General features: G+C 40.5%; 1 long non-coding RNA gene and 1 pseudogene across 2 annotated transcripts; one reads left to right on the forward strand and one right to left on the reverse strand.

The window, feature by feature from the left end:
- Positions 1-19,467: 19,467 nt before the first annotated feature.
- On the reverse strand, positions 19,468-29,970 carry LOC118565182. Of its 2 annotated transcripts, XR_004932240.1 has the most exons (4): positions 29,918-29,970; positions 29,009-29,100; positions 19,892-20,127; positions 19,468-19,803 (listed from the first exon to the last, which is right to left on the reverse strand). It is a non-coding gene; the product is annotated as an uncharacterized LOC118565182 (long non-coding RNA). The 2 variants fall into 2 exon arrangements; XR_004932239.1 differs by lacking the exon at positions 29,918-29,970 and having other exon boundaries at positions 29,009-29,300.
- Positions 29,971-40,101: 10,131 nt separating this feature from the next.
- On the forward strand, positions 40,102-43,438 carry LOC118565424 (annotated as a pseudogene).
- Positions 43,439-72,089: the final 28,651 nt, after the last annotated feature.

Consider the following 72,089-nt stretch of genomic DNA (forward strand, 5'->3'; position numbering starts at 1 on the left):
GATACATCCCAAAGGACCTTGTAGCAAAGGTGATTCTACAAAGTATTTTTTTTTGTTTGTTTTTGGGGGTTTTTGGAAGGGGGTGAATATGCAAGCCACTTGTTCAGATCTTTATTTGCATCATTTCTGCTTTGTTTTTGTTTATCCAATAAAAATACACTGAGGTTAATCCTTTTAATATGATGGGTAAAGTTTTAAGGGGTAGAAATACTTTTGCAAAGCACTGTGCATCATTGATATATCACCCTTCTTAAAACTGTCTAACTGCTTATTTCACACTATTTTCACACTGGCCTCAGTGTACCACATAATTGAAAACAAGTATAATATTTTAGAATGCAAAAAATGTATGCTTGTTTTATGGTTTAGTAATAAAACTGTCCATGAAGTGCCAGCTTGTCCCCTCCTTCCTTATGAATTGTGGATGTGGGGAAGGGATAGAATACTGCTGCAGCCATTGCTTGCACAAGAAAGACTCCCCTCTGGACACATGCCACAAAAACAGCAAGGCTTGAAATTGAAAATTGGGATCCATCATCTAACAGCGTCCACATAGTAGCTCCAAAGTGATGATTGAGAGCTCTGTGCAATACCCAATGGAGTTCTTACATGAAGCATCTGAGCGCTTTGAGGTCTGAAGAATCGAACACTTAGCCTGAGGAAGAACTATTTGCACAGCTATAAAGCTTTTCTTGTTGCTGCTGTTATCTGTTCCTGTGGTACGTGATTGTAACCGGTGGGGTAGCGAACGAGCAAATTGAAAACCGTTGTATTTTGCTTTTTTTTTCACATCACAGAATCTGTGTTGTTTTGTTTACCCAATCTTCAAGTCTTGTTCATAGATTTTTGCTTCGATACAAGCACAGTTTTGACTTTTCTTTTAAAGGGTACATCAAAACTCAATTCTCCGGTGCTCTCCACAGGTTGGAACATTCAAAAAGCAAAACTCTTAGTAATCCGGAAGGAGGAATTTTAAAATAATATTCTTTTTTGTCACTGCCAGCTAATAAAAAAAGGGGGAAAGGCTATTGTGTACACACTGCTTGAGTAAGACTGCAATCGTATGTGATAATTTATGCCAAAGAAAGTGATTAACCACTAGTGCTTCACAGCATCCCTAAGAGAAACCCCCCCCCCCCCCCCCAAAAGGCTTTGTCTCATTAAAAATGCAGGTAAAACAGACAAACCAATTTAATAGTTTGTTTATATGGCCAAAAATTATTTCCATGTAAGAAGTCCTTGTATTTCATATTGGTCATGTAGGGCCATCAAATGCATAAGGGGATCAGGTATTGTGCCTTTGCTGGTCATTTTTGTTAATGATTTGGGGATTGAATGGCAATGGAGCACTGTTTGTTCTCGTCTTAGTCACATGCCAAAAACCTGCCCCAATCATCTGAATTTAAAGCTGAAATCAACACTAAGAAGCTCAGATAAGTCAACTGATATTCTTTAATTTAGGTAAGTCTGTGCAAAATTGTAGAGCTGGTTTCCTTATCTAAGAACTTCATCCAGTGTAATATTTTGCTTCAATAGGCTCTCTCCTTCAAACTTCAAGTGATTTATTTTTAACTTGCATGTAAGGAGTAGGTATTTGAATTACAGTTGCCTATGTATCATGTATCAACCCCCATGCCTCATTTCTTCTGATCTGAGATAAACAAGATATTTGTATCCACGCAACTGCTGCTATTTGCTATTTTGACTTTTTTCTGAACATTCTCTATGAACTCAAGAGATGTATGTGTGTGAATCCCAGTAGGCCAGCCCATCTGGCACCAAAAACAATGTAAATGGCAAAATAACTTAGATCAAATTTCTTGCCCTTTATTTTGCTTGATTTGACCTTCAGTTGCTTGTCTTTACCACACTTACAGGCATCAATGGATCTAATTGAAAGGAAAACAAGTTGCCAACATCTGATTGACTGATTTGCTGTTTGTGTGTACATCCCACCATATGTACAACTGAACTGTGAGCTATGTGTTTTATTTAAACAAAAAAGATTAAAATATACTAGATAGCAAACCAAGGTTTCTGCACTGCAACATAAATGGAACTCATGGAAGCAAATGGTATTATACCCTTCACATTTGAGGAATTTTGCATTATTGTGGAAAAAAAAAATCTGCCAGGTATGCAGTTCTGTACACAGACCGGAGGTTGTGGGGTGTATTCTTACTTCTCTGCAGTAGAGTGCAACAGGTGGACACCAGCCACAGGTGTTTTACATCCACCCTAATGAAGAAGCGCATTTAAGGTGGCATTGCGTCTCTCTGAGGGGTAGCTGGCCCAACCTTTGCTCCTTGTTCCCAGGCCCGTGAGTAATGTCCATGTTCTCTTCCCCAAGGTGTATCCATCTGGAACCTGACCTGGATAGTTCTATCCATGCTTCCCCTAGATGATCCTTTATGTCAGTTCCAAGTCCCTTCCTGGCACTTCTTGCCTCCACCGCTAATCCTGTTCCGCTGGCATCCTCGGGTAACCACCAGACCATCTACTACCTGTCCACCCTCCAACGTTATCCACCTAACGAGCAGTTGCCACACACCAACAGTCTGTCAACAGCAGTATCTGTGTGCTGCCGCACTTCTCCCTGGACTCCACTATTCACTCAAACCTGTAAGTCAGCCCCTGTTTACACTATCGCCCTCCTGCCTGTTGGTGCTCATCTCTGTCACCGTCTACTTCGCCTCTGCTCTCTGCCTACATGAATGTATTTTTTTTTTCCTGCTCCTCTTCTACTTGCTTGCTTGGAATTTTATGCCTTTAACTTTTATCTCCTAGCCAAAACTAGAGAAAGATGGACAAAGCTATTTTAGATCAGTATTATTATTTTTTTCCAATTTGGACTCTGAGAAAAGATCAACCAGTGTCAGCTAATCAGCACGAGATGCCTCCCTTCAGTGGTAGTCCGATCAGCCATTTTATGGCGCAACACATTGCATTGGAACAGTGGCAGCAGTTCTGATACAGTATAAGACAAATTGGACTACAAACTTCCACATTAACATTTAAAGGCAACTCTAAACAAACAAAAGGAACTCAGGATTTCAGCACCTTTATAGTCCTCTGGGAGTTTGTTCCAGATAAGTGGGGCATAAAAACTAAATACTACTTCTGTGTTTTAGTTCTGGTTGTGGGTATGCAGAGTAGGCTGGAGCCAGAAGACCTTAGTGGTCTGGAGGGTTGATACAAGTCTGTGATGTATTTAGGTGCTAAGCCATTCAGTGATTTATAGACCAACAGAAGTATTTTAAAGTAGATTCTCTGAGATACAGAGAGCCAGTGTAGGTGCAGTTGTCTGAGGCCCAAAGGCCTCAGACAACAAGGCTTCTTTTTGGGAGACCTGTTGCAGTAATCAATTTGACTAAAGATAAACGCATGGATTTGTTTTTCCAGATCCTGCTGAGACATTAGTCTCTCCTGGAAATGTTCTTCAGGGAATAGAAGGCTGGCTTTGTAATTGTGTTTAGATGTTTTTGAAGGTTTAGTTCTGAGTACATCACTACACCCAGATTTCAAGCCTGATCAATGGTTACTAGTTAAAGCAACTTAAGCTTTTTGCTGACTTTTGATCGTCCCTCTACTGGTGCAAAAGTACATACTTCAGTTTTGTTTTAATTCAATTGAAGAACGTTTTGGCACATCCATGCATTGATTTCTTCTAAGCATTTACTCAGTGCCTGAACTGGTTCATAGTCACCTGGTGACATGGTGATGTAAAGCTGTGTGTCATCTGCATAGTTATGGTACCTACTGTTGTTGTTTTTTATGAGTGAAAGGGAGCATGAAGATATTGAATAGGACGGGACGAAGGATGGACCCTTGGGGAACCGCACATGTGATTTTTGTCATCGCTGATGTAAAGTTAGGAAAAAATAGGAAGTAAACCAGTCCAGTGGTGTGCCAGAAAGGCTGACTCAGTTTTCCAGGCACTCTAACAGAATGGAGTGTTCAACAGTATTAAATGGTGTACTAAGGTCCAATGATACCAGCCCTGTGGTTCTTTCACAGTCTGCACTTATATGGATGTACTTAAACACCTTTACATGGGTGTCTCTGTACTGTGGTGAGCATGGAAACCTGACTCGAAAACAATAAAGCAGCTGGTTATTGTTAAGAAGGTATTTAATTGTTGAAACATAGCTTTTTCAATCTTCTTACTGATGAAGGGGAGGTTTGAGATGGGCCTGTAGTTCTGGAGTAGTAGTTTGTCCAAATTGTTCTTTTTCAGCAGTGCTTTGATAATTGCTGTTTTTAGAGACTGGCGGAATACACCTAACAGGAGGGACGTGTTTATTATCTGAGTCAAATTAGTTGCATTGAAGAGACCATGTCTCAGCTGAAGATTCCTCACATTGGAACGCGCGTTGGAAATGGTGGTTTCTGCCTTGCTGGACAAAGTTGAACACCACCTTTACCCCTTTCCTTATCGGATTGACAAGGGAGATCCTAGGATTTTAATCAGGTTGAAAGCGCACAACCAAGCGGAAAATTAAGCTGTTTCCCCCCTCTCTGTCAACAGCTTTTTCCTGTTTTGGGCCAAGCAGTTAAAAGGCTGGTGAGAGCCACCCCCGCACCAATCAGAGCGATGTATCTCTCCCTTCATGGGACCAGGAAAGAACATTGTTATTTCTTATATAGAAATTGATCTGTGCCTGGGTGGAATTTATTTAGAAAAAGGTTTAATGCCAGTGTTTTTTTTTTTCTTTTACCCCCAAAGGAGTTGTTGAACTAAATGTTTACATGATGTGACTTTGATTCAGGTCATAAGCTGTTTACTGTGTCTTTCCTTCATTTGGTTACTGTGAAACCACGACACCGATGGTTGACTCTTATTGTCGATTTTTATCATTGTTATCCTGGGCGGAACGCGTCATTGCCACCAGGTTTGTTCTGAACCTTAATGTCAGAATCCCAATAGCCCCTTTCCTTTCTTCCCATCTTTCTCTCTCTCTCTTCTGCTGCTTTGGATTTTCACACGGATTTAGTTTGAAGCATTCATTGGGTCAGCTAGTGGTCTTTGTGTAGAGATAAACTGTGGCTTGTGCTTAGCTCAGGCATGAGGCGTAGCCATTTGGGGCTAATAGCTTAGCAGCTAAAGCTAGCATTGGAGCCACTTGGGTAGTAGCAGGCCTTATTTTGAGGCATCATCACTCCAGATCCATTTCACATCCTTTGTGTAGGGTGACCAGACGTCCCCGATTTCCGGGGACTGTCCCCATTTTGGACCACCTGTCCCCGGATAAAGCTGTCTCTGGAAATGTCCCCGATTTTACCGAGGGGGAAAAAGTTGCGTGTAGACTGTTATTACGGTAGAGCTGTTGCGCGCAGAAACGGGTGTTACGGTAGCTGGTTGCACTGCTGATAATATAAAGATGAGGAACAGAACGCACCACTAGATGGTGGTAATGATCCTTTTGGATATGGTCAGCACCCATCGAAACACGAAGAAGAAGAAGAGCGCACCACTTTTAAAACAGAAGAAAAAGAAGTGGAAGTTTGTTGTCATAAACGGTGGAAACTGATGGGGAGCTGCTGTGTGTCATGGTAAATGTGTTAAACGATTAGTTTAAATGTGTTAAACGATTTATCACAGGATCAGCCCGATTAGATCGGGCTGATCCTGTGATAAATGTTTGGTTTGTGTCCAGGTTAAAAAATAATCAATAAAAAGTTGTGATTTATGAGCATAGACTTCCAGTTTTAGGTGTGCTTTTCTGCTGCATCATGTCTGATGGCTGTTCAGACACAGAAGGCCTTGAAGAAACCAGATATTATCACGTGTTAGCTGACTTACTGACCGGAGTTAACTCACCTTATAGGAGCAAACAATATACTTGCACATCAACTACTACCATACACATACACGTAATGTAGTTATACACACTTTATGTAAGTTTATTCATGCTCATGCTGCACTACACATGCAATCACTTGCATTCTTGTCAAGGGGTCTCTAAGGCTGTGCCTATTTTTCACCTCACATCACCACAACCCATTTTCTTGTCCCAAACAGGCTCTATGCACAGCTCCACTTCTTCCTGAACCTCAGCAGCTCCTTTGTCTCCTGCCTTTCATTACTGGTCAGACTGATTAATCCAGGTGCATGTCTGACCTAAGTAACCAGCCAGGCACACCTGGATTAATCAGTTTGTCCAGTAATGAAAGACAGAAAACAAAGGAGCTGTGCTTATAGCCCATAAGTGGGAGAAATTAATCTGCTTTTTAGAGATGCACAGGCCCCTGCTGCGGCCAGGTGACAGTGAGAAACATATATCATCCTTTACCTGCAGGCTTGACCGCTACTTCTATTTGATGTTAACGCAGAAAAAAAAAACTATTTCTCATAGGTATGTAAACATGAACAGAATAAGTATTTGTTGCATTTTTAAAAGGTGGGGCAACTCTGTCTCCACAGACAGCCACAGGCTAACTGTTCATATTTTTTCTTTTTTTTTCTTTTCCTCATGTCACTCTCCCCTTAGGTGGTGGCAGAGCTCTTTGGGCCCCACAAAATTGGAAAGCCCTGCTAACTACCCCTGACCTATCCACTGCTACCCTCACCACCATTACTGTCCCCGTTTCCTAATTTCATCTTGATGAGATGTATTGATTTTTATCCAAGAGCAAGAAATGTCCCCAGATTTGATTTCAGAAATCTGGTCACCTCACCTTTGTGACTGTTTTAATGGTAATTATTCAATGCATATGTGACTGAAAATTAATTTAAGTTAGAAAATTACTTAAAGGTTTCTGCATACCAATTTCATATTTTTCTGTTTTACTTTGTTGTTGTTTTTCTTTTGTTGTTGCTTTTATTTTCATTCTTATGTTAGGTGTGTGAATTCAGTAATATTAGTGTGTTCAAGTAGTGTTAGTTTTAAACAGAATAATTGCTGTAACAGGGAATTATTGGTTGAATAAATGTTTATTTCAGTGTTCAAATTGTCTCTTAGGAGTATGAATCATCACATTTTTTGGGTTAATAATATGAATACATATTTTTCTTTGCTTGTGGTTAATGATTCCAACTTAAAGATTATTAACATTTACCAGTGGCAATTCTACTTAAGTCTTACAACTAACTAGACATCCTTCTTTCGTGGTAACTAAGTTTAATAATTAAGTAATAAACTCAATTGTTAGTTGTAATCATTAAAGGGTGGTAGCGCTTAATCACAACTATTTGTTTTCATTGTTGCTTTCCTTTAATTAAAATTACATATTACCAGTTAGAATATCCAATTATAATTATTCATAATGTTCATAATCAATAAGGTTAAATTTGTATTTGTTTTTTATGCCCCACTTATCTGGGACAAACTCCCAGAGGAGTACAAAACTCAAAACAATTCTGTAAGGCTGAGCAAGCCTCTTCAGTCCTGCTCAGATCTTTCCACAACAAGGGTGATTAAATAATCTATTCTTTAAATGTTCATATCTACGTTATTTGACTTTTTTTATGTCAGTAGCTCACTCTGGTTGCATACAAAGTTTTTCTGAAAGATTATCACCTGCTGGCATATTAGTACTTGTTTTGGTGTTTTATGTTTTGTTTTACTAATTTTACTAATAACATTATACTTTATTTACTAAAAATGTTTTAGTAATTAAAGCTTTTTGTGTTTTATTCCTGATTTTAACGGGAGTACGTACTACACATGCGCATCAAGGGTTAATGCAAGGAAGTGGCTACTGGCATCTCCAAGTGAAACAATGAAGAATGTTCCAAGATCTAGTGAAAAAAAAAATATGATTGCAAGAAGGAAAAGACTGGAATGTCGCTGGGAATACAGTATGAGCGTTGGTGTTCACTGAAGCGGACACAAAATCTGCCGATTGCTCAGATGTGACTGCTGAGTTGACTGACGTGAGTAAATGTTCTGATATGAGGCTCTTAAAGTTGCTGTAGATCGGTGTATTTAATTAGTAACTGTTGGTCTTTGATCATACCAAACTGCCACTTTACTGTGAGGCATTTCAGAGGGTCACGCTCAGTCTGGCATTATCTAATTTTTATTTATTAATTAAGCAAACCGGCATTATGACATTTTTTTAAAGGTACAGTCCGGAACTACTTTGGTTCAGAGTGTAGCCTGTGTTTACTTCCTGGTTCCTGAGCCAATCATACAAGAGTTCCCAGGGTTCCCAAAACAGAGCACAGCATTTATTTAATCTTGGCAAAATAGCAGCACCCTACAAACATGGAAGCCAGTAAGAGAAGCAGATCAGAAATGGAACAGAATACAACACCTATCCTGTGGAAGTAAAGATTTGGGGGGGGAGGTTCAAACAACTGTGAAATGGCTGTTCTAAAGGGGTTGTGTATTTAAGTAATTTCCCTCTGGGATTATTAAAGTATGTCTTATTATGTGTTTTGATTTGTTACACCAGGTGTCAGTATTACTTATTGATCATTTAAATTAAAGATAGTTCTGGTTTACACTCATCTTACAACTGATTCTTTCAGGGATGATAATGTTCTCATCCTGGATAAGGAGAAACGTTGATTTGAGAGAGGCGTAAAGGAAGCTCTTTTTGTGAAGAGAAACTGTCGTTAAACAGGGGTAGAGGCCTCTTGGTTCAGTTGTCCTCCTCTTACAATGATGTTATTGCAAGCATGACTCAGCCCTCGGGGGAACTATAAATGGCCATCAGATTACTAACAATCACCTATTAGGTGGATGGTCCTCTTAGGCATGTGAGGAACCAGTTTTGACCATCACCGTTAGCCTTATGAGCAGTAGCTTTGCATAGTTGATCAATACATTTGAGTTTACCTGAACAAAACACTGGCAATAAACAACCCATGATGGTTGCTCAGACAGATGCTAAAGCAAAATGGAGGACCGTGGACATTTTTAGAATTTAAACTGGTTCAGATTTATTACTTACAGTATTTGTTTCCTTAAGTGATTTCTGTGCCTATGGTAAATGCTATGAGTTTATATAGTACTTTTCTAGTCATACTGATCACTCATAGTGCTTTTCCTTTGAACCACATTAATGTAATCGCACTCACAATCATGCGCACATTCATACAGCAATATGCAGATTGATAGGCAAATTGGGGTTATGTGCCTTAGCCAGGGGTACACCACCAAGCGACAGGAGGAAGATGGGATCAAACCCACATTCTTCCTATTGCAAGACGACTACTCACTGAGGTACATGTAACTCATGAATGACATAATTTTTTATGGTGTCGTCAGGAACCTCAGTGAGGTGATATGTCAGTAGAGTGATCATGCAAAGGACATACAAATCCAATGTGATATACATTAAACACTACAAATGCAAAAACAAAGCAGAGGACTTCATTTTGTCAATTGTGCTTAACCAAATAGGTTGTGGCTTTTCAAATGCTCACTCGTTTAATGCACCAGGCTGTCTGTGAAGTAAATTACTTTTAGATGCTTGTAGATGGTTCAAAACACAGCTGCTTGGATTTTAACCAAAATTGTGAAATGTGAGAATATTACTCCAGTACAGACATCCCTTCACTGGTTGCCTTGTCAGGTTCGAGCCAATTTTAAGTTCTTGCTCTCAGTTATAATGTTGTAAATGGTCTATCGCCTTCCTATATCTCTGACTTTCTGTACATGTATGTTCCGTCCCATGTTCTCCGATCTCAGGGTACTGATCTTCTAAAATTTCCAAAAGCTAAACAAAAAACTGTAGGGGAGCATGCTTTTTTTTCTTTTGTGCCCCATCTTTGTACAACAATCTCCTTCAAGACAGTCTGCAGGCATATTCTGTGGAAGTTTTTAAAGCTAAACTACAGACCCACTCTATCCTATGTGGCTTAATTGTATGCCTGTCACACTCTCAGGTCTATGTGCAGGTAGGTTTGGGTTTCTCTCTCTCCTTCTCTGCAGGGCGTGACGGGCAGCTGCTCCACATCACCACTAATTGGAGCCCTTCATAAGGAGCTGAATCCAGCAGGATGTCAGTTCTTTCTCTCTTCCAGCGTGGTACTTAACCAACCTAGATATCTTGACCTGGTTTAAATCCTAGCCTAAACTTAATGCCGTGTACCTGCTCCACCCCCCATCCTAGAAACCTGGACTCCAGCCAAAGAAACTCCAAGCCGGACCTCCAAGAATCAGAAAAAGCCTTCGGATCACTTTTCTGGTTAAGTCCTCCTGCCTGTGCTCACCTGCCTGTCCGCCCTCCAACAACACCATACTGCAGAGAACTCACCAGACCTGCACCTACAGCCCGGACCCTGGACATCGCCCTCCCCAGACAAAACCCAGCCTCGATCTCTGTGAGTCATACGTCCTCCCATTATTCTCATCGGCACCTTCCTTGCTCACCAGTCTCCCCATCTTTCCCCAGCGGAACCCGGACAGTCCGATCAGCCCTAACCACCTCAGAACAAACCACACCTGTTTTCAATAAACTCTCTTACCATACTATTTGTCTCTGTGGTTGCCCTCATTCTGAGTCACACTTTGTAAAACTTGACAATGCCTTAAGTCATATTGTTTTTTTATATTTCTGTTATCTGTTTTTTAAATAGAATTGTATTACTTGTCCATTTCATCTTCTACTATTCAGCATTTTGAAAGTGTAGTAATAATAACAATAATAATCTTCAATCATGATTCACATGCAGGCATGATGGGGCTTATTGGATTCAACTGAAACCGTTGTCAATCTGTCTGCTCAGTGATCAATACTGGCAGTCAGCTAATGCTGACTGAAGTGTTAGATCTATCTATGGTCATTACAGTAGGTCCTGTCCTCATTTGTATTTTTGTTAAATTACCTGGAAACCTATATCAAATTATTGCATATAACTGAGGAGTTTTGCTGCAGCCATAAAAACTACATGTACTACTTTACGTTACAATCCCCAGGTGTTTAGCTTATTGTTAGTTTAGGTTCCTGGGGATCGTACAGCTTTTTTTTATTTTATTTTGTTTCACCATTTTATCATTGTTTTAGTCTTTGGAATTAATAATTCTTATTTATTATTCTGACTATGAATTTAGTTTCATTCTTGTTTTTGTTAGATCTTTGTTTTCCTGTCTTCAGTTCAGTTAGTATTTTGTTTTTTAGTCTCTTCATTCATCGTGGTTTTTGTATTCTTTTTAGGTTCTGTTTTCCACCTTGTCTCTTGCTTTTTTATTGCATTCCGTCTCCTTTTACTGATTACCCTCATTTCAATTCCCTGTTGCTTGTCATCTTATTTCCACCTGCTCTCCTGCTTTCTTTTCTGTTCCTTCCCTCCCCATTTATGCTGCTAGTTTACTCTCACCCTTTGTCAGATCCTCCGTTATGATACCACTATTCTGGTCAACTCCTTGTTTGATTCCTGATCCTTGTCTTCCCTTGCCCTGTCTGTATGTTTTGCTGTTTTATTTATGATAAATCCCTTTTCATTTCATCTTGCTACTCCCAAGCTCTTGTATGCAATGTGGTCTATCAACAGCCACACAATACATGATATTTCAAGAAAATTTAAACTTTAAAAAAAGTCCATTCTGTATACTCAGTTGTTTGCATGATCTATCCAGGCTTGTCTTCCTTACCCCTTTTTGTTTTCTGTTTAAGGTCAGGTTCATATGCACAGATGTATTTTTGACCATAAAGGTATGGAGCGATGCTCAACTCTAATAACTCTGATAAACTGTTTTCAACCCACTATTCTCGCGCTCGGTTCCGTTTCTGCTCGACCCGATCCTTCCAAGATCAACTCCAGCTGTGAGCTCGCTCGGCTGTTTCTCCACTTGCTGGACTCTGTCTGTGCGATCGTGACTTCAGAAACTGTCCACTCCTCCAGCCAATCACAGATGGGTTTCTTTTCATCCAGAGTATGGCTTGCAAACATTGCATTCAGATGGCTTAGTTTAGTCTAAAATATTTATTTGAGTTACTAAGTGAGGTGTGAAAAATGTTTTTGTCTCTTTCCAGCTTTTAGGAGGTGATGCAAAAGTTTCTCGTGATCACAATCATCATCATTATCATCATTATTTAAAGAGCACTTTAACACAAGGTAAAAAAAAAACATCTAATAAAATGTCTTGGCTAAAGCCTCAACAATTTAAAACAACAGTAATAATAAAAAAACTTTATATAAAACACAAGAGTACCAAGAAAAGTTGAGAAAGAAACTCTCCGGTTGAAGGCCAATGAGTAAAAATATGTTTTAAGACTGGAGAGCGGAGGGGCCTGTCAAATGTACAAAGGTAAGTCATTCTATAACTTAGGGGGCCCCTACATAGAAGACCTTGTTCCATCTAAGCTTCTGCTCAGAACTTTAAATGACCATGAGCAGTTGGTCAGCAGACGTGAATGAGCAAGCAGGGGTGGTAAAGGTGAAGGACAAGCTCATTTAAATATGGTGGGCAAAGCCGTTTAAAACCTTAAAAAAAAATCTTTAAAAAAGAGACAACTGTATTTTCACACTTAGTAGCTCAAGGAAATATTTTAATCTAAATATTTTAGGCTAAAATATTAAACTGTTTATTTGGTTTTGTTTGTTTTTTCAATGCCATCGTTATGTTTGGTAATTTCTGCCAAAAGCTGCATCAGTTTGATTTAATCCATCTGAATGCAGTGTTTGCAAGCCATACTCTGATTCGATGAAAAGAAACCTGTCCGTGATTGGCTGGTGGAGTGGACAGTTTTTGAAGTCGCAAGCGCACAGAGTCCAGCGAGCGGAGAAACAGCCGTGCAAGTTCACAATTGGTGTTGAGCGTGGAGGGATCAGGTCGAGCGCAGCTGTGTGAAGCTGACACCCCACCCACGTCAAAAAATTCAGCAAATAGTCTGAATGGTTAGTGCTCCGTTTGTGCCGTTGAAATTTTCGTTTGTGCAACTTTCGTTTTTGAGAAATTAAAAGTTATAATTTTGGCCGATGACGTCACCATCCCCCCATATCGCTCCAAAACAAACCAAAGTGGGCTAGTTCGTTAGTGCTCCGTTTGTGCAGGTTAGTGCCGTTGAAATTTTCGTTTGTGCAGTTTTGGTTTCGGAGATATTAAAAATTATTTTTTAGGTCATCTAGAGTTCACCATCCCCCCATATCGCTCCAAAACAAACCAAAGTGGGCTAGTTCGTTAGTGCTCCGTTTGTGCAGGTTTGTACGGTGGCCCTGAGGTGCAAAGCGCTACAACTTTAAGGAAAGCACTCCAACATTAATGAAAGCGCTACAACAATAAGGAAAGCACTCCAACTTTAAGGAAAGCACTCCAACATTAACAAAAATATTACAACATTAACAAAATCACTTCAACATTAACGAAAGCACTCCAACAATAACGAAAGCGCTACAACATTTAGGAAAGCGCTACAACATTAACAAACCGGAAGAGGTACGTCCCAGTGGGAGACCTAAGAAATCGCTGATTGGACTACAGCTCGTTTTTACTTTTGAACCGAAAGTTATTCTGACTTTACTGTGTTTTTTAAAACCCTGAATGTTCTCGGTGATCCAAACCGTAAGATGCAGTCTAAAACGCCACTTAGTCTGTTTATAAGTTTCGCTTTTATTAATTATGCTTTTTTTTAACTACGTGCGCTGTGTTTCTGTACCTCAACGCTCTGGTCCGCTCCTCTCCCCTCCCTCCCCTCGGACCCAGGGGCTTTTATCAGCGGCAGCATTATCACTACGTTTAATGTCTCTCCACTCCTACCAAAATGTCCTAATTAAAATCAATAGGAGAGTCCGTAGCTGTGTTTCATGCTATTTTCTTTTTAACGACACAGAACCAGTGGCGCTTCGGTGGGCGTGCTGCCTTGGCTTGAATTCAGGTGCGCAAAATTACGTTACATATAATTTAGATGTGCACTTTTAAGGGTCATTTCAACAAGCTTGTAACATCGGAGCTTCAGTTCAGACCGAATATTCATTCTCTTCCCTCTAAATGAGCCCTATACAGTCTTTATTTATGCTTTTCCCCCACTGTTACCCCTCGCGCGCAGCGCAGCAGGGTAAAATAGAGCAGCTGCGGATCATGCGTAAAGACGCCCCCCCCCCCCCCCCACACACACACACACACACAGAAGCAGATTGTATGTTATCGTAGTTGATAATGAAACTACAGCTTATCATTAATCTATCCATGTTGGTCTCATTTGTGAATGAGGCGGAGTTTGATCAAGCCTAAAAGGTCCAACATTTTCCCCTCAGCTCTAACCCTTAAAGCATACAGGGCTGCGTCGTTCACGCTGCGTCTTTACGCATGATCCGCAGCTGCTCTATTTTACCCTGGTGCGCTGCGTGCGAGGGATAACAGTGGGGGAAAAGCATAAATAAAGACTGTATAGGGCTCCTTTAGAGGGAAGAGAATGAATATTGGGTCTGAACTGAAGCTCCTGATGTTACAAGCTTGTTGAAATGACCCTTAAAAGTGCACACCTAAATTATATGTAACGTAATTTTGCGCACCTGAATTCAAGCCAAGGCAGCACACCCACCGAAGCGCCACTGGTTCTGTGTCGTTAAAAAGAAAATACCATGAAACACAGCTACGGACTCTCCTATTGATTTTAATTAGGACATTTTGGTAGGAGTGGAGAGACATTAAACGTAGTGATAAGGCTGCCGCTGATAAAAGCCCCTGGGTCCGAGGGGAGGGAGGGGAGAGGAGCGGACCAGAGCGTTGAGGTACAGAAACACAGCGCACGTAGTAAAAAAAAAAGCATAATTAATAAAAGCGAAACTTATAAACAGACTAAGTGGCGTTTTAGACTGCATCTTACGGTTTGGATCACCGAGAACATTCAGGGTTTTAAAAAACACAGTAAAGTCAGAATAACTTTCGGTTCAAAAGTAAAAACGAGCTGTAGTCCAATCAGCGATTTCTTAGGTCTCCCACTGGGACGTACCTCTTCCGGTTTGTTAATGTTGCAGCGCTTTCCTAAATGTTGCAGCGCTTTCGTTATTGTTGGAGTGCTTTCGTTAATGTTGAAGTGCTTTTGTTAATGTTGTAATATTTTTGTTAATGTTGGAGTGCTTTCCTTATTGTTGTAGCGCTTTCATTAATGTTGGGGTGCTTTCCTTAAAGTTGTAGCGCTTTGCACCTCAGGGCCACCGTAGGTTTGTGCCGTTTAAATTTTCGTTTGTGCTACTTTGGTTTCGGAGATATTATGAAATTTACTTTCAGCCGATGACGTCATCCCAGCCCGCCACTTCAAAACAAAGCACTAAGTTTTTCTTTCTTTGCTGGTGCTGAGCTGGATCCAAAACCAAAGTAGGTTACTTTTTTAGTGCTTCGTTTGTGCAGGTTTGTGCCGATAAAATGAGCCTTTGTGCTGCTTTGGTTTCCGATTCAAACTGTATGCTTTATACTTTCAGGTGATCACCTGACCAACTGAATTGATTACACGTGCATAAATTTCACCGGCTGCTGCTGTTTCACGCTGTTTTTGAGCCTGTAAATTCTTAGCAATTTAGTCTGGGACAAAGGTAAATCATATGTTATTGCCAACATTGGAAAAAACGTATGTCTTTTTGATATATTTCTACTGATAAACTAGTAACATTACTATGAAGTTGTGTCATTTACCGAGCCTGTTTTCCCCCCTACAGCGTTCTTATTAAATTATTTATATATTCCTGCTTATTGACAAAGATCTCTTGGGAAACGTGTTTATATTGTTTTGTTTTTTTTAGTTTCCGCTGTTAGAAGTATGCTTATTTTATATAGTGGCTTGGTTGGCACACGGAAAGAAAAGTGATTATTCAACAACAGTGTTGTGCCAGTTCAGACGTGACAGAAAGCGGGCATCGATTCGGGACGTAACGGACTGCGTTACCCATGATGCAATGTGGTCAAAATGGCCACCAACTCCCATCACGCAACACGGCAAAATGGCCGCCGATCAAGATAAGGTTGCTATGGTGATGGCTATAAAAGCCGATCACCCACGAAAATCTTCCTTCTTCCCTGGCTTTTAGCCAACCCGAGAAGACACGCACAGCTGATTCCGTTGGGGTGATTCCCCGCCACGTGTTCGATTGCTCGCTGGACCGAGATTTTTCGATGCAACGGTTATTCCCTGCTTTATAACAGGAGGTCGACTTAAATAAGTACTTTTAAATTCCCTCTGATCAAAAGACTGAGAGACGCCGGATCTCCCAGTGATCGAAGAGGACCCCGCTTTGTCTGGCCAACAAAGCGACTGTTGAACCCGGAGGAAGAAACGAAGCAGCTTCTCCCCCGTTCCGCTGCAGCCTGCGGACAACTGCGCTCGTCAAGGCGCGTCCAGAAAGCCACTACTCGGAGCACTCCGGACCAGCCTCGAGGCACCTAAAAGTAACGGGGTCTCCCCTTTTATTTCTGTCTCACCAACAGGGTGTTTAGAAGTGCCTGGGCAGGCGTTAGAACTTTGTAGGTGTTGGTTAATGCTTTTATTCCACGACGAAGTTGGAATTATTTTGCTGAACATTTTCTTTGTATGTGCATGCATTTTACAATTGATTTTGCTGTTTGATTTGTGATTCATCAATAACCCCGCCGTGGGTTATTGCTTCATTCCTTTCCATCTTCTTCCCTGCTTCCCCCCCCCTCTCTCTCTTTTCGCTTCTTCTTATTAGTTTAATTTCTTTGTCCGAGCTCAAGTCGCGGGCTTTGCTTTAAACTCCCAGTTAGCTGCCCCCCTCTCGAAGCGAGGCATTACCCCATCAGCGTAAGCGTGGTTACGTCATTAGGACCTCCCCTCATACGTCATCGTAGCAGCCATCTTGGGAGGGTCACGTATATCTGAACTGTAGGTAGCTTAGCTGAACTAGCTTTGTGTAAGACATCAAAGCGTCCAGTGAGATTCCCGAAGCTGTTCTGTTTATCAATGCTGATACGTGAAATGCCGGTGTTTCGAGGGCGGTGTTAAACAACTTTGAGTTAAGTTAAGATCTGCTAACCGCTCATTTTAATCCATTGTTTATTTTTGTTTTGTTCTTTATTTCCACATATATATTTTGCATGTTAGTTTAGTAATGAGTAAGAATTCCAAAGTTGTTTGAATCAGAGAATTACTGTAACAGGGAATTGCTTTTGGTTCAATAAAACCAACCACTGCGGAATAGACATTGTTTTGTGTTCAGTCCAATTCACAGTTACATGGTTATTCAGAAATCAGAGCTAACCTCCTTTGGAGTTAACATCTGATATTAATACAGAGACAATATCATTGGATGGTGATAAGGAATAAGGATTTAAACTCTAATTGCAGTTACATTGGGGCTCTCACAGCCTGCTGGATAAACCTGGTCGGTTAACAGTCCGACCTAATCATTTATTCCAGCATAAATGAGTTCATAACAGCAAGTTAACTAATGCATTAGTGGTATAAATACTTATAAGCTTATAGCTAACATCACCACCATTTGAACTATATTTGTTATAGCGGAAATTTGAGTTGAATGATTTATTATTTAAATTATAATACCAAATTATAATTAATAATAATAATAAGCATATTCAACCAGCTTATGGCATAACAACAGCAAGCCATGAAGTCGACACATGAAGGCAGTTTCACCACGAGTCCCATCTCATGGATCTCAGCCTCCTGACTGAGGGGAGAGGCTGGAACAGTCCATGTGCAGGATGGCTGGCGTCCTTAATGATGTTCTTCATTGGTGTAAAAAGATGTGGTCAGATCTACCGTTTGGTCTCACTTTTCTCAAGAAAAGCAGTTATTAATTTTGTATTTTTCTTTTGTCATGCATGTTATTTAAGCTGCTATTGTAAAATGTCTTATTGTTTTGTACTTTATTCCTTTAATAAATATTACGATTTATTCTGTCTCATTTAAAGAACCTTACTTTAGGCAGCAATGTCAAGTAACCCACCAATACATTTACCTTTGTCCAAAGTAATTTAATATTATCCTCTCAGAAATGAAGGGGGGAAGCACCTGCCTATACACACGCCTTGCTCAAAACCTCACGATCTGCAACCGTTATGATATGCTTATAACTTCTGAAACTATTTTACCTGTTACTTATATTGTATTTTAAAATAACTGGGCTTTTTTTAAGGTGGTTTTGATAATCCTATTCACATCGTGGACAGTTATTTTCCGCATATTCGGCAGCAAACGGGTAAAAAAAAGCCAATGAAAAAAACGGAAGTGCACAGCACGTAGGCAATTGAACTAAGTAATTTGGTTCAATTGAACCAAGTAATTTACTTTTGTTTAACATTTGAAATGCTTCAAATCTTAATTTGCAATTTCTCACCTTAAATGTAAGAATTTTTAGAACGGCATTAAGCGTTTGGCAAATTTGATATATAAAGTCGTGAAGATTCTTTTTTTTTTTTTTTTTTTTTTTTAAGATTCTGCAAGTTTATATATGAAGTCCTCACGCAATGCCATAGGGAGTGACGCCACCCAGTGAGCCAGTGATCTTGTCTAGGCGGCAAGAGCATTAGCCTTTAAAACTTTGAATAGTCTTATTTATTTATTTTTTGGCTTAAAATTAACATTCTTGGAATTTTTTGGACATCTGTCAAATGAGATTTTTGGAACAAGGTAAGAGAATAAATAGTGGGATATTCTTGGTTAAATGCCATACATACAGGGCTAGCTGCCACATGGGAGTAAATCCTAGCACCAAATAAGTTATTTTTAGTCACACTTGCACATGACAACTATGTCATATTTAGCTAACTTGGCCAGGGGATCAGGAAGTTAATTTCATACACTGCAATGCATATTTCTGGAAATCCACAATTCAATTACATTTTAAGTCCAGACTTGAATTTCTTGAAACATTCTGCAAGGCTTCACAATGATTAGGTGATTAGGCACATCTGTAGACTCCAGAGCTAAGACACATTTTTAAAGTTGAACTGATACTTTAATTGAACATTAACAAGTAGTAAAAATGCATAAATGCCATCTAGAATTACGTAAGACGACTAAGGTTTCGAGTTGTAACAATTCTATAATATAAATTTTTCATGGCATGACAGATATTATAGGCCAGCATGTTTGATTTAATGCTAATCAGTCTTTTTATTCTTTAACTAGATGCCTCGACAGCCATCCGTAGACAGGGATTCCCTTTTTGCAGTTCTCTGCACTTCAAAAGAGGCCATCTTTCTAAATGGCAAAATAGCCACTCCAGCTGCCACTATTTGGAGAGAACTAAGTCAGCAGCTGGAAAATAAGATGTCTCCAAAAGCCCTGTACACTTTTGTAAAGTTAAACAGACACAACATCTGGTCATGTTTGGAGATCAATGAGCAGGAAACTGATCCTGAGAGCAGTGTGGACACAGAGTTTGATTCTGGCTCCATTTCTCCTGGACTGGACAGCTGCTCAGTTTTTCAGCTTGAAGTCCCTTTTGAGGAATGGATGAAATTTGTACCTGAAAAAGTACAATACAATGACAAGTTTTCATCATCCGGCAAAAGGGAATATCTGATTTTGAAGCCAGGCACTTGGAGTCATGTACTCAACCACCTGATCTGGAAAAAAGTTAAAAGTACATGCACATTTGTGTTCCAGAGAGCAAAAGTTTATTCATCTAGAACCAGCAACTACATAGACATTAAGGGCTTCTGTAAAGAGTGTCAAGGCCATGTTAAAATGACATGTGCCAGAGAACCAACAGTCAACAGCCCAATGGTTCTCGAGTGTTCCATCAAAGACACTGATATCTCCCTGCACACTGGCCGTTCCAAGAGGTTCATGTCTGGAGACCTTCGTGCACAGATTTCAAAAGAGCTGTGTGAGGGCAGGATGGAGCCGGCTGTATGGAGGTCAGCGAAGGCATCAGATTTGATGGATATTGGAGATCCTGAGCCAAGTCACCTACCAAATTTGGCGACCCTATGAAAAGCAAAGCAAGAGAGAAGAGATTTGGAATTAGGTGACAAAGATCCAATTTTGTCTTTGCAATTGCTAAAATATAGCACACCTCACAGTGGTTGTATAAGAGACATTGGTCTAGACAAGTTCTTCTGCCACTATTGAAGTCCAACTCAGCTCCATGTGTATAGAGCATTGTCCAAAAAATGCCCCTCTGTAGTTTGCTTTGATGCAACAGGCTCGGTTGTGAAAAGACTTGTGAGACCAAATGGTACATCTGGCCACATCTTCCTTTATCAGGGCGTTCTGACAGGGGACAATTCCTCAGTCCCAGTTGTGCAAATGCTGTCAGAGAGACACGACATTAATGCTATTGCAACATGGCTGACAGAATGGCTTCGTACGGGTGCTGCTGTACCAAAGGAAGCCGTGAGTGACTTTTCTCTGGCTATTCAATTCAATTCAATTCAATTCAATTCAATTTTATTTATATAGCGCCAAATCATGAAACATGTCATCTCAAGGCACTTTACAAAGTCAAGTTCAATCATATTATACAGATTGGGTCAGATTATACAGATTGGTCAAAAATGTCCTATATAAGGAAACCAGTTGATTGCATCAAAGTCCCGACAAGCAGCATTCACTCCTGGGGAACCGTAGAGCCACAGGAAGAGTCATCTGCATTGTACATGGCTTTGCTGCAATCCCTCATACTGAGCAAGCATGAAGCGACAGTGGGAAGAAAAACCACCCATTAACGGGAAGGAAAAACCTCCGGCAGAACCGGGCTCAGTATGAACGGTCATCTGCCTCGACCGACTGGGGTTACAGAAGACAGAACAGAGACACAACAAGAGAAACAAAAAAGCACAGAAGCACACATTGATCTAGTAATCTGTTCTACATTAGATGGTAGTAGCGGGTGAGCCGTCTTCTCTGGATGATGTCACAGTTAACAGAACGCCAGACCAGGTGTACCTACTATGAAGAGAAAAGAGAGAGAACAGAAAGTTAAAGCAGAAATGACAACACATAATGCATAATTGAAGAACAGTAGAACTCAATATAGTGAGAAAATTAGATCCTGATATACTCCAGTAACCTAAGCCTATAGCAGTAAAACTATAAAGGTAGCTGAGAGTAACATGAGTCACTAGTTATAATTTTTGTCAAAAAGAAAAGTTTTAAGCCTAGTCTTAAAAGTAGACAGGGTGTCTGCCTCACGGACCAAAACTGGGAGTTGGTTCCACAGAAGAGGAGCCTGATAGCTAAAGGATCTGCCTCCCATTCTACTTTTAGAGACTCTAGGAACCACCAGCAGACCTGCGGTCTGAGAGCGAAGTGCTCTGTTAGGAACATACGGGGTAATCAGAGCTCTGATATATGATGGGGCTTGATTATTAAGGGCTTTATACGTTAGAAGAAGAATTTTAAATTCTATTCTTGATTTAACAGGAAGCCAATGAAGGGAAGCTAAAATTGGAGAAATATGATCCCTCTTGTTGATTTTCATCAGAACTCTTGCTGCAGCATTTTGGATCAGCTGAAGGCTTTGAACTGCATTTTGTGGACTTCCTGATAGTAAAGAATTACAATAGTCCAGCCTTGAAGTAACAAATGCATGGACCAGTTTTTCAGCATCACTCCTGGACAGAATGTTTCTAATTTTGGCGATATTCCGGAGGTGAAAAAAGGAAACTCTGGAAACCTGTTTAATATGGGATTTAAATGACATGTCTTGGTCAAAAATAACACCAAGATTTTTTACTTTATTACCAGAGGCCAGATTAATGCCACCCAGATTAAGTGATTGGTTAAGAAGTTTATTTTTTGAGGACTCTGGCCCAAAGATTAAAACTTCGGTCTTGTCAGAATTTAGATGCAGGAAATTTAAAGTCATCCAGCTTTTGATGTCATCAAGACATGACTGCAGTCGAAGTAATTGATTGGATTCATCAGGATTTATGGATAAATATAGCTGAGTATCATCAGCATAACAGTGGAAATTAATCCCATGCTGTCTGATAATTTTGCCTATCGGAAGCATATATATAGTAAAGAGAATTGGTCCAAGGACTGAACCCTGTGGTACTCCACAGGTGACCCTAGAGTTTGAGGAAGATTTATTATTAACATGAACAAATTGGAATCTGTCTGACAGATAAGATTTAAACCAGCCTAATGCTTTCCCCTTAATCCCTACAGTATGTTCAAGTCTTTGTAGGAGAATATTGTGATCAACTGTATCAAACGCAGCACTGAGATCTAACAGGACAAGTATAGACACAAGTCCATTATCTGAGGCCATGAGAATATCATTAGTGACCTTCACCAGAGCTGTTTCAGTGCTATGATGAGCTCTGAAGCCTGACTGAAACTCCTCAAGTAGGTCATTACTTTGTAAATGTTCACAAAGTTGATTAGCAACTACTTTCTCAAGAATTTTAGATAAGAAAAGAAGATTAGATATAGGTCTGTAATTTACTAACTCATCTTGATCAAGAGAAGGTTTCTTAAGTAAAGGTTTAATAACAGCTACTTTCAAAACCTGTGGTACATATCCATTTACTAAGGATAGATTAATCATGTCTAAAATAGTGCCACTGATCAAAGGGAATATGTCCTTAAACAACTTGGTTGGGATTGGATCTAACATACAGGTAGAAGGTTTAGATGAAGCTAAAATTTTAGATAGCTCAGAAAGCTCTACTGCTTCTAAACAGTTCAAACACTGCACAGATTCTAAAGATTCCTCCAATGCTGCCTCACTTACTGAGGACGAGGTAATCATGTTTGGGAGGATGCCAATTATTTTATTTTTAATGGCATCAATTTTATTTATGAAGAATCCCATAAAATCATTACTACTAAGAGCTAAGGGAATGGATGGATCAACAGAGCTGTGGCTCTGGGTAAGTTTGGCAACTGTACTAAAGAGAAATCTAGGATTATTTTTATTCTCTTCAATTAATGATGAAAAATATGCTGCTCTAACTCTGCGGAGGGTCTTGTTATACAACAATAGTCTGTCCCTCCAGATTAAGTAGAATTCCTCTTGGTGTGTAGAGCGCCATTTTCTCTCCAATTTCCTAACATTGTGCTTCAAGGAACGCAGCTCTGAATTAAACCAAGGAGCCAGCTTCCTGTGAATAATCACCTTCTTTTTCAAGGGAGCTACATTGTCTAATGCAGAACGTAATGAGGAAGTCACATTGTTAGCAAAGGTATCGATTTGTGAATGGGAAGAAACAGCAATGCTGCCATCTACAGGGCATTTCTGCAATACTGAGGATATTAAAAAGGGGACAGACTCTTTAAGTTTTGATACAGCATTATCCGATAAAAATCTACTATAATGGAACCCTCTTTTGGGGGTGGAGAATTCAGTTAGATTAAACTCAAATGTTATTAAAAAATGATCAGACAGGACAGGGTTGTGAGAGAATACTGTTAATTCTTCACAATCAATGCCATATGTCAGAACAAGGTCTAAAGTATGGAGCCGAGAGTGCGTCGGTTCATGCACATTTTGAGCAAAACCAATTGAATCTAGGATAGTTTTAAAGGCTACACTAAGGTTATCACATTCAGTGTCAACATGGATGTTAAAATCACCCACTATAATAACCTTATCAGTATTTAACACCAAATCAGATAAGAAATCTGACAACTCATCCAAAAACTGAGTGTAAGGGCCTGGTGGACGATACAAAACAACAAACAGAAGAGGTTTTATTGCTTTGCAGTTTGGATGAGGGAAACTGAGGGTTAAATGTTCAAAAGAACTGTAATTATTAGTTGGCCTGGGACTAATTAATAAATCAGACTGAAAGATAGTTGCCACTCCTCCTCCTCTTCCCACAGATCTGGGAATGTGGAAATTTGAATAACTGGAGGGGGTTGACTCATTTATACTAACATAGTCCTCTTGTAGCCAGGTTTCTGTGAGACAAAACAAATCAATCTGATTATCAGAAATCAATTCATTAACTAACAAAGTCTTTGGAGGGAGAGACCTTATATTTAATAGACCACATTTTATTATTTTATTTTTAGGTTCAAGGTGAACCATATTGATTTTTATTAGGTGTTATAAGAATTATTATTCTGAAGTCACTATGGACTCACACCACTCGGACAGAGGAGGCCTGGAGACCTGATGTCTGTGTATAAGATCCACTGTTTTCTGATTGCAAGGCCAAATGCTGCAGCTGCTGAGGGATACTGATTGTTTACGATAGACTGTCTTTGTTTTGTCTCATGGGAAGGCCACGGTGCAGTATTAGGGGAAGCCCGAAAAGCGAGGCAGGCAGAGACAGGGCAGACAGAGACTGCAGCGGAACCGTGGGGTGCGATTACTTTCCATCTATGTGAATCTCTGCTCTGTTTCTCAATAAAATTGCTGGAACGTTATACCACCGTCTCGTCATTTAGTAAAGATGGGAACTCAGTTACTATTGTTTAATATTCCACCCAAAACTCCCATAACAATTTGGCGTAAACGAACAAGATCTCCGACCGACGAGCGGGGGAGTCCGAGGACAGGAGCTGCTTTGGCCGGCCCGGAGAGGTTATCTGGCCTCTGGTACACCGAATGGAATTTCAAGGGATGTGGAGGAGCTCCTGGTCTCGGAGCGTCTCTGGGCGTCGGCGCGAAGATCCGAACCTTTTCTTTCATGAGACGGTAAGGGGATTATTTTCCAGCTCTTTTAAAAACAAATGCAATTGGTCAAAAAATGCTTGCAAGCTTTTAAATTTTAAACCCCATTTTAAAGTATACCTCAAGAAATTTTAAAATTAAAAACTGTAAACCTAAAAGGTAGTAAGTAAAAGCCGGTAGAAATAATGAATTATATTTAATCCTTAAGGCAAATAAAACAGGGTTCGCAATACCGAACGGTGACTAAGGTTTAAACATTAAACTAAAATTCAAAATTTAATTAGAATACGTTTTCAGCTGAAATACGGACTTTCCCACAAGGGGGAAGGAGGGGCAGAGTGATTTTCACCTGGAGAACAGGTGACCGGCTGAGCAGTTTGCAGCTGGTCCATTAAAGTCCTCTTGTCTTGGGTTTGTGCAAGAGGCTGTCCACTTCTGTTGTGGATGAAAGCGGCAGGGATGCTTAAGTCCTTGACTGTTGCGAAGACGTTTGCAGCTTTGATAAGTGGGGACCCCGACCATTATACCAAAAAGGCGACCATCGGATGTGAGGCCTTTCATTTAGTTGGTCGATCGTGCTAAGGACGAGTAAAAAATAATAAAAAACACAAAAAAAGGATAAAATAAATAAAAACAAACAAAAAAAAAGTCTGGAAGCGGAAGAGTCAGTGTAATGGGTCAAAGGCAGAGTTCTCGGGGTCCACCCTTGCCCCAGGGTGAGACGTTCGATTTCATGCTGAAAAACGTAGGGGCCCAGACGCATGACATGCATAAATGATTTGAAATGATTTGATTAAACATGCAGATTTCTCACATAGGGATTATTATTATTACTATTATTTTTATTTTATTGCAGTACTGCTACTAAATAATAAAAATAAAATTAAGAGAAAAAAAGAAAAGCGATAAAAACAAGGAAACGGAAACGAAACTAAAAAGGCGTTGCACCGGGGAAGCGTTTACGTGGGGACCGATTAGGCACTTCCGTTGTGGATAAAATTGGTCTAAACTGCTAATAGCGACGTATAACTTTCAAAAATGGATAAGCGTCCGGGTGTCTGCGAGACACAGAGTTGTATCCTTGCGGGACTGAAGCGTAAAACCGCGTGTGGACGAGGCATCGGGGGGTCGTAACCAGCGCACGCTCTCCACCTTTTAAACTAAGCGGGAACTTAACGCGTTGAAAACATCTTTCGGCGTTGACGTTTAAAAATTATGAAAAACATAGAACTATTTAAGATGGTGAAAAAGCAGGCCTGCACGTGTTTGTCTGTCTGAATGTCATCGTTTGTATGTAACCGTACGTGTGTATGTATCTATGTAACTAAACGTTCGTCTGTGTGAATTAATTCGGGGTAAAAGTAATGTTCATGGTTTCAGAATGTTCATTTGTTTTGGGAGAACTGCAGCTCTGTAATTCAAATGACATTTTAAGCATGGACTATGTTAACAATAGAGGTACAGTAAAAGAGAGATTTAAATAACAAAGGTTGTTTTTTAACATTAAATATCAGGACCAAATTAAATTGATACACGGAGAGATTAACATGGCTTGAACGGAAATATTTCAGCTTTGTTAGAAATTGGAAATAAGCGTTACATAAGCTTGTTAAGTTTACTGTTTTACAAATTTAGGCTGAGATCCTATCACTTGATTTTTAGCCCTAAAGTAATTTAAAATTACTGAGATCTCATTGCTTATAATAATAATGATTCATCACAAACCAGTCCAGTTGAAAGAAGTTTAGATATACAAGATTTTTGATTTAAATAGATGAGAAAAACTGTGCTTTGAACAAACTGTATGGAACTAAATATGGTTGTTTTTCTAAGGGTTCTCTATTCATTTATTTTATTTATTTTTTTACTTGGGATTTGAATGCAACTAATGAGAAATTTTGAGAAGCGTCAAAATATCAGAAGGCCACGTTACACGCGTCATCAGTTACAAAATCATCTGATGTTATTAGTTATGCTGAGCTGAGGCGATCCTCAGAGGGACAGTATAACCTGAGAAGGACAATAGATATGATAAACAAATCTGACCATGATTTAAACATCTGAATGTTTATGGCGAGGCTGGGTCTGTGTGTTCTGGCCTGGGGCACGAAAACTATGTCAGAGGGAAAAAATAAAATAAAGCCAGCTTCTTAAGGGTTAAATTCTAATTCTAATCTTGGTTTGTTTTGGGTAGCCTTCTCAATGTGCTGAATTATGGGGAAAACTCTTATCATTTATAGAGAAACACTAAAAGCTCAAAAACTAAAAGGGAACAATCATTGCTTTAAAGTTTCACCCTTGACCAATTAGGTTCGATAAGGTATATATGAATAAACGTATTACTAACAGCAATTACACATGGTCAAAGGACCAGAAGGATATCAAAAAGGTTTGTAATAAGTCAAAAACCTATGTCATATTGGAAAAGACATAATTGTGCTCCTTGGAAAACAATTTTGTTTTAAGTTTTTTTGGTTCATTTCTTTCGTTTTTTTGTTTTCTTTCTTTTGGAGGTGTTTTGAACAAAGTTTCAAAGGAAAGGTGAAGAATAGAAACCTTCCCAGGATCAGAGAAAAAAAGGGAAAAACATCACGTTAAAGGGACACTAAGGGAACCACGGTTTTAACTGCATGCTATTAACACTCTTGTTTTTCTCTGAGTTATTGCTTTCAGATTAAAGGAGTTATAATCAGATTTGGACACTAAATTATACTTAGTTTTAACCAAGTTATGCCAGATCTTCCAGCAGGAAAGGTGGTGTCTTAAAGATGTTTGTTGCTTTCTGCTATTAACAGCTCTATCTTTCTGCTTCTTTTTCTTTGCAAAGAAACCTGGTCAATATGATAGGATTGTGCTAACATAGAGATTTAGTCTCATTTTAGACATTCTCAGATGCGAGAGAATGCAGAAACAGTGCCGCAGTGCCATGGGGGCTGATCCTTGGGACAAGGACTAAAGGTGATGTCATTGACTTCAGCTTGATCCAGTTTTGAGTTTTATTTTGTCAGAGACAAAGTTTGATTTATTTTTTTTTTCTATCCTTTTGTTTCTTTTATGTTTGTCATGTTAGAGAGAAAACAGTGGATCTTATACACAGACATCAGGTCTCCAGGCCTCCTCTGTCCGAGTGGTGTGAGGCCATAGTGACTTCAGAATAATAATTCTTATAACATTCCTCTTTTTTTTTTTTTTTTTTTTTTTTTTTTTTTTATGATTTGTTCCTTTTAGATCAGTTTTTGATCTGTTAAGTTTTGGCCGTGGGAAAGACACCGTCTCAATAGGATAATGGATGGGTAACAGTACAGAAGCTGCAGAGAGGTGTGTTAAACTACGGCTCTGCTTCCTGGTCTGGACCCTGGGTTGTCAGCATTTAGGAGAACTAATAAATCCGGCCAGATTCCTAGAAAGAAGAGCTGCACCATCCAAAGTAGGATGGATGCCGTCTCTCCGGATCAGACCAGGTTTTCCCCAGAAAGTTCTCCAGTTATCAATGTAGCCCACGTCGTTTTCTGGACACCACCTAGACAACCAGCGGTTTGAATGATGACATGCGGCTAAACATGTCATCACTGGTCAGATCAGGCAGGGGACCAGAGAAAATTACAGAGTCCGACATTGTTTTAGCAAACTCACAAACCGAAGCAACACCAACTTTGGTGACCTCTGATCGGCGTGACCGGGTGTCATTGCCGCCAGCGTGAATAACAATTTTGCGGTATTTACGCTTATCCTTAGCCAGTAGTTTTAGGTAGGATTCTATGTCGCCTGTTCTGGCCCCTGGTAGGCATTTAACTATGGTCCCTGGTTTCTTTAGTGCCACATTTCTCATTATGGAGCTGCCAATAATTAAGGTCGGGTCCTCGGCGAGATTGTCGCTCAGAGGGGAAAATTTATTAGAAACGCAGATGGGTTGGTGGTGATCTGGGGTCTGTAATCTAGAGCTATGCTTCCTACGAACTGTCACCCAGCCAGCCTGGTTACCAGGCTGCTCGGGTGCTACTGCTTTAGGTTCGCTACGTGAAGTTACTCTATGCGGCTCCGCGCTAGCAAAAGAGCGGCTATCAGCTGGTTTTTCAACAGCACGGAGCCGGGTCTCCAATTCTGACACCCTCGCCTCCAAAGCTACAAAAACACTACATTTATTACATGTACCATCATCACTAAAGGAGGCAGAGGAATAACTGAACATCTGACACAGAGAGCAGCAGATAGGAGACTTAGTCAGAGCCGGAGAAGCCATTATGAGGCTAAGGCTTGGCTAGCGCTAGGCTAACGATAGGCTAAAGCTAGGCTAGCGCCCTATTATCACGCCAAAGAACAAACCATGTGAAACACGAGGAGTTCCCAAACGTGATGAGCAGCCACAGACAATGTTTTAAAAGTGCTTATGTTTGGAAACAGATGTTACAGCAAAGAGGTTTAAAGATAAAAAGCGAGAGAGCCTGGAGCAAAGCTCCGTCGTTCACACAGCAACAACAGGAAGTGACGCAATACGCCTTACCGCAAACAGGAAGTCCGCCTTCTCCTATTCTTGGTGCATTGGTGAAGGCCTTCACTCCTTACCCTGATCTGAAGACGTACATCAACGAATGCTTCCGTGTGCTACTTGGGAACCAGTCTGGGAAACTTCCGCCTTGTTTTATCAGGGTGGATGTCTGCACCAAACAATAAGGCAATTAAAGTATACAGGCTTATATAACGCAGAAAACATACCCAAACTAAAAACAATAGCAAAAAACCTGCCAAAAACAAATAATCACACGGTTAGCCTCTAAAATCGAACAACACTGTAAGGAACAATCTCCTAAAACGTTCCTTTGTCCACCTAAACTAAACCTTTAATTAGGCTGAAGGACCACTCCAATTTTTACTAGCTTTATGCATGAAGTGGGAAATATTGTTCAACTATGAACATATTGACTGTGTTATCAGCTGAAAGTATAAAGCATATAGATTGAATTAGAAAAGCCTAAAAAAATAGACCAATTTGGTTTGTTTTGTATTAAGCTCAGCACAAAATCGTAGCGCTCCGCAAAAACTATTGGGCTGCAAATCTTAATTAAACATTTGAGTTTACTCCAAGGTTGTCGTTGATAATTGAAAAAAAAATATGGTTGCTATTGCCCTGGTTATATAAGACTTGTGAATTATGAATCAAGCTTTAAAAAAAACGAAGAGCTCCAGTTCATTTTGCAGTGTCGGGCTCTGATGACTTCCACTGTCGAAATAAAATTCATAATATCTCCGAAACCAAAGCAGCACAAACGCAAATTTTAACGGCACAAACCTGCACAAACAAAGCACAAAAAAAGTAGACCAGTTTGGTCGGATTCGAAGCAAAATGGGGGGGGGGGTGGTGAACTCTGGATGATCTTAACAAATATTGTTTAATATCTTCAAAACCAAAGCAGCACAAACGCTAATTTCAACGGCACAAACCAGCACAAACGAGGCACTGAAAAAGTAGCCTACCGTGGTTTGTTTTGGATCCAGCTCAGCACCAGCAAAGAAAGAAAAACTTAGCGCTTTGTTTTGAAGTGGCGGGCTGGGATGACGTCATCGGCTGAAAGTAAATTTCATAATATCTCCGAAACCAAAGTAGCACAAACGAAAATTTCAACGGCACAAACCTGCACAAACGGAGCACTAACGAACTAGCCCACTTTGGTTTGTTTTGGAGCGATATGGGGGGATAGTGAACTCTAGATGACCTAAAAAATAATTTTTAATATCTCAGAAACCAAAACTGCACAAACGAAAATTTCAACGGCACAAACCTGCACAAACGGAGCACTAACGAACTAGCCCACTTTGGTTTGTTTTGGAGCGATATGGGGGGATAGTGAACTCTAGATGACCTAAAAAATAATTTTTAATATCTCAGAAACCAAAACTGCACAAACGAAAATTTCAACGGCACAAACCTGCACAAACGGAGCACTAACCATTCAGACTATTTGCTGAATTTTTTGACGTGGGTGGGGTGTCAGCTTCACACAGCTGTCGAGCGCGCGCAAGCAGACACGGAACCGAGCACGAGGATCATGGGTTGAGAAGAGTTTATCAGATTTGAGAGTGCGCCAACCAGGTTTTGAGCGCATGCGTGTGATGTTTAAACGCTGAATACCTGTCTCACTGCGTGATCGGATTGGTTCAAAGAAAGGCACAAATATCGCTCCATATAAAGGCTTATACATTACTTTGACAGTGTGCAGAATTGCTGCAAGTATAAAACAACAGAGCACAACTTCATTCTCTTGAAGTGCAATGCTACGCAAGCCTGGAAGATGGGTGGAGGGTGACCTAAAAGGAACTGAAGCTTTTAGTCACAAGCACACAAGGACAAACCTTTACACCCACGCATGGACACAAATGGATTTAAAAAAAAAACAAAAAAAATTCAATCCAGAGATGTCTGTTATTTCTTCATTTGATTAAGTGTTCTGTTAGAATCAAGTGCTAATTGATTTAAAAGAAACATTTATTTCAGACAGCCTTCCATAACTCTAATCTACAAAGGTCTGTCATTACATGGAACACATAAGTATTTGTGTGTGTGTGTGTGTGTATATATATATATGTGTGTGTGTGTATTTATATATATATATATATATATGTATATGTATATGTGTATATAACCTGAACCTAATTGGGTTAATAAATATTTATAAGGTGCCATTATTTATTTATTTATCCCCCCCCCCCAGTGTCCTGTCTAGCAATGTGGCAATAAAAATTGACATCTTAATGCCAAATAGAGCTCGACAGATTTTACTTTCACAAGTGGAGCAAACAGCTTTCGCCATAATGCTCCGCTTGATTTGTGCATGTAAATAGCTTTATTGTGATTCCTGCAGGGAGAATTTCAAATTATATGGACACTACAATGGGAAAGTAGGAGAGTAAAAGAAAAAGAAGAGAAAAAAAGAGAAAGAAGAGGTGAAAGAAGAGATAAAAGGAAGAGAATGATAAAACGTCCTCTGTCTGCTCCATCACCTGGAAAGAGACACAAAAACAACAGCACAACCAACAGACATAAAGCAACAGATACAATTGTGTAACACCTTGATACCATTGCTAAATCATATGTATTATTATTTAAGCTGACATGTGTAATGTGATACCTAAAAAAGAAAGTAAAAGAAAGTAAATAAATTATAGCCTTTCTGTATATAAGTGAACATTTAATACCTGGGACCCAGCACCTGTGGGAGATTGTGAGAGTGCACTAGTTTAGGTGAAAATTTATCCAGAAGGAAATAGCTTGATAGTGATTGTGGAGAACCGAAGACCCGCCTTTCCCGAGCACATAGGCAGGGGTCAGGGGACCCATAACCCCGGACTCCCAAAGGGGCCCCCAAAGCAGTGCGCCCGAGAGGGGCCCTCACAGGAAATCTGCAACACCCCCCCCCCCCCCCCCCCCCACGAGGAAAGAGGAGAGACGACCCCGAGGAAATCCCCCAGCCACCGCAATGCTGACGCCCCCAAGAGCCGCGGGGACGAGCCCGTGGGCTCCGCCGGCAGCCGGCCGCGCTGAAGTGGTCCTGGCCATGGGCCCTGGGGGCCAGAGGCCCCAGGGGCGCCCCCCGGGGGGCCAGGCCCCGCGAAGAGGCCGCCGAAAGTGGGCCGGCGCACGCCCGGGAACCCGCCCCAAACCCGAGGACCGTCAACGCGCCAGAGGGTCAAGGCGCCCGCCAACGCAGCGGAGGAGGGCAGGACGTGGGGGGATGGGCTCCGCACCTATCGGAGACTTGAGATGATCTTGGGAGAGGGAGCGGACCGAACCCGAACCTGGGAAAAAAAACAAAAAAAAACAAAACTCATTCACACCATCCCTCCCTTGTGCCCCACTCGCCACACACAGACACAAAAAAAGGACGCTGTACACACATTCCCACATAGTATTCACATCCAAAAATCCCAAGTGGGGGGGTCACCACAATTCAACAATACGACTGCCTGTGCCCGACCCCCGGCCCCGCCCCTGGACCAGGCGCCCCCCGGACCAGGCGCCCCAAAGAGGGGGGGCCAACACGACCCGTACGGGCCATCCGACCAGAGCCCCCCCTCACCCACTATATACCTAATAAACCCCCTCCCACCCCGACCTTACCCTAGCCACCCCTGCCCCCCATCCCTTCCTGGGGAGAGCAGAGGCGTCATTATTTATTTTACATCAAGTTTTGAAATGAGCCTGTCGGTCTGGATACATTAGACAGACCTTGTTGATATTAATACTGGCCTGCTCTTGCTTATCTCTGAAGGCCTGTCTTACCCCGGTTTAAGATTTGGCAGTAAAGGAGAAACAATTATCAGAGGCAATCATTTAAAATATGCATATTTAATTCATTTGGAATTCCACGAGACAAAAACTTACATGCTAGTTTGTTACACAGCTTCCTTTCCCAGGCATTGCAGTTTTTTGTCTAATCTAAGGTTCGCAAAGACATCCTTTTACCACACTAACTGTCAGGGTTCAGTTCTCCCTTCTTCACCCTGGACAGTTCCAGATCCTTCCACCATTCACTCAGCCCAGTTCCACTCCATGTCTGATCAGTTTCACCTGCTGCAATAATCAAGTCTGGACTCAATACACCTGCGAGCTCTCCTTTATATACTCACCTCAGTCTGCTCTTCCCTGCTGGTTCGTAATCGTCCTTCCCTTGTCTACTTCATGCCTCTCGTCTCCAGTGTTCTTCGTCCCTCTTCGTCCTCTCCACCGCCTTCCTCCGCCTCAAGCCAGCTGCACTACCCTCCCTCGTGTCGGCCTGCAGTCCTCCAGCAACGTCTGTGTCAGCCACCTGCCTGCCTTCGTCCCTGGCCTACCTGCCGGTGTTCCCTCACGTCCTTTGGCTCCAGCTTCGCTCCGCCAGCTTCGCTCCGCCAGCTCCTGCTCCAGCCATCTTCATCATCTCTCCGCTGTTGCCTGGTACAGACTTTGGTTCCCATCTCCACAACTCTTAATCTTCAATAAAAACTCTTAAAAGTGGCTCTGTGTGTGGCTGAATTCGGGCTCAAAGAACTAACTCTTGACACTAACCCCTCTTGGTTAGTTTGAGGGGAGTGTGGGCCCAGACTGTGAGGCTCCAATTGTGATCTACTCTCAAAACACAGAAGCTGTTCTTCATTCAGTAAAGCTTGATTTAGTACTAAAACCTGTCCTATCAGGGGTCAAGCCAAATGACCTCAACAGCCATAAACCAGCTCTCAACACATCCTGCAAGCTGCGTGCCCCTCCTTGTCCCGAAAAGGAAGACCCAGCCAAGAGGCCAGGAGCACCTCATTACTTCTCCATACAAACACCTGATTAATATAACAATTAAATTTTCCTCAACAACCTGTATTCATCAAAACCGCATCAGGTAAATGAGACACTATAAGATGAACACTGGCTACAAATGTTGCACATGAGGCCAAATAAGTTGAGTAAAACATAAAGAAAACTCATCCTTCCCCATATGTTAGGAGGTCGGGAAATTGTTCTCAAATGTGCAGTCAGTAAGCTGTTATTCTTCCATCTGTTCAAACCCATTATTGAAATGTAAAACCTTTCCCCTGTGCTTTACACTTCCTGACAAAAAAATCAAGTTCCGTACTTTAACCATCAAAACTTAAAGCTTAACTTTTATTTGCTCCAATTTACCTGCTTCCACATGCACCCAGTGGAAGTGTGCACAAGCTACTGAGATTTTAGTATGCGAGAACTGCTGACACGAGCTAAGGAACGAATTAAGAGAAAATTGTTGAGCTCTTGTTTCATTTCCATCAATTCTCTGTAAGCTGTTTTTTACCAGTCATACATATAAGTATGACTGTTAAAACAGAACATATGTTGTCTGTTTTTTAGAAGTTTTGCCATATGAGCCTTTATTAAAATAAAATAGTTTAGATTAAAGAAAAGCATCAACCTCATTGAAGTATCATGTAGTCCTCAAGCTTTAGGGCTTGTCTGAGCAGCTATATTAAAAATATGTGTCTTATTAAAATATACATCATGCAAGCTCAGAGGAAGGTAAAGAATCAAACATGTGCAAAGACCCGACAGAGAATATTTCAAATTGAATGTGAACTTGATGAAATTGAATGTGTTCTTTCTAAGAACTGCTCACAATCAGTTGATCGTGGTGATCTTTATGGGCCGAATCATAATGTCAAATTTGCATCAGCGGAAACATTTGATCGTCTGCCATGTTTTTCCACATGGGACTGTCTGTGTAGGTGCGCAGTGCAGAAAATGTAGATACGGCAGACGCAGGGTGAAGGGCTGTAGCTGAAATTATGCAATTTGGCTGTAAAGTGCCTTGCAGACCTCATGCATCAAGCATAAAGGGAAAAGACTAATTCTCAACTAAGCAAATAAACTAAAATACACAAGAAATAGAATACAAGAAATTATTAAGAAATCAAACCTAATGGAATTAACTAATATGGTAAGACCTTTCTGACACTAATGAACAAAAAGTAATGAACTTAAGGCTGGGGTTGGCAATTTTTCCAGAGGTTTCCCAAAGTCGCTTATATGAATAACTCTGCATGTGCAAGACCTTGGTCTTCTGCTCTCCAGGAGGATCACTTGAAAAAAATCTCCCATATCCACTCTGGTCTTATTTCTTTCTAACGAGGCCTTCCTCTTCTTCTCATAAACATGATTGTGATTTGCTTCTTGTGACTCTCGGCATTGTTCAAAGTATACAGTGTGAGCAGCAGAGCTACAATGAATGGCTAACACCCAAGCTAACCGCTAACCTAACCGGATACATAAACACTAGAAGTGCACAGCCAGCAAGCGGAAACTAACAAGGCATGTACACACACACACACACACACACACACACACACTGGTGTTACGTGAGTGTGTCAGAATGATTGGCAAGTGGGACAATCAATAGATAAGGCGATACCCCTTGAACCTGAGGGACAGAGGTGAGTGAGAGCAGGAACAAAACTCTGACAAATCCCTGCCCTTTACTGTGAAGAGCAGTGATTGGTTGGAGCTTTTACAGGCCTGCAGCTCCCACAGAGATCGATTTTTTTTTTAACCTCCTTTTTCAGAATACATAATGTATTGACTGCTTTCAGGATGGAGGGATGATTTTACCCGGTATAACAAAAAGTGTTTCGGAACAAGATTAACAACTATAGCTTTAATGGGACAAGACCAAACACAACAGGAATCAATAACAGGGAAATTATATTAACACATATGAAAACCAATGGCGCAGTGGGTAGAGCTGTTGCCTTGCAGCAAGAAGGTGTTGCCTTGCAGCAAGAAGGTTCTGGGTTCAAATCCAACCCTGGGTACTCTGGCTTCCTCCCACAGTCCAAAAACATGACTGTTAGGTTAATAGCCTTCTCTAAATTTTCCTTAGGTGTGAGTGTGCGTGTGAATTGTTGTTTGTCCTGTCTGTCTCTGTGTTGCCCTGCGACAGACTGGCGACCTGTCCAAGGTGTTCCTGCCTCTCGCCCAGTGAGCGCTGGAGATAGGCACGAGCAACCCCCACGACCCCATGAGGGATTAAGCGGGTTAGAAAATGGATGGATGGATGGAAAACCAAAACCCAAACACATGGATTATGACAGATTTATGACAGACTAGCATTTGTATATGCATACATATACGTATACATACATTCTCTTAGCTGCACTCAGACTGTAATAGGGTTGATGCTAAATCCTGACAGGGTTTTTCTTTACTTTTCTACAAAGGTATTGCAATATGCAATCTCTCTGTTACAGGTGGAGGTCCTGTAACTGACAATAACTTTACAGAATATCACTTCAAAAATGGAAACAAAATGTAAGTCTATTTAAATAGCAGTTACACAGTAAGTGGAACCCAGTTAGGCAAGTCTTGTGACAAGTGTGGTCTTACTATAACTTAGTGTAACAAATCCTACTTGTTCCTTAGGTCTTCCAGGCAATATTTGTATTTTATTCCAAATGGAGCTCACCTGACACTAAGTATAATTTGGTGTCAGTTGTAAAGGAACAAAATTACCCATGAAATATACATCCCTGTGACTTAGCAAAGAGTCACACATAATCATTTTACTGTTTTGTGTTCCCATACATCCTCTCTCTCATATTTAAGAGTGGGGCAACACTTCACTTTACAGCCAAAGGCTTCACTGTTATGCAAACTGACATATTTTAGGGCACGGTGAGGTGTGTGTAGAAGTAAATGTGTGAGTGCATGTGTTTCAGTAAAAAAAAAAAAAAAAAAAAAGCAGGATGACATGGCGAGCGTGTCATTCAGTAGTGGGGCGACCTCATTCTGTCACACAGCCAGAACGGCTGCTTCATGAGCAGCAACCCTGTCATCATGACTCACTCATGCATAAACAAACAAATAGACACAAGTTAAAAAAACAAACTAACAAAAAAACAACACACCTACACAACTCGAACATCACCTTTTGTTAGGGGGCAGAGCTTCTTGCAAGAACTATTTCTAGATGTTCAAGACAGCATATACTATTAAAATGCCGGTCTTAAAATAGCAATGAGTAATTCTGGAATGCACAGAAAAGCAACATATTTCTGTGAGCAGCATGTTCATTTATTGAAAAGTTCAAAATTGTCATGGTAGAACCACTTTAGATATGAATAAAAAATGTTGCATGGCTTGTGAAAAACAACCGCAAGCATCAAATATACAGGGCCCCCTCTTTTTACCCTGGCTTACCAAATACTTGGATTTCCAAAAAGGTTGCAGGGGGTAAAAAATGGAGCTACAGTGAAGATTTTCAGTTTGCTTTCTCCTCACCAATAGTGGGACACTAAAAAATCAAGCTGTTGCATACTACTGTATGCACCATAACTCATCACTACAGAGTCCCACTTACGACAAATAGTATTTGGTGTGAAAAGTGGGTACATAGGAGCAATTTTCAGTATTAGAATCAGCACAAGTGGAAGAAGATATTTAAAAATACACTGTGTTTTCCACAGTGGCAAGTTCACTCCACCTGCTAAAACTAGAGTTTGGTTTGGCAATGTCAGCAGGACATTCTCCAACAGCAAATGTCCTGCTGACATTCCTGTACCGGGAATTTGAAATGATTACATTAAAGTTGCCATGTTTGACTATTTTGAGCTTTCAACCTTGGTTTATTTTATAAAATTCCCCATTTGGAAATTTGGCAGCCTTTCAGAAATCTCAGGTCTACATTTTCTAGGCAATGCACAAGAAGACTGAATTTTATAAGTAGCATTGTAATCAAGCAAAGCATTCTAATTGCCAATATATGATGGAAAAGACCATCTAACTCCTTTGGCCCAGAGAGTTTAAGGAGCAATTTCCAGCTGAAATTACATATCTCAAATAAATCAAGTACAGCTCCAAAGTTATAAAGTGTAAATGTGAAAGTCAGTATTTGTGTGACACAAAGGCATTAAAGAAAATGTTTCAGATGGAACCACTATTGCAAATTTCACTGTGTCTAATTTATAGGCGATTAAACAAAGAAAAAAATTCAAATGTTTGAGCCTCGCCTAACTTTTTTTGTCCTGAAATAAACACTGCAAAACACCATGAAAACCCCTTTGAAATTATAGCAAAAGTCTAAGACATTATAGATCCACATCCTGACTATAACTACAACACAGATGAACTGAATCAGTTTAAGCATATTTGTTCCACAAAGGTTTTAGAGGGCAGACCCGTGATTTTGGCACAGTTTTGCCAAAATGGGCCAAAACTCCATGAAGTGTGTTTTTGACCTCATAAAAGGGAATCTGGTCAAATAAAAATGCTGATTTCCATTGTAAGACTCTGCATCCATTGTAGGACTCTCCATCTGCATATGACAAAGTATTTGTTCATAAGATTTACCCAGTTTTATCTTTGCAAAAAATTTGCTAAAACCTTCACAGTAAAATCACTTTGTTCTCCAGAGGTCAACTCTAGATGGAATATGCACAAATCCACTAAACACTACAACTGCTCAGAAAACAAAGAATTCTTCAGCAGTAAGTGGTGTCCACTTGAATTTCTTCCCTGCTCAAATCAGTCGTTGTGCAGTTGGTATTTGTGTTTGAAACAATAGTCTGGATTGTGCTAACACAAAAAGTTTGAAAAGGCTCAGAGAAGACCATGATTTGGTGGTGTCAATTCTGGGACCAGGTGGATATCTCGATGAAAATGTAGGTGTCTTTGGCTCAGTGTCTGGTTCACTTGGAGAGTGCCACATGTCTTAGCTTTCATCAATAGACGGAGGGTTAGCTTGACTAGCTCACCTGGGGATTGCTCTGGTTGAACTGGTCTTCTTTCTTGGGGCGAAGGCAACCGTGCGCTTCATGGACCTTGGGGCAGTTCATAGCCGGCTGGTAGGTGCCTGACACTTCTCATCTTCTGCTGCACTGTTGTCACTGGCTGGGCCGGATTTTAGCAGGGGCTTACCGGGGCTGTTTTCTATTTTTGTGAATGGATAGTGTCAGAATTTAATCAATGACTACGATGATTTTGACAGCACCGATGAAAAATGTTCCAATAGCGTACCGCGCACGTGACGTCACCATCTCATGAGCAACGCCCCTTGCCGCTAAGGTAGGACAAACAGTGTGAGAGTGCACGTAGCAACCAGCCATTACACATGCAACAGATACAACGATATGACCGACTTTTCAGCTGTTAAACTATCGCAAGAAGAAGTCCCAGGCGCCCGGTTTACTGGTAGAACTGTCGAACAACATACCAACGTTCAGCTCAAACAATGGCTTAAGTGTCGAGGGCTTAGAAAGACTGGAAAACGGGCCGAGTTGATAGAACGGTAAGTCGATGTTTTTTTCCTGCTCGGCGTTCATGGCGTCATCGGCCGTTTTTTTCTGTTTGTAATCACCGTCTAGGAATCGGTATAAATTGTCCAGCCCGCAGAACAATTTAGTCCGGTCCGATGGCCAAATGCATTATCATTATCCAACGGCTGTATCTCCTCGCTGCATCGACCGGTCTGCACCAGATTTTTTTGTGAGTCATGGGGGAGCGCTGCCGAACGCGTTCGTGTGAATCGCCTGGTGGACAGGGCGGGGAAAATGCGTGACAGCATCTGCGGTGGCGGCCAGCCGGCGGTGGGCGAACCTCGCCGGCCGGCCAGCGGTGCACGACCCTCGTCGGCACCGCAGCGGTGGCCAATAGGCCGTAGCGGCGCTTGGCTGCGAGGGCCAATCGACGCCGCTTGCAGCTTTAACATCCTTCATATGCGGCCTATCAGTGTACCTCGAGTCGCTGTTGCACGTTCCATAACAACAATGTTTAAAAACCATTTTTAGGAGACGTCTTAGACTTAGAAAAAGCCGTCGTTTTACCGAGTAAAACCAAGGGTAACGTACAGCGAAAGAGTGGAGGAAAACGCATATTTGCCCTACCTGTACCACGTGATATGACGTCACGTTCTAAAAATAGCTCGCTCGCGGAACGCCATTTGTTCTGGCAAACGTCCATCTTGACTGCTTGCTTGTTATTGGTCCACTTTTGACGCATCTTACGCATTGGGGAGGAGGAGCGTCAAGGGAATATTATTTTACAATGGCGGACAACAGAAAATATGACAGCGGAGCGCAGAAAAGAAGGAAGAGAAAAGAAAAAGAGCATCGCGCCAAAGAGGCGATAAACAAAATGCCTAAACAGACAGCCTTTTTTAAACCTGTTAGCAGACATGGAGCAGAAATATCATTATCCCCCGCTCCTCAAACCCTTAGCTACCGATCCGGTGCATTGGGGGGAAATTGACGAGTCCGTGCGAGCTTACTGGGCTGAGCGAGGACCGGAGAGCTGTCAAAATATGAATGTTGGCTTTCAAGCATCAGAACAGGTGTACAAGCATCAAAGGCGTCACTTCTCCAAATTTCACTTTAAACGCAAGATATTAAATGGTGAGTACATCGAAAGACCGTGGCTGCTCTACTCTCCATCCAGCGGAGCTGCATTTTGTTTTGCATGCCACATTTTCAGCAATGCTAATACTCAGTCAAACTTTGAAACTGGTTTCAGTGACTGGAAGCACGCAACTGAACGCATGAGAGAGCATGAAAACAGCAAACATCATAGAAAAGCAATGCTGACATATGTTTCACTTGCAGCAGCCAGCGGGAAGATAGACACAGAACTGCAGAAACAATTTGAATCTGAGTGTTCATATTGGACTGAAGTGTTGAGAAGAGTTGTGTCTGTTGTCAAGTTTTTAGCAGAGAGGGGACTGGCTCTGAGAGGAGCCAATGGGAATTATCTTGGAATACTGGAGTTAATCAGCGAGTTTGATCCTTTTCTGAAGTCTCAAATAGAGAAATATGGAAATGCAGGTTCAGGGAAACCCTCATATCTTTCTTCCCAAACATGTGAGGAATTTATTCAGCTGATGGGTGATCGTGTTCTATCAGAAATAGTGAGTAAAGTAAAAATGGCAAAATACTTCTTAATCTCTGTTGACTCCACGCCAGATGTGGCACATGTTGATCGGTTAACATTTGTGTTAAGATATGTGTCACCTGAAGGATACTCACAGGAACGCTTTCTGAAGTTTCTACCAATTGAAAGTCATACTGGGGAAGCTTTATGTGCGTCTGTACTCAAGGTTTTGGAATAGATGGAGATTGACATTGCAAACTGCAGGGGGCAATGCTATGATAATGCTGCCAACATGTCAGGAGTATATAAAGGACTACAAGCACGTATGAAATAACTCAATCCACTAGTTGAAGGGGTTCCATGTGCTGCACATACCCTGAATTTGGTTGGAGTTAATAGTGTTAAGTGCTGTTTTGAGACAGCTGATTTTTTCCAGTTTGTGCAAAACTTTTTTAACTTTTGCTCCAAGTCGACAGCAAGGTGGAAGGCAGTAACAGATGGACTGCAGCCTAATGCAAACAAGCGCATTGAAACATTGAAGTCCCTTTCGAACACTAGATGGGCTGCACATGCAGATGCCACACAGGATATTAACTATGCAAATATTCAAAAATCTTTGAAGAATATTGTAAATGACACAAACCAAAACGCAGCAATAAGAAATGAAGCAAGATCACAAAAAACGGACAAGCTTGAAACAGCTTTTATGTGTACATTTTGGCATAGCATTCTGCAGCGCTTTGAAAAAGGAAGTGCAGCTTTGCAGTCTGTGGAACTGGACTTGTGTACAGCTGTGGATTTGGTGGGATCCTTGTGGGAGTACATTGGAGGTTTGAGAGATCAATTTGATAGGTTTGAGTCTCCAGCAAAGAAGTTGTCTCCAACAGTTTCACAAGCTTACAGAGTTACTGGTCCAAGATCAAAGACTCCAAAACCATTTTTTGGAGAGAGCGCCACCTCAGAGGTTGACTTATCAGCTCAACAAAAGTTCTCAACCAGTGTTTTTTTGGTGGTTGTTGACAGATTGCTTTCTGAAATCAATAGCAGGTATATTGCATATGATAACCTCAACAACACTTTTGGCTTCCTGAACATTTTTTCTGGTGTTACTGTTCCAGAGCTAAGAAACAAAGCATCTCATCTCCAAAGTAAATATTAAGCCGACTTGGAGATGGACTTTGTGGAGGAAATTGTCCAGTTTAAAGATTTTATTTGTGATAAAGGCATCACATCTGCTCCATTGCTTTTACAATTCATCAGGGAAAAGAAACTGCAGGACATCTTCCCAAATGTGGATATTGCTTTCAGGCTTTACCTGACATTTCCTGTCACAAATGCAAGTGGTGAGCGATCATTCCCCAAGCTTAAAATAGTTAAAAATAGACTCAGATCCACAATGGGACAAGAAAGACTGAACCATTTGACTCTCATGTCTATTGAGAGTGATCTAGTGAGAAAGCTGGACTTCAGTGATCTTGTCAAGCAATTTGCAGCAAAAGAATCCAGAAAAGTGGGCAACTTTTCAAATTTCATATCAGACTAAGGCTTAAATGTCTGATACCCCTTTCACTCATTACTGAAAGGGCTTGGTGTTACTGGTTAGGGCAGTTGTGTCCAAACTTTTTGACATGAGGGTTAAAATTATGTTAAAAGAACTTTGGGGCTATAAAATAATTTGAAAACAAACTTGGTCTTTTTTAAAGTTTATCTGCTAAATTAAAGTAAAAAATTAAATGATTGTAGATACAAAACAAAGATTGTGCATGTCTGCATTGTAAGACAGGCTCAAAGTTGCAAACTTTTCAGGGTTGAATATTGTTTTCTTATTTTGTTTGCGTTTGAGTAAATGTAGGTCATGTTTGTGGTTCGAGTTCCTACAAAGAAGTTGAATGCAAAAGTGTCATTAATAAATGGAAATCTGTATTTTGTTCTTCATATCTTTCAAGATGTTCTCTGTAAAAACCTTGGTCTAGAAGATGAAAATTGTTCATTTGCACCCACCTCTGCTTTTATTGAGAACCGGGGGCTGTAAAAAATCCTTCAGAGGGCATATATATATATATATATATATATATATATATATATATATATATATATATATATATATATGCCCTCTGAAGGAGTAAAAAAAAAAATATATATATATATATGCCCTCTGAAGGAGTAAAAAAAAAAAAAAAAATATATATATATATATATATATATATATATATATATATATATATACTCTGAAGGAGTAAAAATAATAATAATAATATATATATATATATATATATATATATATATATATATATATATATATATATATATATATATATATATATATATATATATTCACTCTAGCCCAGGATGGAGTCAGGATGGGGCCCCCATCCTGACTCCAGCCCAGGAGCCCCCATCCTCCTAAATCCGGCCCTTTCTAGGTGCATTAATGAACCTAGAAAAAAGAAGGTTTGATTCCTCCTCCAGAACTGGTGGTTGCTGGGCTTAATATACTGTAGCTTTGTTTTTGCACTGTTGTTATGTCAGACGTAGGGAGCAGGTCGACTTGGCAGACGAAAAGCGAGGGTGAGGACAAGGAGCACACGAAGGTGAAGACTGAGGGCATCGAATTTCTGAAGACGGGCCAGCAGTGGGGAACAGACTGAGGGAGTTTATGTAGGAGATCTGGCAGGTGTATTGAGTCCAGGATAACTAGAGCAGTAGGTGAAACATATCGGGCTTGGAGTGGGACTGAGCAGAGTGGAATGATTCGGAACTGTCCATGGTGAAGCAGGAGGAACTGATCCCTGACACACAAAGCAAAAAAAAAAAAAAAAACAATACTTGCAGTAATAAGCCAGTTTAGTCATTAGATGGAATGTTGGTTTAAATTTAAAGAAAATACAAAGTGAATGCAGGATTGTAACATTAATAAAAAACGGATGTTGAGTTGGATCCTTCAAATCTTCAATCTCCACTCTGCTAAAAAAGCAAAACAAACTTAGGATGTTATATTAAATGCACCACTTACTGCATCCCATGACTTCAGGGGTGTCTTTTCTCAGAATTTGGAATGAGAAAATATAACAGTCCTTGGTGAGTTTTTCTCACCAAGCTAACCTAAGGTGTTTTTTGTTATTTGCATTTGTTGAAGAGAGTGAATGAAAATGAAAATGGACACAACCATTTTGGGATTAAAAAACATCTACTTAGAGGTGATGTGCAGCAGCTCAATAAATAGAAAACTTATCTGTTTTCACCCTATGTACATTTGCCACAACTCCTGAGCGAATAGCATCAGTAATGGTGCCCCCTGGCCAGGACTGTGTGCTCAACTCACTACGAGGTAAGAAATAAAATACCCAAGGACAACGGGCAGAAACATATTTTAACCTATGCTGCTGACATCTATCTAGCTGTTGACACCTTTAGGCAGAAACCTGTCTTCTTAGCTCAATAACAACATGGTAGATCACCAGTGCCTATAAGTCTTCAGCAACACACTTGAGGACAAAAACTGTGTGACAGTATTACTTAAGGCCAGTTCGATGATAAAGTTGTACCATTTTATGCTTTTGAAAATATGTCAACATACAGTCCAAGTTAAAATGCTGTTTACACTAGATTCTGTTTCATATCTACGTACGCGCAAGTGATGTCACCAATGATCAAATCAATTTATTTTATTGTATACTAAATACAGAGCAGACATTTATATATTCCACAAAGTCAGAATTTTAGATAAATTACCACATAGCATGTGGTAGAATTGCCTGTTTTACTCATAGGACTTAGATCAAATATTGTTGATTACCTTCCAAATGCATCTTACAATAGTCTGCTTAATTTCCTTCTGACAAAACTGGTCTGAGTCGGATTTTAAGCCACCTTGGTCTCACAAACATTTTCAGCTTATTTTTTGAAGTGCACCAGTCACTGCACTAAAACTTCACCACAACATGATGGTTCCATCCCTGTGCTTCACAGTTGACATATTGTCAGGCTTGCAGGTTTAGTCCATTTTCTCCAAACCTAAAGATGAACAGTGTGGCCAATTTTTTTTTTTTTTTGTTTTAGCATACAAAAATACATACCTCTAAAATTATTTCTCCCTAGGTGCATTTGCAAACGGTACTCTGTTTTATGCATGTTGGTACAGGATGTGTTTTACCACTGTCTACTGTTCTGTCTGGCTGTAGAAGATGAAAATTGCCACGCAAAACAGTAGAGTCAAATGCCCAGAATGCATTGTAAGGGATAAGCCTTTTGGGACCTGGGTGCTTCTGCAAGCAAGTTCTAATGTGACGCTGTGAAATATGCACTCAAATTCTAGATGCACTTAAATTCTACACCTAAATTCTAGATGTGAACTAGGTTGGTGGGGGGTGTGACCTGGCATGCTGGGAGTGGCGAGGACAGACTTGCTAGGTTGAGCTTAGAACTTCTTCATAAATCTACTTTTTTTCTGTGGTATCACAGAAAAAAAAAAACACACCACAGGGGGCGGTAATTTATTTTCTTCCTCTTCACAAATTGATGCTCTTGTTGATAGTCTTACATCCTCACTGCATGTTGCATTATACAATGTAGCCCCCATGAAAATTAAATAATTATACATAAAGACAGGAATAATTGAGCTGTGTAGTTTAAAGAACAATGTTAGGAAACTAGTGAGAAAATGGTGTTCAACACCATGAGTGTTTTTCTGCCCCACTTAACATACCATGCCAGAGACGCCACTGATCTACAGTAATGCAAACATTATTTGTATTTTTTATGATTTTATTTATAATGACATTTACTTTCGTATTCTGTAACATTTCTCTCAGATTTCTTTAAAGTGTTAATGTCATACAGTAATGCTTAATAGCAGTAGAGTGCACAGCACTGATGGCTGGAGGTGGGGCTTTAGGGTGATGTTTTTTCCCTTCTTGTAGACCAACGATGTCATTGCTAAGAGGACAGCTGCCCTGTGATGTTGCTCAGTTTTCCTTGGGGATGATGGAAGAGAGTTCTACTATGTCTCTTTTGGAATGTATTGCAATTTGGTTTGTTAGAGGTTGTGCACTAGGGAACCAAAATTGTTTACCTCATTCTTTTAATATTTACTTGTCTTAATATCTTAATATCCACAGGATTCCGATGTGGGGTTATTAACTGTTATTCCTGAAGTCAGTCAGCAGCCAGGTCCAAATGGCCTACAACTTGAACCATCCAGCATTGGTACAATTCTGGAAGGTAAAGTTGTCGTGGATGACATTGAAAGCCATGATCAAGTTGTTTACCTTATATTTGGACTGATATATGCCCTTCAACATGACTATCCAAAATGCCTTAAAAACACCTTTGACTTTATTCAGAGGGTGATGCTCAGGCCAAAACTTCAGAGCTTGAAAAATTCACTTATGCAGTAAAGTTTCAATGCTTTAAAGCTGCACACAACCGCAGATAAAAAACATTATGAGCAGATTGATTCCCAACAAAACAGGTGATTAAATTCCTAAGGTAGAGACTGGTGGAACATTTTACTCTAGTCATGTCTTGTCGAGGAGCAGCTGCATGTTCTTCCTGTGTGAAAAAGCTCATATAGTTAGAGATTTACTATTGTGTTTTCTTCACCCATGGACAGAAAGAATAGTTGTTAGATAAGAAATGGATCGTATCAGCTAAATGCAACTTCTATATCTTGTTGGAAGAATGTTGCTCAGATGAAACGTACTCCATGTGTACACACAATACAAATGAGTATTGTGTCTTTTTGTTCTTGCTCAGCCTTTCTGACTGTGCTTTAGTGACAGAGACATTGAAGCACTTTATGCCTTTGAATAAATTTGCAAAGGCAAAGATGCATGTTTCTCTATTTTACTCAGTAATGTTCTCTTTCTCCCTGATAAAGATAAAATCCACAACAAGACAATCCATGTTCATAAATAGTTCCACACAGTTCTGCAAAATTGTGGAATGCTGGCACTGCTTAAGGACATCGCCAGTGAAAGAATGCAGAGGGAGCAGGTTTTCAGAGATCCTACTTATCTGCTGGCTCATGATAAGGAGTGGCTTTGCAGTTAAAAGTTGATTTTCAAATGTAATCAGATCTATGACTGCACACATACTGCTACAATCCAGCTTAGCCCAGAATTCCATTCTATTATCATATTACCTATAATCATCCTTATTATAATAATTGTGTTGGAAACTAAACAAGCTAGTTCCATTTGTGATTGCTGACGTGGTAATTATTTATATAACATCCTGACTCGTTTTGAAGCACTTCATAAAGTAGGGACAGACTTCCTAATCAAAGGATAGGAGGCATATTCACTACATTTCAATGATCTAGCGTACATTACAATCAGCTTGATACAGCAGCTAGATAGTGCCTTTTGAATTTGTTGGACATTGGATGAAAAGGAAGAGTTTGTCTGCTCAAACCCATTTTGTTCTACGGTTTCTAAATTGAGTTGCACTCAAGAAGCTGTTGGTTCACTGGGAGTCTCTGTCTGTATGACAGCACTGTCACCATGGTTATTTGGACACAGTGTGGGTTTCTTCCGTGTATTTATACTGATTTGCATGTGTAATTAGTGGTGAGGACTGGTTGACCCAAGATTTCTCAAAACTGGTCTGAGTCGGATTTTAAGCCACCTTGGTCTCACAAACCCAAGATTGACCCAAGATACACATGCAGGTACTTCAAACCCAATTCTATGCAAATTGGGTTTTATCAATGCAACACGTGGTAACCTGTCTACATATGGTTTTGTACATCTGAATTTTTGTGTATTGCATGGTTCGGGATTTCTACTTACCACCAACCTTTATTGTGAAAGCTACATATTCTTTGATACATGAAGCCCCTCTGCACACATTTTCACCAAAATAATGATGATTTGACAAGGGTGGTCAGCTAAAGAGAGGTGTGTCTAGGGTGCATGTCACATTAACAGTGCTGGCACTCTGCTAATCCTCTTCCATAACACCATTTATTTACTCTGAACATACTTTCCTCAACATTGTGCCCTTGAAGCACTGGCATGTAGTTGTTGAATACATTACCTCCCCTCAACTGTTTGTTGTTGAGGAGGGAAATGGTTGATGGCAAGTCTTAATAATCATATCTCAATAATAGTCTCAATGCTTGCTTTGTGTCTTCCAATGTAACTGTGGAAGTGTTGTACCACCCAGGCAGTGGAAAAGAGAGCCTTTTTACATGTTTGCATTATAGGTCAGTGAGAGGTCTAGCCAACTCAGTATAATCCTTAATGAACTGATTGGAGTAGTTGTATATACGTAAGGCACTCCTGAGTTCAGACACATTTGCCAGAGCCTTTATATTCTCAATAGCTGGGATACTACTTGCTTGGGGCTCGATACCATTCCGACCCACTGGTAACATGACATATTCTACATTCCTTTGGCAGCACTGACCTTTGAAGAGTGCCCTCAAAGCCCCCGCAGCAGGAAGTTGACTGGATGTGGTAGAGTTCTTCCAGGTGTTCATCAACTGGTGTTCATCTCCTCATAAGGATGTCATCAACATAGATTAGGTTCCAGCATGCTGTGGCATAGGATATGACCTCTTTGGAGGAAAATATATTTGGTTGGAGAGCTGGACTATCCAAAATGACATTTATTCTGGCTATTTTGGCAGTTCCTAGAAAAGAAAGCCAACTTATACTGGTCAACCAGGTCTACCCTCATTGTGCAGAAACTGTTTCCTACACCTACAGTTGAAAAGACGTAAACATCCCTTACTTTGGCCAGCTCTTGGTCCAAATAATTCATGGGAAAGAGGTACCTGCTTATCTTAAGACTAAGATAAGGTATTGCATAATAGCTCTGTAGACGCATAGGGGTATATATTTTTTTTGCCAGCTAAGTACTGAAATGTTTGACCATTCTTCTTTTCACGAAAACTGGTATTTTTCAGTCTTGCCACAGACTTTAGGAATTAGGTCCATACTTTTATTGGGACACTCTAATTAATGTTTTTTTTATTAAAGCAAATTATTGTAATTTATGGTATGATTCCACTGTTTCACACTCAAGTCTTTTGCAGCCTCCAACAGGTTTGCTTCCATGTCTGTCTGTCTGTTCATAGACGGATGAATGTATAGATGGAATAAAAAATTCCAACGATATTCAGACTGTTAGCAAACTTTAATTTAAAGAATAATAACTGCTTAAGACATAATATTTAGTTGAGTCGACCTGCATATAGTTTTGAGGAATTTCTATAGTTGCACTCATTCTGTTCAGTCATATTGTGTCATATTAATTTTCAAGCACTACAATCTGGAAATAACCTTTAACAAATTCTGAAATATAATTTGTCTCTGTTGTTGCTAACACTATTACAGGTACATGATATAAGTGTTTATTTCATTATTCTGAATTAATGAAGAATGATTTCACAGTTGTAATTGTTGAAGCCCAGCATGTTAGGCTGCAAATTATCAGTGCCTTAATTGTCAGATAATTTTTTTTTTACTTATCTTACAACATAATCGTTTTCCACAGACAGACCATTTTAGAATGTTTACCTAATCAAAACAGATGTAATGATATAAATGGCAACAAATTCACACATTTGTTTGAATATTTTGGTCCATATACAAGAAAAAAAGTGATGTGATAAGATGAATGCAAAACAATTTGTCGCTCAGAAACCATGGATTAGAAGATAGTAATCACCAATAGATTTAAAATTTTATCTACAATAAATAAAATAAAAAACAATTACATTTCGTGATGTGTTTTTTTAAATTTCGCCTGAATTATGTAAGGGCTTTCATTCCTCTAAAGGGTTAGAACTATGAGACATTTTGCTGATGTAAATTTGTGTTGGCTTACCCATTTAGCATTTCACTGTTTCTGGTTGAGAGCAGTAGTGTTAGTTGGGCTGATAGTCATCCTACTAGTGTCATATTTGGCTGTAAGCCTCTCCATTGCTCACAGAAGGCCATGGCTTTAGAACTCCAAATGGATCCCATCTTATGCAGAAGCTGTTAGAACCCTGAGTTTATTACAGCTCTGTAACTCTACAACGACAAATCTAGAGCCTGTTAAATTAAACCACAAACACAATCAAAGAGTTACCTCTGACTAAGTTTAAATCACATTAGAAAATACCAAAAAATAAAATGCAGGCACAGTTTTTTGTCACGAATCTTGGGTGTTTGTGTCTTGATTTTCTTGTTTCCTGGTCATGTTAGGCTCAGAACAGGTGGACCCAGAATTCAAGGCAGACAAACAGAGTTGTTTAAACAGTTTATTTATCTCAGAAACAGCTCGGGTGGCATCAGCGTATACAGTGGGGACTTCTGCAGGAGGAGACAACAGGTTAGTGACCACGTTTAGCTTGGGGTGCTCAGACACAAACGTGTAGGTCACTAACCTGGTTGTATTGTTCAGTTCTGGTCCAAAAGCAAAGGTAAACGCCAGGTGGCAGATAGCCAGCCCAGTGCAGAAGTAGCTGCTCCGAAAGTTCCCGGTGGAGATGATGCGGAGGACGGAGGACAGGCAGGAGGTCAGAACCGTGAAGACAGACGTGAGCAGGATGAGCCGAGGAACGAAGCCAATGCCAAGGTCGGGGATGTATGTGATGGTCGAAGCCAGGTGATCAGAGAGCCGGTGAGGTGCCGAAGAATAATCCAGGACGCATTCGGGTCACAATTCCAGGTTTGGTACACAAGCAGCAGACAGGCTGAACGAGGGCAGACAGGCTCGGTAGTCAAAGGACGGTTCCGGTCGGGACACAAACAGCAGAGGTCAGGCAGAAGTCAGTAATCAGATCAGGCAAACAGGAACAGACGGGAACAGGCAGGCTCATAGGTCGAAAGGCAAACACGTCAGGATCAGGAGTCAGAACAAATACCGCTGGAATAAGTCTCACCAATGGCTCAATATAAACTGCCACTGTTGTCTGGTCTAAGAGCTGGTTATATACTAGTGAGACCAGGTGGAACAGATCTGAAGTAATGAGGAATGGGCGGAGTTAAGCAGGTGTGTGACATGAGAGATATATATACTGAAAATTATAAGAAATACAGAACAACACTTGTTCACAAGTCACCAAGAACATTAATCGTCACCAAGAACACATAACCGCAACAAAAAGTGCCAGGAGATACATAACTTAGTATTTATAGGGGCTTTTATTTCATGGGGAATGTAACCACCTAGGGTCTTTCTGAGAATGCACTAAAATCTTCAGCAAAACTAAGAAATTAAATAATTGTCTACATATCCTGAACAAAGATTCTGAAAATAATATGCACACTTCTAGAGAATCAGAAACAAGTTTATTGCCAAGTAGGTTTGCACTTACAAGAAATTATTTGTTTCTTGTAAGTATTTTACAGATTGTAAAAAAAAAAAGAATTAATTCAAAATAACTATAGAATAATCACTTGCTTGTTACTGTTGGCTTGCTTTGCATTGCAGAATTGCATAGAAATTTTAATTGTGAGAGGAGACCAAAAACATGTTTTCCTTTGGCAGGAAGAGTTTCTTCAATTTGGTCAAACCACTGTCCCCTCTCCATTATCTCTTTGACCTACTCCGTCCTCCACATCAGTGCCTTCACTATATCTGCAATTCGCACCCAGTTTCCCCCATGTCTCATCAAACAAAGAAGCGGATGCCTCCTTCAGAGGAATGCCATTACCTGTGTGAAATATGCCGTTGTTTTAAAGCTTTATTTCTTGCACCATTTTACGTTCTAATGTTTTTCATTTTTTTGTCTACCACTGATCTCCTTGGAGGAAGACAAAAAGAAGAGACCATAAAGTGGGCAGAAAGTAGGCAGGACATGCACTTCTCTGTACAGCAACATTTCCTCTACCTATTGTTTCATCCCAGCATCCTTAGATGGCTTCAACCATCTATTACACTCTTTGCTGTCCTTAGCACTATTTTTCTTTGTTCTCCTTGTTTCTACCTGTTGGAGTCCAATTCCTCTTGTGTCAGAAGAATATTGATAAGGATGAGTTGGCAGGTTTGTGTAGGCAGGCACCACAATGAATTAATACAAACCCTCGAGGCTCTAACAATCACGTGTTGTTTTGTAAGCTCATGTGGAGCTTCACTTGTCACAGTCAGAAAGTCATTAACCTGCTGTTATCCCTCTTCCTCTCCTGTCTTTCTTTTTCTATATAAATCATTTTTTGAAACGTTACAACGGAAATTACCGTCAAGCCCTCTCTTTTGTGGTAATCAGTGATAAAATGTGGTGCATGTTGCAAAGGAGCCACATATGTGTTGCCAGTGCTCTTCCAACATTACCACCACAGTGAAATTGAGTAAGAAAAATAAAGTTTAATGGCTGCATGATTGAGATGAGAAAGGTAAATGCGCCTGTGGGAAATTGATTGATCAAGCTGATAGTGTAATATCCTTTATGATTACAAATGTGTGTGTTCGTGTGTAAAGAATAGTAAGATTGAGAAACATCCTTGCAAGGAAACCCAGCTGTTTGCCATATTAAAGTCTGAGGAATCTTTGAGTCATGATGGTTCTGCCTGAGAAAAGACACCTTTTCATTACATGGCAAGAGGGAGGTCACCATGTGTCTTTTAACTCCGAATGTCTCTCAAACATGCACTTTGATGGTAAATTTTTCTAGAATCCAACAGAGGATCCAACCTGTTATCCTCTCATTACTGTCAACCAAGAGCTGATCAATAGAAACTTTATTGCAAGATAATATAACTGATTGTTAATTTAAACACTAGAGATCTTTGATTACTGATTTAAGTTCTCTTTTGTTTAAAGCAAATGCATTGGCACAAGTTTTTCATCTTAAATATACAAAATGATATTCTGTAAAAAAATATTTGCCCTTACAGATGTTTTTTTTTTCCTTTTAGTCTAAAGGTGTGTTCACACTGAACAAAAATGTGGTGGCCTGAGCGACCGATTTAGCTTATGTACAGGTGAAACACAGGAGCAATGCAACGCAAAGCAGTACAACAGATGCGGTTCTAGTGATGCAACAGCCGTGATTTTGGCGATTACAGTGAAACCACATTAAAACGACAACTGTGATGGATGTGAAGCAGAATCACTGGAGAAAGAAAATCTGAACTTTTGTGTCTTGTTGCATTACGACAACCCATCAGGAACTGAATGTGGCTGTGACGTGGGGTTAAGGGCTGCCACGGAAATAAAGCTGTTTTCATTCAATATGCAAGCCACGCTGATAGTGGTGGTCTACAGTCACCCTGAGTTGTATGGCTCGACCAATTATTACTAGGCAAGGCAAGGCAAGGCAAATTTATTTATATAGCACAATTCAGTACAGAGACAATGCAAAGTGCTTTACATGATTAAAATATTGGAAAATAAAACAGAATAAAAGCAAGTAGGGATAGTGTAGAAACAAAAAAGAACATTTGAAAACAGTAAAACATTTTAACTTGAACATTCAAAGGCAATTCTAAACAAATGTGTTTTTAATCTTGATTTAAAGGAACTCAGGCTTTCTGCACTTTTACAGTTTTCTGGAAGTTTGTTCCAGATAAGTGGAGCATAGGAACTAAATGCTGCTTCTCCATGTTTGGTTCTGGTTCTAGGTATGCAGAGTAGGCTGGAGCCAGAAGACCTTAGTGGTCTGGAGGGTTTATACGCTGATAACAAGTCTGTGATGTATTTAGGTGCTAAGCCATTTAGAGATTTATAGACTAACAGAAGTATTTTAAAGTCTATTCTCTGAGATACAGGGAGCCAGTGTAAGGACTTTAGAACTGGTGTGATGTGCTCTACTTTCTTAGTCTTAGTGAGAACGCGGGCAGCAGCGTTCTGGATCAGCTGCAGCTGTCTGATCCACTTTTTAGGCAGACCTGTAAAAACACCGTTGCAGTAATCAATTCTACTAAAAATAAACGCATGGATTAGTTTTTCCAGATCCTGCTGAGACATCAGTCCTTTAATCCTAGAAATGTTCTTCAGGTGGTAGAAAGCTGACCTTGTAATTGTCTTTAGATGCTTTTGGAGGTTCAGGTCAGAGTCCATCACTACACCCAGATTTCGGACCTGATTAGTGGTTTTTAGCTGAAGCGACTGAAGCTGTGACCTAACTTTTGATCTCTCCTCTATTGGTCCAAATATTATTACTTCTGTTTTGTTTTTGTTCAACTGAAGAAAATTTTGACACATCCATGCATTGATTTCTTCTAGGCATTTACTCAGTGCTTGAATTGGTTCATAGTCACCTGGTGACATGGTGATGTAGAGCTGTGTGTCGTCTGCATAGTTATGGTAGCTGATGTTGTTATTTTTTATTATCTGGGCTAGAGGGAGCATGTAGATATTGAAAAGGAGGGGACCCAGGATGGACCCTTGGGGAACCCCACATGTGATTTTTGTAATCTTCGATGTAAAGTTACCTACTGATACAAAAAAGTCCCTGTCCTTTAAGTAGGATTTAAACCAGTGGAGAGCTGTAGCAGAGAGGCCGACCCAGTTCTCCAGGCGCTCTAACAGAATGGAGTGATCAACAGTATCAAATGCTGCACTGAGGTCCAATAGTACCAGCACGGTGGTTCTTCCACAGTCTGTATTTATATGGATGTCATTAAAAACCTTGATAAGGGCGGTCTCTGTACTGTGGTGAGCACGGAAACCTGACTGGAAACCATCAAAGCGGCTGGTCGTTGTTAAGAAGGTGTTTAATTGTTGAAATACAACTTTTTCAATAATCTTACTGATAAAGGGGAGGTTTGAGATGGGCCTGTAGTTCTGGAGTAGAAGTTTGTCTAAATTGTTCTTTTTCAGCAGTGGTTTGATAATTGCTGTTTTTAGGGACTGGGGGAAAACACCTGACAGAAGGGACGCGTTTATTATCTGAGTCAAATCAGACGCTATGACAGGTAAAACTTTTTTAAAGAAAGCTGTGGGTAGAACATCAAGGCAGCTGGAGGAGGAACTTAGCTGCTGAATGATCTGCTCTAAGCTTTTGTGGTTTATTTCGCTGAAATGGGACATTTTGTCAGAAATAGTTCCAGCTGAATAAAGCATTGGTTCTGGTGTTGATATGGTAGTACAAAGTGATCCTCTAATTTTTAGGATTTTTTCAGTAAAGAAGTTAGCAAATTCGTTGCAGGCCCTGGTGGAGTGGAGTTCGGAAGTCACTGACACAGGAGGATTTGTTAGCCTGTCAACTGTGGAAAATAAGACATGAGCATTATTAATGTTTTTCTTGATGATCTCAGAGAAGAAAGATTCTCTTGCATTTTTCAGTTGTAAGTTATATCTGTAAAGTCTCTCTTTATAGATGTCGTAGTGAACTAGGAGTCTATTCTTTCTCCACCTGCGTTCAGCTTTTCGACATTCCCTTTTTTCACTTCTAACTGATGGAGCATTTCTCCAAGGAGATTTTTTCTTCCCGGAAAAAAACTTCACTTTGACTGGAGCAATGCAGTTAATGATGTCTGAGACTTTAGACTGAAAGTTATCTACTAGCTCATCTACTGAGTTGCAGCCCAAGGTTGAAGTATCAGAGTAAGCTTGAATAAAAGTTTCCGCGGCATTGTCCTTAAAGGTGCGTTTTCTTACGATGTCCCTTTGGCTAAATGAGTCGCTGGTAATTATGCTTTCAAAGGTAACAGAAAAGTGATCGGATAAGGCAACATCAGTTACATTGACCTGTGAAATCTTTAGACCTTTAGTGATGATCAAGTCTAAAATATGTCCCTGTTTGTGTGTTGGCTGTTTAACGTGTTGACTTAAACCAAAGTTTCTAAGTGTGTCACACAGCTCTTTTGCACTTCTGTCTTCAGGGTTGTCAACGTGAAAGTTGAAGTCTCCAACAATAATTAAACAGTCATAATCAACACATATCACAGACAGCAGGTCACTAAAATCATTAAAAAAGTTTGATGTGGACTTAGGAGGCCTGTAAACATTCAGAAACATAGTTCGTACTGGGCCCTTTACCTGGAGAGCCAAATGTTCAAAAGAGTCAAATTTTCCTAAAAACACCTTTTTACACTTTAGTGAATCATTAAACAATGTTGCTACTCCTCCACCTTTCCTTTGCTGTCTGCTCTCACAAAGAAAATTGTACTACTACAGAGACAAGTTCAGAAAGGACCAAGCCTAGAGAAGAATGAGAGTCGTCGCCCGCCATGCGAATGGCTGGCTATAGGTCAGGCGAGCGACTGCATGCAAAACTAGCAAAATCGCATTCGGTGTGAACTCACCTTAACAGTAGAATTTTGGGTGGTCACACTAATTTTGGTATTGAATGTAGATATCCTAAGGAAAAAAAAAATCAAATAAGGATTTAATTTATGGGAGGAAAAAAATCCAATCCAGCCTGGACCTTTGTGAAATGGTAATCCCCAGAGGTGGGAACAAGTTACTGTTTTGCAAGTCCCAATTAAGTCTTGTCCTTATCCTCAAGTGCCAAATCAAGTCTCAAGTACGGACAGCTAAGTCCATGTCATGTCATGATCAGAGGAAGCGGACCCAGAATTCAGCCAGACCAGCAGAGGTTACTGTATAGCATCCAGGTCCTGCTTAGAAGTTCCTGTTAAAGAGTTTAACATTCTGGTGCTGTTTTTGTTTTACCATAAGCCAGCATCGGTGTACATAGGAGGATGTTAACATAGCTTCGCCAAGATATATTTGGCCTTTCATTCACATAAAAACTCTTACAAGGTTTTCTCAAATCGCTACTTTTTTATGATGTATTTGTGTTTGCCTGTGTACACTACAAGACTTTGGAGGTCAGCTGTTTTACACCAACTCTCCCTCCCAATATGGAGGCACAATGTCATTCAATGTCGCCATCGCCCACATCTTCCTAGCAGGAAGTCATGGTTGTTTTAAAGGATTCAGATTGGCTGACATAGGTTTTAGCTTAGTGATACACAGCCTCCTATGTGTTTGGCATGTTTAAACCAATATTTGGCAAGTTCAAGTGGATAAAAACCCTTCTGAAAAATATCCCATGAGTACATTACTGTTTTTTTTTAAATGATGTTAAGGAGATTTCTTTTTATAGAGACCTGGCTACAAGTGTACAAGGCATGAGCCTCCCCACATTTCAAGACCCCTACCAGTCGAAGGCTTTTTTGTCATTTTGTAAATTGCTTAATTTAATACCATTTAATACTAGCCGCAGTTGTGATCCATGAGAGAACTTGGAAAAGCTTTCCTCTGCACATGCGCTAACAATGGACAATAAACTGGACTGGTCAACACACACCAACCACCTGCACAGGAAGACAAAGCAGGATGTACTTCCTGAGGAGACTGAGGTCGTTCAACATCTGCAACAAGCTGTCGGAGATGTTCTACCAGTCTGTGGTTGCCAGTGTCCTCTTCTACGCCGTGGTGTGCTGCAGCACATCAAACGACACCTCCAGTCTGGGAAAACTGCAGGCGAGCCAGCTCTGTGATTTGCAAGAAGCTGGACTCTCTGGAGACGGTGGCAGAGACAAAGACACTTAACAAATTGCTGGACATTATGGACAATGCCAGCCACCCTCTGCATACTGTCTTCACCACTCAGAGGAACCTGATCAGTGGGTGATTGCTCCTCCCCAAAATTAGGACCAACAGACTGCTGAACTCCTTTGTTCCTCAAGCCATCAAGCTGTACAACTCCTCACTTGGGGGAAGGACCAGGTGATAGAAAGAGGGACAAGGGTCAGCTCCACCCCTCCCCCCCCCCCCCTTAGGATATCGTGTGCAAAACAGTACCTTTTGTCACTCTTGCAATATTTTCTATCTCTCACTGTGCAATAACACATGCCAACTACTGTGTAGTTTGGGTAATTTTTTTATTTTATTTATCATATTCCAGGACATTACAACTTTTTTATGATCTTTTGGACTATATACACTCTTTTTTATATTGTATTTTATTGTTTATTGTATTCCATCTTTGTGGTGTAGGGGCTCACAGGGGTGATGAAAATATGCAGCTGTATACTAATGATTTGTCAGAGAACTGATAGCTCTTTAAAAAAAAATAAAAAAAGACAACTTTTTTTAAAATGAAGGTGGTATATTTGGATTTGGATGTTTAACTTAGAATATATTATTCAAGCAAGGGTGGGACATTTAAAGGGCAAGTCCGGTCAACAAGGAAAAATCAGGGGATCATTAGCTATACCTAAAACAAATATGTTTGTGGTTATTTAATGAATTTAGCGTTAATCAATAAGAAAAAAAAACATAAATTGTCGTCTGGATCACTGTGTATGGGGGCAGCCATTACTGCCCAAATGGCCCAAATGGGCAAAAATGGCCGCCTGACATCACATCATGTGACGTAACATCGCGGAGAGCCAAAGGCAATTCGCCACACTTTACAAGCAAACTCAATAGGAGCTGTTGTACACAACTGCGAACAGAAACAATTATTTCGGATTTCCAGAGGACTTGAACATTGAAATTTGCGAGAGCTATTGTTGAAGCAACAATGCTCACGTGCATGGCAGTTGGATGTAACAATACATCAGGTAAATGTGGAAAAAACATTAGTTTTTTTACCTTTCCGATTCATCATCCACCACAGGTTCTTTTGTTGGAATACCAACTTGGAGAGAGAGGATTTGCCATCTAACTTCTGGCCAGAGAGAAAACACGTCGTCTGTAGCTAATATTTGGAAGAAGAATGTCTTCAAGAGGACATGAGAGCGAGACTTTTTGGTATGTTTTTCTTTTTTATAATGTAGAATTTGCTGAAACATTTGTTTACCCGATCAGAGCGGCGGAGGGATACGACACACTTAGAAAGAATGCTCACTGTTGCGAAGCCCACTTATTTTATGCAACTTTGGTCTTATTTTTTCTAAAGTTACTTGTAACTTTCATGAGTTTCGGGTTGCAGTTTTTTTTGGGGGCTTGTTTCTGAAAGTGAAGTGGCTTGTTTTGGCTCTAAACTAAGTGACGCTGAAATATCCCTCTGCCTCATAACACACTGCAGCTCATCCTGACAGCAGCAGAGTAAACTCAGAAAGAGCCGATCTGGACATATTTTCTGGAGTTTACGATGCAATAACTGATGATAACTGCTGAAAGTAGATTAGGCGGTGCAGATCACCATTTTGAGCAGAGATTGGTTCAAAAGATGAGTTTTATACTCATCTTATAACATTGCAGAACCCAACCCATAAACCTTAATTTAATGCTTATTTGTTGTCTTTTTGTGTCTCTAAAATGTAAAATTAGTATTAATTTAAATTTAAATGCTTAATACCATGTCTATGTTTGTTTAAGGGGTATTTATTTACAAGGGAACAGATGGGGCATTGGGACTTGCTCGACAGCCGATCCCGCGACAATACGTCACAAAACGGGAGGTGGCAGTACTGTTCTTCACCAAGATGGCTGCCCCCATGAAAGGACCTTCAAATAAAAATTACTCTTAATTAAAAAAGCTTATCATTTATTTAACAGTATGTAATCATTTTATATTTAAAGTACTTTCAGCAGTTTGAATTCTGATTTTGACCAGGCTTCTCCTTTAAAGGACCCAGGAGCCACACAACATTAGTTGTCACAATGTATATTATTTTGAGTCTTTGTGTATTTTTATGTTTGCATTTCTGTTATAGGACTTACCATGTTATGTTAGTGATTGGTTTCTGTGTTCCGTGATCTATCCAGTACATTCTCTCAGTGTCTTAGCTCTCTTCTCACCCTAGCTTCCTCATGCTTGCTCAATAACTCACTTAGCATTCTACTAATTTAGTGCCTCAGCATAACAAGTGCTGTTTTCTCAGTTGATGTCAGATTCTGTGTTGTGTAGCTACTTCTTACTTTTTTCCCTGATTTCTGGTCATCAAAAACACTCTTACATGACATCAGTCTGCCTTAAAGGGTTAGATGAAAGTTTTAATAAAGAACAATTAGTTCTTCCATATAGCTCCAACATCTTGGGAAAATTATTATTATTTTTGAATGTCCATCAATCTTGGTCCTGTCCCAATATTCACACTTCCACACTTGCGCCCCTGAAATGCACGTGAGGGTGTGAGTGCATTGTGTGTCCTGATTCTCTGGGGTGGTATTTTACCCTACCCCTTTTGCACCCACGATCCACACTTTGATGAAGTCCACATTGATGCATGCTGCATGTGACATTTTGAGCCACAAGGTGAAAATATTTAATCTAAAGTCATACTGCCACCTCAAATAAATGACTAATCACCGATTTTTGTTTCTTAAAACAAATTTGGTAGTTACTTTTATTTAGAAAACTGAAATTTCCTAACAGTAGCAGCCGATTTAATTTTATTCTATCTGCTATGTTGAATTTGTTTGATGTATTTGCACTTTAAAATACTTTGTAAGTCTTTTTTATTGAGTTTGTTTTATCTAAATGTGTTTCTGAACTACTAAGCAACACAGTTATGTGTGCAATTGTGATTAAATTTACCTCGCAGCAGCTGCTGATGAAGTTGTAAAAAATACAATAAAGAAATAGTTATGAAAAATAATGCCTATAAAAAGATAGAAAAATAAATATGAAATATATAAAAATGTCTTTATTATGATTTTTTGCTTATTTTCTGTAACAAAAAAATCACATCAAGGTGCTATCATTAATGAAAGACACACTATATATATATATATATATATATATATATATATATATATATAGATATATATATATATATATATATATATATAGATATAGATATAGATAGATAGATAGATAGAGAGTTATACTTATTTTATACTTATTTTAGGTATATATTTAACAGTATTATTTTCTACTCGTTTCTCAGTTGTGGCAATAGTGCTGTGCTATGCCCCTCAAAACGATTGCTTGTTCCAATTTTAATCATTTTTAGCAGTAAAGATTAAAAAAAACAGTGACAATCTCGTCATTTTTGGTGTCGCAGTTATGACACAGAGGCGCAAGTCCATGACATAACCCATAGTGTCCCAATCCTCCTGTTTTGGACGCTTGTAACCTGTGCACTCAGGCCCTTATGGGCACTTCAACCAGGTCCGCACTTCATAGAAGTGCGTAGGGTTTAGTGACAGTATTGGGACAGGGCACTTGTTTACGAGGAGATGAGAAAACAACTCTTCATGTATAACTTTATTGACCAGTGGTGAGCAGAACTGCATTTGGCTCTCTTTATCCAGTTTATAATCACTCATTCTGCAAACTTTTACATCAAGCCTAAATTCTTCTTTCAAGTGTGAGCTCATTTATCTGTTTCACTTGCACTGCAGTCAGAAGTGGAAGCCAGACAACTCAAGGTTAAAGAGATGCTTGATCTGCACATAAAGCCCTATTTTGTGACTGGCATCCCCAATTACACATTTGTATCTCTTTACGGTTAACTTTTGTACTCTGGAAGAGACTTGCTGGGCTCCGAGAACAGATCCAGATGACTTAACATTTCCAGTTTTAAAGATAAAGGCCAAAAATAATGTACTGATCCTAGCTCTAAAGCTGAACCGGACCTGGATTAAGCCTCTTCGATCTCCCTGTTCGTACCATTGCTGGATCTCTGCCTCCCTGTTCACCAAACCCGGATCTCCGCTGGATAACTATTCCTGGAAAGCCCCTAACGGATCCCCTGCCTGTTTGACCGCAAACGGACCTCTGCCCCCGGATCAGTCTGCCTGCCTTTCTGCTGGCTCTCCTGGCTCTGCTGCCCCGACTTTAGGTTAGTGGTCCAGTCCTGCACATTGTTACCCGTGAACCAACCACTGTTCACTAACCTGTTGTCTCTGCCTCAGGGGATTACCAGACTGAGCGCGAGCTACTGCGCCTTGACAAGCCAAGCCCATTTCCTGCTTTTAAATAAAATCTTAAAATGTCATTGACCTGTGTGATTCGAATCTTGGGTCCAGTTTTCTGTACGTTACAGTACAATCTAGCCAAAATATCTACCCATCGTCAGACGGTCAGAGGTGGGCAGGAGTAGAAAAATAAATTTCTTTACTTGAAGCCGGTGTCGCTGAGATCCTAACTCACCTCTGCGGCCAAACAACTCCGGCTTCTGCACTTCCGCCTGCGTCACCCCCCGTCACCACGCAACGTACAGTGATGTCAGCTCTCCCCTAGGGAGGGGGAGGTCCCTACTGAGTTGCACTAAGCTCTCTGTCTCTTAAGACCTCATCTTACCTGCAATCTTAACTGTTTCAGCTAAGTCTCACAACCTTTCTGTTCTTGTTGATTCTGGGGCTGATACTGAATTTATGGACGAAGGGTAGGCCAGGGGACTAGGCACCAAACTCCACCCAGGCCCATCACCTCACAGCGTCCTCGCGCAGGATGGTCATGAACGGTACCAATCCCGCCTCATCACGGAACCCGTGGAGCTCCTGATCGGAGGTAATCACAGGGAAAGACTCACCTTTATGATCATTGACTCTCCACAGGTCCCGGTTGTCTTGGGCGTTACCTGGTTCAGGAGACACAATGGAGGAGAACTACCTAGACCTGTCCAAGGTGCCCTTCGAGTACCACGACCTGAGGGAGGTTTTCAACAAGGCCAAAGCCACAAGCCTGCCTCCTCACAGACCTTATGACTGCTGCATCGACTTGCTTCCTGGAACTACTCCCCCCAGAGGCCGCCTCTAGTCTCTGTTCGGTCCTGAATCTGAGGCGATGCAGAAGTACTTTTATGAGTCTCTGAAGGCAGGCATAATCCGTGCATCTTCATCCCCAGCGGGCGCAGGTTTCTTCTTTGTGGGGAAGAAGGACAGCTCTCTCCGCCCCTGCATCGATTACCGGGGCCTCCATGGCATTTCGGTCAACAACCGATACCCCATTCCACTTATGGACTCGGCCTTTGACCAGATCCAAATCCCTCCATCTAGTCTACTCTTAGTTCTGGTGGCCCAGGGAAGTCAGGGAATTTGTTTCCACCTGTACCAGTTGCTGTCAGGCAAAGGTGTCCCGTCAAACCCGGTCCGGCCTACTACGGCCCCTGCCAGTACCCGCCCAGCCTGTCTTTCTCGGAGGGCAACTCGGTCATCCTCACCATAGTGGACCGCTTCTCCAAGATGGTCCACCTGGTCCCCTTACCTAAACTCCCCTCAGCCAAGCAGATGTGTTTCATCCTGGCTAGGGAGGTGTTCCGACTACACGGCCTACATAGTCTCCGACAGAAGTCCCCAGTTTGTGGCCCGTTACTGGCAGAAGTTCTGCACAATCTCTGTCAACCTCTCCTCCGGCTTCCACCCCCAGACCGACGGTCAGACTGAGAGGCTCAATCAGCAGGTTGAATATTGAATCTATACATTTTTGAAAAAAATAAATCTGTTAAGATGACAACTCTCCTTAAATCTTTATTATTATTCCAAAATGTACTAAATTATATGCCTCCTAGATATAATGAAGAGTGTGACGGTTTGTTTTGGAAGTTTTTATGGGCTGATAAAAAACCTTGAGTTAAACTTAAAAATCTGAAACTACCAAAATCAGGAGGACCACTGGCATTGCCAGACCTGGATACATACACTAAACGAAAATATAAATGCAGCAGTTTTGGTTTTGCTCCCATTTTTATGAGATGAACTCAAAGATCTAAAACTTTTTCCACATACACAATATCACCATTTCCCTCAAATATTGTTCACGAATCTGTGATAGTGAGCACTTCTCCTTTGCTGAGATAATCCATTCCACCTCACAGGTGTGCCATATCAAGGTGCTGATTAGACACCATGATTAGTGCACAGGTGTGCCTTAGACTGCCCACAATAAAAGGCTACTCTGAAAGGTGCAGTTTTGTTTTATTGTTGGGGGGGGGTCTGGGAACTCAGAAAACCAGTCAGTATCTGGTGTGAACACAATTTGCCTCACGCAGTGCAACATAGGGTTAGCATAGTTGATCAGGTTGCCAATTGTGGCCTGTGGGATGTTGGTCCACTCCTCTACAATGGCTGTGCGAAGTTGCTGGATATTGGCAGGAACTGGTACACACTATCGTATACACCGATCCAGAACATCCCAAACATGCTCAATGGGTGACATGTCTGGCGAGTATGCCGGCCATGCAAGAACTGGGATGATTTCAGCTTCCAAAAATTGTGTACACATACTTGAAACATGAGGCCAGGCATTATCCTGATGCAACATGAGGTGATGTTCTTGGATGTACGGCACAACAATGGGCCTCAGGATCTCGTCACAGTATCTCTGTGCATTCAAAATTCTATCAATAAAATGCACCTGAGTTTGTTGTCCATAACAGACGCCTGCCCATACCATAACCCCACCGCCACCATGGGCCACTCGATCAGCAACATTGACATCAAAAAAATGCTCACCCACACAACGCCACACACATTGTCTGCCATCTGCCCTGAACAGTGTAAACCGGGATTCATCCGTGAAGAGAGCACCTCTCCAACATGCCAGACGCCAGCGAATGTGAGCATTTGCCCACTCAAGTCGGTCACGACAACAAACTGGAGTCAGGTGGAGACCCTGATGAGCATGCAGATGAGCTTCCCTGAGACAGTTTCTGACAGTTTGTGCAGAAAATCTTTGGTTATGTAAACCAATTGTTTCAGCAGCCTTCCGATTGGCTGGTCTCAGACGATCTTGGAGGTGAACATGCTGGATGTGGAGGTCCTGGGCTGGTGTTGTCACACGTGGTCTGCGGTTGTGAGGCTGGTTGGATGTACTGCCAAATTCTATGAAACGACTTTGGAGAAGGCTTATGGTAGAGAAATGAACATTCGATACCGAGCAACAGCTCTTGTTGACGTTCCTGCTGTCAGCATGCCAATTGCATGCTCCCTCAAATCTTGCGACATCTGTGGCATTGTGCTTTGTGATAAAACTGCACCTTTCAGAGTGGCCTTTTATTCTGGGAAGTCTAAGACACACCTGCACGCTAATCACGGTTTCTAATCAGCATCTTGATATGGCACACCTGTGAGGTGGGATGGATTATCTTAGCAAAGAAGAAGTGCTCACTATCACAGATTTGTGAACATTATTTGAGGGAAATGGTGATACTGTGTATGTGGAAAAAGTTTTAGATCTTTGAGTTCATCTCATAAAAAATGGGAGCAAAACCAAAAGTGCCGCCGCTGCTCGGATCCCTCCTGACTCCACCGGACCGCCCACCTGTCACTCAGTCAGCTGCTGGAGGTAGTTCGCTGAGCCACGCTCTCCACTCCACTCCCCCCGGCTTTGTCTCTGCGCTCCGCGGTAAGCTTTCACCATCCATAGGTTTTACGATCTCGAGTTAAACCGTCACGTAACGTCTCACCTTTCATTCACAGATCTCTGAGCACTACCCCCGTGTTTTCCCTTTGGCCTCACTCAGTTGAGCAACCACTTTTGATCTTGTTGTTCTGTGCGCTAATAAACATCTAAAGCTGCTCTGGTCTCCTGGTGTGATCTGCATGTGGGTCAAACATCTTAAAGACATGACAGAAGAAATAAAATTTATAAAACTACTGGGTCTTTATTTTTGAGAGAATTTTCCTGGAAATTGTTGACAAGATATATTTTAACCCCAGAAAGGATAAAACAATATACTAGGAAACATACTTTATATTGGAGAAACTGTGTTGAAGAGAAGGCCAAGTATTTACATATTTTTATACCTGTAAAATTCTACTACCATACTGGCAAGAAGTTATTAGAATCTGGGAAGACATTTTCGAAAGTTATAATTAAAACCCATGCATCTATCCATTTTCTGACCCGCTTAATCCCTCATGGGGTCGCGGGGGGTGCTGGTGCCTATCTCCAGCGTTCACCGGGCGAGAGGCAGGGTACACCCTGGACAGGTCGCCAGCCTGTCGCAGAGCAACACAGAGACAAACAGGACTAACAACCATTCACGCACACACTCACACCAAAGGACAATTTAGAGAGACCAATTAATCTAACAGTCATGTTTTCGGACTGTGGGAGGAAGAGAACCCACGCATGCACAGGGAGAACATGCAAACTCCATGCAGAGAGACCCATGGTTGGATTTGAACCCTGAACCAGAAAACATTACTTGGAAAAATACAACCTAGGGTATACCAAGATAAAATCTATATTTTTTTAAATTTTGAAAATCATTGCATTAGAGATAACTAAACAATGGGGGTGGCGGGGGGGGGGGGGTGCAACCCATCAAATGTTCTGGTTAAAGACAATGCATGAAGTAAAATATAACGAGCAATTAACTCACAAAATAAGGAATAAAGAGGAATTTAATAAAAGATGGTTTATGAAGGCTTTTGAAAAACAACAATTAACTCACATGAAAAGTTATTTTCTGTTAAGTAATTTGACTTGAGAACTACAATTAAATATTTTGAGAAATTGAATGTTGAATTTACCTGTGGGCCACAATGGACAATTTTGATGGTTATTTTCTGCCTTTCTAGACCATTAATAGTCGTACATTGAGATTTGTAAACATTAGTGTATTATGTAGGTGGATGCAGGTACTGTGTATATATAAGGAGTGTGGGTGTGTGGAGTGCATTAAAATAATAAGGTCATTGGGCCATTCTAGTCCTATAATGAGCAGAACTAGACTAGAATGTGGGTAGGTTGTTGCGTGAGGTGGGGTGGAGACAAGGGTCAGGGTATTTGATTGGATATTTTGGACATTATTTTATGTTTAAATTTGTAAACTTGAAAAATGGAAAAAAATATATAAAAGGAAAAAAAAGAAGAAAAAAGTTATTCTAAATGTGGCAAAACGGACCTGAGTTTGCATGTGCGCCCGATGTAAACGTATCAGGAGCTCAGACACTTTTGCTTTAAACTGTATACTCCTGGATCAAACATTTTGCATATACTTTCAAAAGCTTCACACAAAGGTCAACAGGAACTTTGGCCCATTCCTCCTGACAGAACTGGTGTAACTGTGACAAGTTTGAACATTTCCTTGGTTGATATGCCTTTCCGGCTCTGCCCATACATTTTCAATATGATTGATAGAATATGATTAACTATATGGTATGAAAGCTTAGACCATAGACTGTTAATATACCTCACTAAATGGTGAGGTATTTTGGATGAGTAGGAGAAAACTGAAGATCCTGGGCCTCATGTCTAGTAAGGCAAATGTGTGATTTGTTGATGGCAAGCCTCCTACCTTGAATCCACCCTTCCATACTGCAGATTCCCAATTTGTCTGTTGTATGATTGTGCCAGTCACTCTGACTAACAACCTCCTGAGTTTACCTTGAGAAGTGCATTTGAACAAACACTTTGATTTTTTTGACTAATTCCCCTGACTCATAACTGACTTGAAAAACTGATCAAATTATGAACAACAGTTCACAGAAAGGGGCATAAAATAAGGAAAACCTTTATTGTCCCACAATGGGGAAATTCGGGTGTGACAGTGGCAAAGACACGGAGTTACACACAGTTCACAGTAGTAAAAAAACAAGCTAATATAATCTAAAGTTAGTTCTAAAGCAACTGAGGATGAACTTTATCAGAAACACCAAGAAAAGAGCAAAAAGGCCAGAGTAAATGTTGTAGAATTGTTGATAATATGGCATACTCGGATAAAAAAGAAGAACGATGACATTGAGCTTCCTGGAGACATTTTATTGTTGATTAAAGGTCTCATGTGAAATATTGTTGATTCTATTGTACGTATAATCGTCATTTATGTTTCCAGCTAAAGTTCACAAAACTTTGTGTGTTTGGTTATTGCATTACAGCTCAGCTCCTATAAACCTAGGCTGTGACATATACATACATTTAAGTGGGTTACATTTGATTTCAGTTTACCTTCAGGTGTTTTTCCAAGTCAGACTGTCAAAACAGGATGAAGTCTTATATAGAAATGCGGCTTATGGGATGTTTCATATGTAACACATTGCCAGGGGGGCGTGTGTGCTACAACATTTTTTATAAAATAAGAATGTATGCATATGTAACTAAACAATGAAATTACATCATATTTGTATTGATCACACTGTATTTTGATTGTTTGTAATTTTCCTGTGGTGTTTGAACTCCAACTAATGGTGGTTTATCTTGTAGGATGAGTTTCCAGTATAAAGCCTTGTTTAGAAGATCCCATGCATTTGTCTAGTTTGAGCTTGAAGAGGCACATACTGCTAGAGCTCCATATACAGAGACATAGTGCTGTCTTCTGATTTTCATATGAAGTATGATTTTGGAATTTATAATTTTTGGAACTTCTTTTCCTTTAGATTTTTGTTTTTGTAAATATTTTTCTCTACAATCTATAAAGCTGCACACTATACATTTTTTTCCCATTGTCTCCAAACCCAAGAGTTATTGTGTGCAATAGTCCTAACACCTTCTTAGTGAAAACTGAGACAGGAAAAAAGGTCCTTGAGCACTGCAATTTTTATTTTTTATTTAATGTAAAGTCAAATTGTTGTGGAAGATGCAGGGTTTATATTGTTCAAGAACTGTGAGCCCAACGGATATTTCAGCAACATGGTATTGTTCCTTTCACTGGGGTAAATGATGCTGCACTATTTATTTTGAAAGTTGGTTAGATTTGGGAATGATGCAATGTCTTTCCAGTGGCAAGTGCGGAAATCAGTGGGATTTGCTAATAGTTGTGGTATTAACGGAGTTGTGATATTCAACGGCGACAAAATATTTCTATAATTTTTTTTGCAAATAAATGAAAAGCATTTGAAATTAATAATTTGTTTTAAATAAATACACGGTTATCTTTAGCATCAAACTTTCTCAGTGACATGCCCTACATGTTAGTTTGTTAATTTTTATTTTATGTTTTCGAAATTTTGACTCAGATTTTCAATTGATAATTTTTGTTTTGTTCTCGAGTATTGATCAGAAGGAAATATCTGTAAACCCAAGACGTGATTGTATAATTGTTAAAGAACACATGTATTGTAAACTATTTCACCCCAAAAGTGAACCCACCGCAACAAACAGGTATTTTCTAGCCATGTCTAACCTGAAAATATATACATTCAGATAATAAAAATTATTAAATTAATTATGTCCAAGAATGACACTTTGAAACAGAGTTTCAATATTTCTATTTTAAATGTTCCCTTTAAAAAAGCTTCTTGACAGTGATACTCTGCGATCGATTAAATCATCCCACGGAGTGGGCTTCTTATCACAGTCGAGCTGCAACTTTGTGACAGTGGGAGGTAAGGGGTGGTGGAGATCTCACAGCCTTAGTTCTTGTTACTTTGCTGACAGGTGTTAGCAGCAGTCTCAGTTTCACTCGACGGCATTCAACAAATTCACCAAATGACTTCACCCCATCCTTCAATCCCTCTTTCTGTTCATTACATCTCCCAGCACAAACTTACTGACATTCTGGCATACCTGGCTGCACACTGTGCTCTGTCTCATTGGCATTAAACCATGGCTTGCTTTCACTTGCTGTTTACTTGAATGGTGTAGTTTTTTTTTTTTTTTTTTACACTTTGCAGTCTGAGACACAGACACATGAGTCACACTCAGCCCTAGACACCACCGGAAAGACACCAGATTTTGTCTCTTGCTCCACATCTACGGAAGGCCTCCGGTCCTCACCAAATGTCGTTTTAATGAAAACTCCTTTGTCTCATCACTCAATATGTGTATAATGGCTCTGGTATTGCTGCAGGTACCATGGAGAGGTAGGAATGTCTGGCACAAGAAAGCTCAACCGAGGACCAAAGATAAATAACACAGGCAAGCTTTTGTGCACACCCTAAAATTACTTGTCTATCCAGCAACTCCAGAAGCACATGCAATCAGTTTGGCTTTCATATTTCCATCATAAAAAGGAACCGTGCGGGTTGGTAGAGCAAGTTATTTCTGAGTTAATTTAATCAACAGAGACTATGAGGTGTGAACAAAAAAACAACAGAGAACCAAGCAGTTTTCATTACAATGCAACTAATATGGGCTTGAAATCAGATGAAAATTTTATAAATATGCCTATGATCATGTACTGAAAGTAGAATCTAAATCATTCTCTGAGATCTAGACATTACAGATTGGCACTGTACATGCAAGTAAAGGCACAAGGGCAACATTACAGCCAATCACATTCCATCCATTTTCCTTTTTTTATTTTTTATTAATGACTGCGTAGGGCTGCACAGTGGTGCAATTATTATCACCTTTGTCTTGCAGAAAGAAGGTGCTGGGTTTGAATTCCAGCCTGGGGTCCTTGAGTATGGAGTTTGCATGTTATCTCTGTTTATGTGTGGTTTCTCTCCGGGTTCTCTGGCTTCCTCCCACAGTCCAAAAACATAACGTTGGGTTAGTTGGTCTCTCCAAATTGTGTTAAAATGTATATATGTATCTATATATGTGTGTATGTGTGTGCGTGTGTATGTGTGTGTGTGTGTGTGTGTGTGTGTGTTTCGGTATTACCACCCTTCTCGAGACCATTCGTAAGCAAATCACCTTCTATATTGTGATGAATTGGAAACCCGTCCAGGTTGTCCCAGATAGGCACTGGACCCCCCACCCCATGACCCTGCACAGATAAGGGGGTATATACAATGGATGGATGGATGATTGAGGAAATTAAGGGAGGGTTTTCTTCTTTGCCTGTCATCACCTTTTAACACTTCTTTGTCTACCAAAACTATCCCTCACTTATTGTTCTACTTTTCACTCTGGGAGGGGGCTTTGCCTCTGATGCTGATCCCACATACAAAAGGAGGCTGTATAATCAGCTTCTGCTCTCATCCAGTCCGAACCAGCCCTTATCAGAATTCCCAGAGGATCCTAGGCCTTTAGAAATGGAATATTACCATTTAAACCTCATGTGCTCATGCAATCATCCCAAATCACTGACTTTCAATTTCAGCACAAGTAATTTACGTCCCACCATCACAATACCCTAACCAGAGAGACGGCTCATATAAAAAAACTATTTGTCAATCTTTCATTCAGGAATTATGTCAAATCACTTTTTTTTATAATGTGATGCAATTTCCAATGCAATTTCATATATGCTGGATGTGAATGATCAAGGTGGCATAAACAAAGGCTGTGTGACATTTATTGTTTCCCAAAGTCATCAAGTAAGTTTTTGAAAGATAATAATAATCACTGTCATCTTTGGTTTTCATTGCAAGATACTTTACATATAATTTTGTCATCTGCATTTAACTGATCTAATATTTTTTTTAGCACATTTTAGTGGGCTGCTACAAGGTGGCATCTGTGGAGCATACTGGGACCAAGGGACCCAGAGTAGTAGTACGTTTGATTCAAACCGAGGAACTTGCAGTCTCTCAAAGATGCAGGCGCCCTATTCTGTCATCTAGGCTCCCACTGCTCCTATAAAGATAGCATTTCTGTATTTTGGGGGTCGAAATCATCAAGACTATCAAAGGAAAATTTACATATATAATATCGAACCTGGGAGCTTGAAGGTTCTACGCTGGAGTCACTTCTCAAGAGTGGGGGTTACTGCCCCGAGAGCTCCGATGACCACACGCACAACTGTTGTCTTCACCTTCCAGGCTCTTTCTAGTTCTTCCCTGAGCCCTTGGTATTTCTCCAGTTTCTCGTGTTCTTTTTTCCTGATGTTGTATTTTTACTCGGCATTAGGGCTTTGTTTAAAGAATAGATTTCCAGTTATGAATCAATTCTCATATTAATTCCTAAAAGTCTATTTATATAACCAAATTTAATTTTGTTTTTAAATTCACTGTGTGAGCCGGTGTTACTTGAGTGGACATGGGTCCGCGCTGACAGGTACATGCAAAGCTCAATTTTTATGACCACGTTCACAGTGTCACACTGAGCTGCTCCAAGCAGGTGGTCAACAGGACGCACAGCATCACAGTCCCTCTCTCTGTGCGCACTAACAGATGTGTGGTGGGAGCATGCTGGAAAAGAAATGGCTCTACATGCTCAACTAGCTAAGCTAATCAGGAATCAGGAAGAGGGTGTATTCCTTCCCTGCTAGTACCTTACACCCTGCTGTGAGATGCTGGATGGTTTCTGGGGCCTCTTTGCATAGCCTGCACCTGGGATCTTGCCTGGCATGGTACATCTGGCCTTCTGTTGCTCTGGTGCTTAAGGCCTGCTCCTGTGCTGCCATGATCAATGCTTCTGTGCTGTCCTTTAGTCCGGCCCTCTATAGGCATTGGTAGGATTTGGTCATGTCAGCTACTTCTGTTATTAGTCGGTGGTACATCCCATGCAGGGATTATTCCTCACACAATGGTCCCTTCAGTTCCTTCTCTTCCAGATTCCATTGTCTGAGCACTTCATCCCTTGGGCCATCTTCCTGATATATTCTTGGAACTTGGACGTTTCATCTTCAATGGTGGCTCTGTTGGTCACTAGGCATCTGCCTTCTTTCTCGCGTAGAGGAGTTTGGGTGGAATCCACCATGCATGGTGAGTAGCTTTCATGTTATAACATCAGTG

The sequence above is a fragment of the Fundulus heteroclitus genome, chromosome 13 (genome assembly GCF_011125445.2).
Source record: "Fundulus heteroclitus isolate FHET01 chromosome 13, MU-UCD_Fhet_4.1, whole genome shotgun sequence".
Lineage (NCBI taxonomy): Eukaryota > Metazoa > Chordata > Actinopteri > Cyprinodontiformes > Fundulidae > Fundulus > Fundulus heteroclitus.